This window comes from Ranitomeya imitator, chromosome 1, assembly GCF_032444005.1.
Source record: "Ranitomeya imitator isolate aRanImi1 chromosome 1, aRanImi1.pri, whole genome shotgun sequence".
NCBI lineage: Eukaryota > Metazoa > Chordata > Amphibia > Anura > Dendrobatidae > Ranitomeya > Ranitomeya imitator.
In genome coordinates, this window is record NC_091282.1 from 631,795,459 (window position 1) to 631,867,547 (window position 72,089).

Consider the following 72,089-nt stretch of genomic DNA (forward strand, 5'->3'; position numbering starts at 1 on the left):
TCGTTGGACACATTCTGGCTTCATATCTATGAACCTGTGTTCGCCCCTCCATTTTGTTTTTTACTTTCATAAGTGGATTCACATCCTTTATTTATTTGTTTGATTTCAGTATGATTTATCATTATGTCTCCTCATTCTCCACCACTAGATCACCAGGGTTAACGTGTTCTGTGCTGCTACAGGCAGTCCATTTTTTGGCAAGGGTGTCTATGATGCCCATAGTATATTTTTAAAATATTTGCCCCCCATGGGGAAATGTTTGTCAGCCCATGCACTTCGTGTATGGGCATTACACCTCTAGGAGACCAGCTCCTTTATATTGGGCCTAGATTTTAATGAGGCCTTCATCAATGTCTCCTCATTCTCCGCCACTAGATCATCAGGGTTCACGTGTTCTGTGCTGCTACAGGTAGTTCAATTTTGGGCAAGGGTGCATATGATGCCCATAGTATATTTATAAAAAATGTACCCCCATGGGGAAATGTTTTCAGCCAATGCACTTCGTCTATGGGCATTTCAAGTCTAGGAGACCCGCTCCTTAAAATTGGGCCTCTTTTATAATAAGGCCTTCCTCCACATCTCATGATTCTCTGTCACTAGAACACCATGTTGAACTTGTTGTATGCTGCTACAGCCCTTCAATTTTTGTGCAAGGGTGTTTTTTTGTTGCCCGTTACAAATTTGAAACCAAAACAAATGTTACTCTCCCATGGGGAAATGTCATAAAAATGAGATGCATGTATATTCTTCCCATTTATTCTTATATTTTCCATTTTTCATATCTCTGGACCATCCTTTAATGAGCTAGTGTCTACCTCTACAATACATAAATATTGAAATACTATTATATTATATTTTAATTTATATCCCTGTCTCTGAGCTGTTGCTAGGGACAAACATATCTCGTTAGACACATTCTGGCTTCATGTCTATGAACCTGTGTTCGCCCATTAATTTTTGTTATTTTCTTTCATAGGCGTATTCAAATTTTTTATTTATTTATTTGATTTCAGTATAATTTTCTGTTGTGTCTCCCCATTCTCTGCCACTAGATCACCAGGGTTATCGTGTTCTGTGCTGCTACATATTTGGTTTCGGTTCAAAGAATTGTGATGAATATGCTCACATGAAAATTAAATAAGACAAAAATGAATTTACATAATAAAAGATAATATAAACAAACAGTCACTCAAAATAACACATAATCAATAGTCATACATTACATAGGATGGTAGAAATCCATCACTCATCGTCCAGGAAACAAGAGAGCCCAAGCACATGTGGTCTATTATATCTCTCTAGCTACCAGAGGTGTCCTGCCCCCCACATGTGGGGAATAATGTCACCAGTCTATTGTCCACTCACAAAGGTACATCCCCTCAATCCCCAATTAAACTTGATTTACCAGTTTTTGCAACTGGAGGAGGGGGCTGTTATGATGCAGTGGTCTAGGAGCAACATGGAACGAGCTCTGAAGGAAGTGGTAACTGTACTGACCGCAGTCCCTAAGCTCAACACAACACTAGAAGCAGCCGTGGAATGTTCCTAACTCTCCGTATGCATCTCGTCACAGCCTAAGAGCTAACTAGCCCTAAAGACAGAAGCAGGAAAACTATCTTGCCTCAGAGAAAATCCCCAAAGGATAGATTAGCCCCCCACAAATAATGACTGTGAGTGGAGAGGGAAAAGACATACACAGAATGAAACCAGGATGAGCACAGGAGGCCAGTCTAGCTTGATAGATAGGACAGGATGGAATACTGTGCGGTCAGTATAAAACACTACAAAAATCCACGCAGAGTTTACTAAAAATCTCCACACCTGACTAAAGGTGTGGAGGGTAAATCTGCTTCCCAGAGCTTCCAGCAAGACAGAATTAATTCATACTGATAAGCTGGACAAACATAGAAAGCACTGAACGGATAAGTTCACAATCTGTGAACAGAACAGAGCAAGTAAGAACTTAGCTTTGCTGAACTGGTCAGAAAAACAGGGAAATCCAAAGAGATGTGAATCCAACCAGAAACCATTTACAAGTGGCACTAGCTGAAGGAACAGCCAGACCTAAATAGCCGAGCAGAAGAGAAGATAAGTGAAGGCAGCTGATGACAGCTAACTCCAAGGAGCAGCCATACCACATGAAACCACAAGAGGGAGCCCAAGAGCAGAACTCACAAAAGTGCCACTTACAACCACCGGAGGGAGCCCAAGAGCGGAATTCACAACAGGGGGCTTCATGTAGGACACATGGCAGAGATGCAACAACTGGGGGATGGGCCCCTGAACACATGTGGGGGAAATATATATATATATATACTAGACTGTGGCCCGATTCTAACGCATCGGGTATTCTAGAATATGCATGTCCCCGTAGTATATGGACAATGATGATTCCAGAATTCGTGGCAGACTGTGTCCTTCGCTGATTGGCCGAGGCAACCTTTATGACATCATCGTCGCCATGGCAACCATTATGACATCATCGTCGCTGTGCCCGTTGCTGATTGGTCGAGGCCGCCAGGCCTCGACCAATCAGCAACGGGCACAGCGACGATGATGTCATAAAGGATCAGAGACGCAGGATGTCTACGTCCTTTATGACATCATCGTCGCTGTGCCCGTTGCTGATTGGTCGAGGCCTGGCGGCCTCGACCAATCAGCAACGGGCACAGCGACGATGATGTCATAATGGTTGCCATGGCGACGATGATGTCATAAAGGTTGCCTCGGCCAATCAGCGAAGGACACAGTCTGCCACGAATTCTGGAATCATCATTGCCCATATACTACGGGGACATGCATATTCTAGAATACCCGATGCGTTAGAATCGGGCCACAGTCTAGTTATATATATATATATATATATATATATAATCGAAACCATATTAATAACCCTATAATTAGTATTAATTAATTGGAGTGTTGAAACCATTTAATATATACAGTGGGGCAAAAAAGTATTTAGTCAGTCAGCAATAGTGCAAGTTCCACCACTTAAAAAGATGAGAGGCGTCTGTAATTTACATCATAGGTAGACCTCAACTATGGGAGACAAACTGAGAAAAAAAAAATCCAGAAAATCACATTGACTGTTTTTTTAACATTTTATTTGCATATTATGGTGGAAAATAAGTATTTGGTCAGAAACAAACAATCAAGATTTCTGGCTCTCACAGACCTGTAACTTCTTCTTTAAGAGTCTCCTCTTTCCTCCACTCATTACCTGTAGTAATGGCACCTGTTTAAACTTGTTATCAGTATAATAAGACACCTGTGCACACCCTCAAACAGTCTGACTCCAAACTCCACTATGGTGAAGACCAAAGAGCTGTCAAAGGACACCAGAAACAAAATTGTAGCCCTGCACCAGGCTGGGAAGACTGAATCTGCAATAGCCAACCAGCTTGGAGTGAAGAAATCAACAGTGGGAGCAATAATTAGAAAATGGAAGACATACAAGACCACTGATAATCTCCCTCGATCTGGGGCTCCACGCAAAATCCCACCCTGTGGGGTCAGAATGATCACAAGAACGGTGAGCAAAAATCCCAGAACCACGCGGGGGGACCTAGTGAATGAACTGCAGAGAGCTGGGACCAATGTAACAAGGCCTACCATAAGTAACACACTACGCCACCATGGACTCAGATCTCCTCTAGAGCAGTGATGTTTTTGGCTTTTCGCTTGGCAACACGGACTTTCAACTCCCTCCAAAGGTTTTCTATAGGGTTGAGATCTGGAGACTGGCTAGGCCACTCCAGGACCTTGAAATGCTTCTTACGAAGCCACTCCTTCGTTGCCCTGGCAGTGTGCTTTGGATCATTGTCATGTTGAAAGACCCAGCCACGTTTCATCTTCAATGCCCTTGCTGATGGAAGGAGGTTTGCACTCAAAATCTCACGATACATGGCCCCATTCATTCTTTCATGTACCCGGATCAGTCGTCCTGGCCCCTTTGCAGAGAAACAGCCCCAAAGCATGATGTTTCCACCACCATGGTTTACAGTAGGTATGGTGTTTGATGGATGCAACTCAGTATTCTTTTTCCTCCAAACACGACAAGTTGTGTTTCTACCAAACAGTTCCAGTTTGGTTTCATCAGACCATAGGACATTCTCCCAAAACTCCTCTGGATCATCCAAATGCTCTCTAGCACACTTCAGACGGGCCCGGACATGTACTGGCTTAAGCAGTGGGACACGTCTGGCACTGCAGGATCTGAGTCCATGGTGGCGTAGTGTGTTACTTATGGTAGGCCTTGTTACATTGGTCCCAGCTCTCTGCAGTTCATTCACTAGGTCCCCCCGCGTGGTTCTGGGATTTTTGCTCACCGTTCTTGTGATCATTCTGACCCCACAGGGTGGGATTTTGCGTGGAGCGCCAGATCGAGGGAGATTATCAGTGGTCTTGTATGTCTTCCATTTTCTAATTATTGCTCCCACTGTTGATTTCTTCACTCCAAGCTGGTTGGCTATTGCAGATTCAGTCTTCCCAGCCTGGTGCAGGGCTACAATTTTGTTTCTGGTGTCCTTTGACAGCATTTTGGTCTTCACCATAGTGGAGTTTGGAGTCAGACTGTTTGAGGGTGTGCACAGGTGTCTTATTATACTGATAACAAGTTTAAACAGGTGCCATTACTACAGGTAATGAGTGGAGGAAAGAGGAGACTCTTAAAGAAGAAGTTACAGGTCTGTGAGAGCCAGAAATCTTGATTGTTTGTTTCTGACCAAATACTTATTTTCCACCATAATATGCAAATAAAATGTTAAAAAAACAGTCAATGTGATTTTCTGGATTTTTTTTTTCTCAGTTTGTCTCCCATAGTTGAGGTCTACCTATGATGTAAATTACAGACGCCTCTCATCTTTTTAAGTGGTGGAACTTGCACTATTGCTGACTGACTAAATACTTTTTTGCCCCACTGTATATATTAAATGGTTTCAACACTCCAATTAATTAATACTAATTATAGAGTTATTAATATGGTTTCGAATATATATATATGTATATATATATATATAACTAGACTGTGGCCCGATTCTAACGCATCGGGTATTCTAGAATATGCATGTCCCCGTAGTATATGGGCAATGATGATTCCAGAATTCGTGGCAGACTGTGTCCTTCGCTGATTGGCCGAGGCAACCTTTATGACATCATCGTCGCCATGGCAACCATTATGACATCATCGTCGCTGTGCCCGTTGCTGATTGGTCGAGGCCGCCAGGCCTCGACCAATCAGCAACGGGCACAGCGACGATGATGTCATAAAGGACGTAGACATCCTGCGTCTCTGATCCTTTATGACATCATCGTCGCTGTGCCCGTTGCTGATTGGTCGAGGCCTGGCGGCCTCGACCAATCAGCAACGGGCACAGCGACGATGATGTCATAATGGTTGCCATGGCGACGATGATGTCATAAAGGTTGCCTCGGCCAATCAGCGAAGGACACAGTCTGCCACGAATTCTGGAATCATCATTGTCCATATACTACGGGGACATGCATATTCTAGAATACCCGATGCGTTAGAATCGGGCCACAGTCTAGTATATATATATATATATATATATTTCCCCCACATGTGTTCAGGGGCCCATCCCCCAGTTGTTGCATCTCTGCCATGTGTCCTACATGAAGCCCCCTGTTGTGAATTCCGCTCTTGGGCTCCCTCCGGTGGTTGTAAGTGGCACTTTTGTGAGTTCTGCTCTTGGGCTCCCTCTTGTGGTTTCATGTGGTATGGCTGCTCCTTGGAGTTAGCTGTCATCAGCTGCCTTCACTTATCTTCTCTTCTGCTCGGCTATTTAGGTCTGGCTGTTCCTTCAGCTAGTGCCACTTGTAAATGGTTTCTGGTTGGATTCACATCTCTTTGGATTTCCCTGTTTTTCTGACCAGTTCAGCAAAGCTAAGTTCTTACTTGCTCTGTTCTGTTCACAGATTGTGAACTTATCCGTTCAGTGCTTTCTATGTTTGTCCAGCTTATCAGTATGAATTAATTCTGTCTTGCTGGAAGCTCTGGGAAGCAGATTTACCCTCCACACCTTTAGTCAGGTGTGGAGATTTTTAGTAAACTCTGCGTGGATTTTTGTAGTGTTTTATACTGACCGCACAGTATTCCATCCTGTCCTATCTATCAAGCTAGACTGGCCTCCTGTGCTCATCCTGGTTTCATTCTGTGTATGTCTTTTCCCTCTCCACTCACAGTCATTATTTGTGGGGGGCTAATCTATCCTTTGGGGATTTTCTCTGAGGCAAGATAGTTTTCCTGCTTCTGTCTTTAGGGCTAGTTAGCTCTTAGGCTGTGACGAGATGCATACGGAGAGTTAGGAACATTCCACGGCTGCTTCTAGTGTTGTGTTGAGCTTAGGGACTCCGGTCAGTAAAGTTACCACTTCCTTCAGAGCTCGTTCCATGTTGCTCCTAGACCACTGCATCATAACAGCCCCCTCCTCCAGTTGCAAAAACTGGTAAATCAAGTTTAATTGGGGATTGAGGGGATGTACCTTTGTTAGTGGACTATAGACTGGTGACATTATTCCCCACATGTGGGGGGCAGGACACCTCTGGTAGCTAGAGAGATGTAATAGACCACATGTGCTTGGGCTCTCTTGTTTCCTGGACGATGAGTGATGGATTTCTACCATCCTATGTAATGTATGACTATTGATTATGTGTTATTTTGAGTGACTGTTTGTTTATATTATCTTTTATTATGTAAATTCATTTTTGTCTTATTCAATTTTCATGTGAGCATATTCATCACAATTCTTTGAACCGAAACCAAATATGTAGCAGCACAGAACACGATAACCCTGGTGATCTAGTGGCAGAGAATGGGGAGACACAACAGAAAATTATACTGAAATCAAATAAATAAATAAAAAATTTGAATACGCCTATGAAAGAAAATAACAAAAATTAATGGGCGAACACAGGTTCATAGACATGAAGCCAGAATGTGTCTAACGAGATATGTTTGTCCCTAGCAACAGCTCAGAGACAGGGATATAAATTAAAATATAATATAATAGTATTTCAATATTTATGTATTGTAGAGGTAGACACTAGCTCATTAAAGGATGGTCCAGAGATATGAAAAATGGAAAATATAAGAATAAATGGGAAGAATATACATGCATCTCATTTTTATGACATTTCCCCATGGGAGAGTAACATTTGTTTTGGTTTCAAATTTGTAACGGGCAACAAAAAAACACCCTTGCACAAAAATTGAAGGGCTGTAGCAGCATACAACAAGTTCAACATGGTGTTCTAGTGACAGAGAATCATGAGATGTGGAGGAAGGCCTTATTATAAAAGAGGCCCAATTTTAAGGAGCGGGTCTCCTAGACTTGAAATGCCCATAGACGAAGTGCATTGGCTGAAAACATTTCCCCATGGGGGTACATTTTTTATAAATATACTATGGGCATCATATGCACCCTTGCCCAAAATTGAACTACCTGTAGCAGCACAGAACACGTGAACCCTGATGATCTAGTGGCGGAGAATGAGGAGACATTGATGAAGGCCTCATTAAAATCTAGGCCCAATATAAAGGAGCTGGTCTCCTAGAGGTGTAATGCCCATACACGAAGTGCATGGGCTGACAAACATTTCCCCATGGGGGGCAAATATTTTAAAAATATACTATGGGCATCATAGACACCCTTGCCAAAAAATGGACTGCCTGTAGCAGCACAGAACACGTTAACCCTGGTGATCTAGTGGTGGAGAATGAGGAGACATAATGATAAATCATACTGAAATCAAACAAATAAATAAAGGATGTGAATCCACTTATGAAAGTAAAAAACAAAATGGAGGGGCGAACACAGGTTCATAGATATGAAGCCAGAATGTGTCCAACGAGATATGTTGGTCCCTAGCAACTGCTCAGAGACAGGAATATAAATAAAAATTGAATATAATAGTATTTTAATATTTTTCTACAGTATTGTAGAGGTATACAATAGGTCATAAGAGGATGGTCCAGAGATAGTAAAACTGAAAAATATAAGAATAAATGGGAAGAATATATGTACATCTCATTTTGATGACAGTTCCCCCTGGGGGAGTAACATTTGTTTTGGTTTCTAATTAGTAACGACTAACGGGCATCATAAAACCACCCTTGCACAAAAATTGAGTCCCTTTTACATCACGGAATACGTTCACCCTGGTGTTGTACTAGTTGCGGATGATGAGATGGAGGATAAGGAGGATAACACCAAACAGACCAAATCAGGAAGCGGATACCCATGTATAGTGGAAAGAGGTGCATGAGAATACACCTCCACAAAAAAAGACAATGTATTTGAGGTTATGTTTCTTTGTTTTCACTTGGTGGTGTACAGAAGTCTTTCCCAATCCAGAACTTGTTCATTTTTATAAGAGTCAGCCTGTCAGCATAGTCAGTTGACAGGCGGATGCGCTTATCTGTTATAATTCCACTAGCGGCACTAAAAGCCCGCTCTGACAGAACGCTAGCATCAGGGCAGGCCAGGACCTCTAAGGCGTAGAGAGCAAGTTCATGCCACGTGTCCAGCTTGGATACTCAATAATTAAAAGGAACTGAGGAATCATAGAGGACATTTGTACAATCTGCAGGGTACTCCCTCAGCATCTTCCCAAACATTGCACTTCTTATGCCAGCACCCCTTGCCTCTGTGGCGGCACAATGGGAGGCTCTGAGAAAACTGTCCCAAAACTTTGCCATTGTTCCCTTGAGGTAGATTGTACTTCTGTGTCTCTCGCTTGGACTCCTTGGTTGTACAACAAACTCTGATGTCTGCTGCTAGTGTTCTCACATGGGAATTTTTTCAGTAATTACGCTACAAGGGCCCTCTGGTACAGCAACATTTTTGTACACCTGTCTGCCTCTCGAAGAAGAGATTGAAAGTTCTCCTTAGGGTATGTTCACACGTTCAGGATTTCCATCCTTTTTTTTCAGGACAGTTTTTTTAAAAAACTGCAGCTCTTGGCAGAAAACGCAGGTCCTTTTTTTGGTCCTTTTTTGGTCCTTTTTTGATGCGTTTTTTGATGCGTTTTTGATGCGTTTTTTTATCCTTTTTTTATGCAGTTTTCTATGCAGAGACTGTGTGTTTCCTAGGAAGCTTTTTAGGGCTAAAATGGCTGAAAATACCCTAACCCTACCCCTAACCCTAACCCTACCCCTAACCCTACCCCTAACCCTACCCCTAACCCTAACCCTAACCCTACCCCTAACCCTACCCCTAACCCTACCCCTAACCCTACCCCTAACCCTAACCCTAACCCTACCCCTAACCCTACCCCTAACCCTAACCCTACTCCTAACCCTACCCCTACCCCTATTCTAACCTTAGTGAAAAAAAAAAAAAAAATTCTTAATTTTTTTATTGTCCCTACCAATGGGGGTGACAAAGTGGGGGGGGGGTGTCATTTACAATTTTTTTATTTTGATCACTGAGATAGGTTATATCTCAGTGATCAAAATGCACTTTGGAGCGAATCTGCCGGCCGGCAGATTCGGCGGGCGCACTGCGCATGCGCCCGCCATTTTGCAAGATGGCGGCGCCCAGGGAGAAGACGGCCGGACGGACACCGGGACGCCGGGTAAGTATAAGGGGGGGAGATTAGGGCACGGGGGGGCATCGGAGCACTGGGGGGGGCATCGGAGCACGGGGGGAGGGGCATCGGAGCACGGGGGGCGGGATCGGAGCACGGGGGGGCAGCCACACTCCGCCCACGCACTTCCGCCCGCTCCCCCGCACTTCCTGCTGCAGCGGTTCTGCACATCAAATCGCAGTAAAACCCGCAGATATATTTTTGATCTGCGGGTTTTACTGCGATTTTGACCTCACAATGGAGGTCTATGGGTGCAGAACCGCTGCGGTTCAGGAAAAAGAAGTGACATGCTCCTTCTTTTTTGCCGCAGCTATTCTGCGCGGCTTTTTAAACGAAATTACGGATCATGTGCACAGCAGTGACTGTTTTCCATAGGGTTACATTGTTATGTACCCTGCATGGAAAACAGCTGCGGAACCGCAGCGGCAAAACCGCTGCGGTTCCGCAGTAAAAAACGCACTGTGTGAACATGGCCTTATAGTGTGGGTCTAATGAGTGTCACCAAAAATTTTAGTAATGCGAGGGTCACGGGAAACACAGCACAACATAAAGTCAGCCATGCATGCCAGACTGCTAACAGGCAAGACTTTCGTGTCCTCACCAACAGGACAACTGACCATGCTGTCCTCCTCCTCCCTGTCCTCAGGCCATCCCCACTGAACAGATGGTATGACAGCTGTGCTTGTAGTACCATCTATGCCGCATGAAAGTAGCTCCTTTTCTTCCTCCTCCTCCTCATTGTCTACCAATTCACGTTGCGACGACATGAGGCTGGGCTGAGTGTAATCACCCTGTATGGTTCCTTGCTCCATGTCCTCGTGCTCTGCTTGCAATGCATCCTCTTTAATTGTGAGCAGAGAGGTTTTCAGAATGCTGAGAAGTGGGATGTGATGCTAATTATGGCGTCATCGCCGCTCACCATCTTGGTGCACTCCCCAAAGTTCTCGAGGATAGTACATATGTCTGACATCCATGTTCACTACTGAGGTCATATGTGTGGAGTGCGAACTACAGTGCCTACAAGTAGTATTCAACCCCCTGCAGATTTAGCAGGTTTAATAAGATGCAAATAAGTTAGAGCCTTCAAACTTCAAACAAGAGCAGGATTTATTAACAGATGCATAAATCTTACAAACCAAAAAGTTTTGTTGCTCAGTTACATTTTTATAAATTTTAAACATAAAAGTGTGGGTCAATTATTATTCAACCCCTAGGTTTAATATTTTGTGGAATAACCTTTGTTTGCAATTACAGCTAATAATCGCCTTTTATAAGACCTGATCAGGCCGGCACAGGTCTCTGGAGTTATCTTGGCCCACTCCTCCATGCAGATCTTCTCCAAGTTATCTAGGTTCTTTGGGTGTCTCATGTGGACTTTAATCTTGAGCTCCTTTCACAAGTTTTCAATTGGGTTAAGGTCAGGAGACTGACTAGGCCACTGCAACACCTTGATTTTTTGCCTCTTGAACCAGGCCTTGGTTTTCTTGGCTGTGTGCTTTGGGTCGTTGTCTTGTTGGAAGATGAAATGACGACCCATCTTAAGATCCTTGATGGAGGAGCGGAGGTTCTTGGCCAAAATCTCCAGGTAGGCTGTGCTATCCATCTTCCCTTGGATGCGGACCAGATGGCCAGGCCCCTTGGCTGAGAAACAGCCCCACAGCATGATGCTGCCACCACCATGCTTGACTGTAGGGATGGTATTCTTGGGGTCGTATGCAGTGCCATCCAGTCTCCAAAAGTCATGTGTGTGGTTGGCACCAAAGATCTCGATCTTGGTCTCATCAGACCAGAGAACCTTGAACCAGTCAGTCTCAGAGTCCTCCAAGTGATCATGAGCAAACTGTAGACGAGCCTTGACATGACGCTTTGAAAGTAAAGGTACCTTACGGGCTCGTCTGGAACGGAGACCATTGTGGTGGAGTACGTTACTTATGGTATTGACTGAAACCAATGTCCCCACTGCCATGAGATCTTCTCGGAGCTACTTCCTTGTTGTCCTTGGGTTAGCCTTGACTCTTCGGACAAGCCTGGCCTCGGCACGGGAGGAAACTTTCAAAGGCTGTCCAGGCCGTGGAAGGCTAACAGTAGTTCCATAAGCCTTCCACTTCCGAATGATGCTCCCCACAGTGGAGACAGGTAGGCCCAACTCCTTGGAAAGGGTTTTGTACCCCTTGCCAGCCTTGTGACCCTCCACGATCTTGTCTCTGATGGCCTTGGAATGCTCCTTTGTCGTTCCCATGTTGACCATGTATGAGTGTTGTTCACAAGTTTGGGGAGGGTCTTAAATAGTCAGAAAAGGCTGGAAAAAGAGATAATTAATCCAAACATGTGAAGCTCATTGTTCTTTGTGTCTGAACTACTTCTTAATACTTTAGGGGAACCAAACAGAATTCTGGTGGGTTGAGGGGTTGAATAATAAATGACCCTCTGAAAAGACTTTTCACAATTTAAGAAACAAATAAACAAAGAAATAACATTCTTTTTTGCTGCAGTGCATTTCACACTTCCAGGCTGATCTACAGTCCAAATATCACAATGCCAAGTTAATTCCAAATGTGTAAACCTGCTAAATCTGCAGGGGGTTGAATACTACTTGTAGGCCCTGTAAATATCGACGGCCTTGTTGATGCTCACAAATCCTTTCCAACATATGCAGTGTAGAGTGGGGACATCACACACCACACCAGTCGGTGAGCCGAAAGCTACAAACGCTGCTGAAGCACGGCAAGGCGGCTGAAGCTGTATCTGACATTGTAAAATGGGTAGACAGATGGCGTTCTTTCACTAGCAGATCCGGCAGCTACGGGAAGCTTTTGAGAAAATGTTGAACCACAAGGTTAAGCACATGGGCCAGGCAAGGTACGTTAGTGAGCTCACCTTGCCTCAGAGCCACCTCCAGGTTCTGGCCATTGTCACACACGACCATGCCTGGCTGTAGGTTCAGCGGTGTCATTCAAATATCTAACAGCACTGTCCACAACTCTTCTGCATTGTGCGGTTTGTCACCTATGCAGATTAGCTTCAGCACAGACTGTTGCCGCTTGGCTGAGGCAGTGCTGCAGTGCTTCCAGATTCTGACTGATGTGTTCATTTCAGAGATGGAGGCAGAGGAGGAGGTGCAGGAGCTGTGGACTGTGGGGACAACCCTGATTGATGTAGGGCCCGCAATCCTTGGCGTGGGGAGGATGTGTTCCATCCCAAGGTCAGACTGGGTCCCGGCTTCCACTATGTTAACACAGCATGCCATCAGTGAGATGTACCATCCCTGCCCACAAGCACTTGTCCACATATCTGTGGTTAGGTGGACTTTCACAGTAACATCATTGTTGAGGGCACGGGTAATGTTGTGGGACACATGCTGGTGTAATGCCGGTATGGCACACCGGGAGAAATAGTGGCGACTGGGGATCGAGTACCTTGGGACGGCCGCCGCCATCAGGTTGTGGAAAGCTTTCGTCTCAATGAGCCTAAAAGGCAACATTTCGACCGCAAGCAGACAAGAAATGTTCAAATTAAGTACTGTGGACTGTGTGGCATTGGCTGGGTATTTCTGCTTGCGTTCCAATGACTGGGGTATAGACAACTAAAGGCTGGACTGGGACAAGGATTTAGACAGGCTTGATGATGGTGCTGGTTGACTGTGGACAACAACAGGTGCAGGGCCCGAGGCATCTTCACAGGCACATGGAACTGGGGATTGGCTTGTATGCAAAACAGTGGAAGAAGCAGTGTTGTCACCTGCAGACAGTGTTTCTGGAGCCTGGGGTTCGGCCCACAAAGTTGGGTGCTTTGCTGCCATGTGCCTAATCATGCTCGTGGTGGTCAGGCTAGTAGTTTTGCTAACCCTGCTGATGCGGGCATGGCAAGTGCTGCAAATGTCCTGTTTGGGGTTCTCAGCAGAGTCTTTAAAAAATAACCAGACTCTGGAAGATCTAACAGTTGGAATGGCAACTTCCGTCATGTTGGTGTTACAGGTAATGGATACATGCCTTCTGTCGGCAGCCACCACACTGCCTGTTGGGATGATATGACTCCTTCCCCATGTGGTGGTGGCTAAGTGAATGGAAGCATTATCCACTATCCAACCAACAAACATTTCACACTGCTCTGGCTTCAATAGTGGTGTGCTGCGGTCTCCTAGAAACTGGGACAGGAAGGTTGAGCGCAAAGATGTGGGTCTTTGCTGTGACCCAATTTCAGCTTGGCCACAGCCTCGTCCTCTGCATGCACCATCAGCATCACGTCCACTTTCCCATCCCTTGCCCCTTGCCTTGCCCATTTTAAATATGGAGGAATGGGCCAACATACCAACAACAGTGTGTGGCAACCTTGTGAAGACTTACAGAAAACGTTTGACCTCTGTCATTGCCAACAAAGGATATATTACAAAGTATTGAGATGAAATTTTGTTTCTGACCAAATACTTATTTTCCACCATAATATGCAAATAAAATGTTAAAAAAACAGACAATGTGATTTTCTGGATTTTTTTTTTCTCAGTTTGTCTCCCATAGTTGAGGTCTACCTATGATGTAAATTACAGACGCCTCTCATCTTTTTAAGTGGTGGAACTTGCACTATTGCTGACTGACTAAATACTTTTTTGCCCCACTGTATATATCTATATATGTAATTGTCTAAGGGTTTTTCCGTCTGTCTGTCTGTCTGTCTGTCTGTCTTTCTTTCTGTCTGTCCTGGAAATCCCGTGTCTCTGATTGGTCGAGGCCGCCACCTACGATGATGTCATAAAGGACGTAGACATCCCGCGTCTCTGATTCAGCGATGGGCACAGTATCGACGTAGATGTCATAATGGTTGCCATGGCGACGATGATGTCATAAAGGTTGCCTCGACCAATCAGTGACGGGGACAGTCTGCTGCGAATTCTGGAATCATCATTGTCCATATACTACGGGGACATGCATATTCTAGAATACCCGATGCGTTAGAATCGGGCCACAATCTAGTATATATATATATATATATATATATATATATATATAACATACAACATACTGCAGCCATTTAATTTTTGGCAAAGGGTGTCTATGATCCCCATAACTAATTTTTAAATGTACCCCCCATGGGGAAATGTTTGTCAGCCCATGCACTGCGTGTATGGGCATTACAAGTCTAGGAGATCCGCTCCTTTGCATTGGGCCTGGTTTAATGAGGCCTTCATTAATGTCTCCTCATTCTCCGCCACTAGATCATCAGGGTTAACGTGTTCTGTGCTGCTACAGGCAGTCCAATTTTTGGCAAGAGTGTCTATGATGTTCATAAAATATTTTTTAAAAAGGTACCCCCCATGGGGAAATGTTTGTCAGTTCATGTACTTAGTGTATTGGCATTACAAGTCTAGGAGACCGGCTCCTTTAAATTGGGCCTAGTTTTTAATGAGGCCTTCCTCAACATCTCATCATCCACCGCCACTAGATCACCAGGGTTAACGTGTTCCGTGCTTCAATTTTTGGCAAGGGTGTCTATGATGCCCATAAAATATTTTTAACAATTTTACTCCCCCAGGGGGAAATGTTTGTCAGCCCATGCACATAGTGTATGGACATTACGAGTCTAGGAGACCCACTCCTTTGTAATGGGACAGGTTTTTTTAAGAGGCCCACCTCCATGTTTCTTCCAAGGGTGATAGGGATGCGTGCAAATTTGGGTCAAGGCGGCCCTTGCATTCAATGCATAAGGAAACTGTACAGCAGGGCCAACTGAAGAATGTGAAGTGGGTTTTCCTGTGGCCTTCCAGTATCTGGGTTCAAAGGCTTATTGGGGTGCATATGACTTGAAAGCAGGGCAGGCCTTGCATTCAATGCAACATTTTTTAAGGAGTCCGTCCTGTACCTCTCTTGAAAGGGGTATTGGAGTTTGTTGTAATTCTTGGCAGTCCAGCCACTCACTGCATAGGCATGACATTTCTATTGGTCGATCCCTCGAAGGAATGACACCCCCTTTTATAACTTAACCTTCAGGTATTTGTCGCCAAAAATCCCCACCAAATAATGAAAGACTCTGAACTTGGATTATAATTGGCCACAGTGGCCTTTATTATAAACATACAACAAGAATAAAATAACGTAGGGAGGAGTCCTTGAAGCTCCAAACTGGTGGTCAACCATAACGGAGAGTGGACAGAAACATACCATAGATTTACTCCCAGCCGTAACCACCCAGGCTCGGGAGCACCAAAATACCCCGAAGGGTTAACCATGTCCACTTTTAACCTGGGGATCCGGCCCACCGTTGCCAAGATCCCCCCCAAACCACCAGACCCGAAAACAAAGTTTACACCAACTGAAGGATCCGTACCCCGACGGATCCCCCAGGCCAATTTATCACCAACTCTAAGGACCCCTCCCACCGCCTCGAGCCACCATGACCCAAAACAACCACCCGAAAACGCAACAATACAAAAACGCAAAAAACAGGGCGGATGGGCGGGATCTTCCTGAGGCTTCAGAGCGGGAACTGGTAAGCCCCACCCCACCCTTTCCTTATAAACCCCTGCCTCATGCATAACACCCCCCCTCCCATAATTAACCCCTTCCCCTCCTATCTCTCCCTCCCAAACCCCTGTCATGACGGCCTGCACGTACGCCGTCTGCGGGGGGAGGGGACGGCTCGCTCCGGCCTGCTCTTGACATTGCTATTGGTCGATCCCTCGAAGGAATGACACCCCTTTTTATAACTTAACCTTCAGGTATTTGTCACCAAAAATCCCCACCAAATAATGACAGACTCTGAACTTGGATTATAATTGGCCACAGTGGCCTTTATTATAAACATACAACAAGAATAAAATAACGTAGGGAGGAGTCCTTGAAGCTCCAAACCGGTGGTCAACCATAACGGAGAGTGGACAGAAACATACCATAGATTTACTCCCAGCCGTAACCACCCAGGCTCGGGAGCACCAAAATACCCCGAAGGGTTAACCATGTCCACTTTTAACCTGGGGATCCGGCCCACCGTTGCCAAGATCCCCCCCCGAACCACCAGACCCGAAAACAAAGTTTACACCAACTGAAGGATCCGTACCCCGACGGATCCCCCAGGCCAATTAGTCACCAACTCCAAGGACCCCTCCCACCACCACAGCGAGGGTATTTGCATACCTTAAATACCCAAGACCCCACGACACTTCACCGCTATGGCCCTTTCGATACCGTTTTGCAAACCCAGGGCCCATAAGTCAATGCCCACAGCGTTCAGGTGAACACCATCACCCAGGAGAAAAACCTCCCCACCCTGTTCCAGTTCAAAATGATGGACAAACAAACCTCCATTCCTTACCACAAACTTAGCAACCGTCCGATTAACTTTAATCCTGGCTTTATTGACCTTGTCCGCAGATCTGGCGTGCCTCCAACACCTCCTCGGGACAATATTCGACCAAACCACCAGCAAATCCCCAAAGGACACCCATAATCTGAGAAGGTCATGCTTAATATCCCGGATCAGCTCCCGACAGGGGCGAATCCCCAAATCATTTCCTCCAACGTGCAAAACCAAAATGTCCGGAGGTCTGTCCAAACGAGCACTGTTATGCACTTCCCTCAAAACCCCGTTCCAGCCCAATCCCCGAAAACCCAACCATCTGACCATGGCCACCGCTTTGGAGAACACCGAGCTGCCGACCGTCCCGCCAAACGTCCGCCGGTCTCGCGCCCCAATACACGTACGAGTGGCCGACGATCCAAACCAACAGGGGATTGGAACCTGAACATACAGAACAACTTAAATCCACAACTGTACCACAAATACAAAAACATCGTGAAAACCCCATCCCCCCCATCCCAACTTAAAGGGACACTGTCACCTGAATTTGGAGGGAACAATCTTCAGCCATGGAGGCGGGGTTTTGGGGGTTTTTGATTCACCCTTTCCTTACCCGCTGGCTGCATGCTGGCTGCAATATTGGATTGAAGTTCATTCTCTGTCCTCCATAGTACACACCTGCGCAAGGCAAGATTGCCTTGTGCAGGCATGTACTACGGAGGACTGAGAATGAACTTCAATCCAATATTGCAGCCAGCATGCAGCCAGCGGGTAAGGAAAGGGTGAATCAAAAACCCCAAAACCCCGCCTCCATGGCTGAAGATTGTTCCCTCCAAATTCAGGTGACAGTGTCCCTTTAAGGTCTAACATAACTCTTATAACGCCCCGACTCCCATCTCCGTTGCACCACTTCCGGTGCTAAACCTCCCAAGGCCGCCTCAGTCGCGGCCCCAATACGGAAGGAGTGAGAGGCAAAACGAGAAGCATCCAGTCCCATCTCCCCCAGCGCCCGTCTAAGCACCGCCACGAACTGAAACTTGGACAAAAAGGACCCATTTTCGTGACATAACAAAGGTCCATCCTTAGACGGCTGAAAACAACTAAAAGCCTCCCAGCAACTAATGGGACACATGAGTGAACCCACAACAGTGCCTAACACCACACGTTTACCTCTACCCTCCTGGTCCGTCTTCGACTTACGCAACCAAAATTGTAAACCACTTTCGGTAAGCACCACGTCCCTAGCCAAAAGCCCCCCTTGCGCGTACGTGTTAGGCGACACAATCTCACTCACCCGCAGCGCACCAAAAAATGCCAGGGAAAATGCCAAGCGGAAAAGAGCCACCTCAAAGTCAGATGTGCAAATCTCACTGAGCTTCACACCTACCCGTTCCAGCAGGCTAAAGGAAATCGGGCGCCTCAGATCGCCCTTTCCCGCCTTCCTTCTAAAACTCTTCACCGCCTGCCTTACTACAAACAACTTCGTCAAATCCCGTAAACCTCTAAGCTGAAAACCAAAAGCCAAAGCCGACCGAACCCTCTCAACCTTTGACGCCGACCACCCTTCATCGGCACCGCGTCTCAACCACAACAACAGGGCCCCCACATAATCATCACCCACGTTACCCACTCCACAAGACACCAACCAGGACTCCCAATCACACCACACCGACCGGTATGCTGCCCACATGCTGGGTGCCAAAGACGCCTGAATCAAAGGTCCTGCAGCCCGGATACCACGCTCCAGAGTTCCTGCGGGCAGTCCCGACCCGTCTCCTCCGACTCCAGAGCCAAAGCACGGAAACGCTCCCACTGAAACCGAGACAAAGAGTCAGCAATGGAGTTCTCAACACCGGGCACATGAGTCGCCGAAACATACGCATTAATAGACATGCAGAACAACACCAACTGACGCAAAACCCGAATAACCGGGGGGGACGATGCCGTCAAACTGTTGATAACACAAACGACTGCCATGTTATCACAATTAAACCGTACCCTGCGATTGCGCAAATCATCCTTCCACAGATAAACAGCAACCAAAATAGGAAAAATTTCCAACAAAGTCACGTTTTTAACCAGCCCGGAACCAAACCAGTCGTCCGGCCACCTGGAAGCACACCACCGACCACCAAAAAAGGCACCAAAACCAATCCCACCCGATGCATCCGTGAACAAATCCAAGTCAAAATTGCCCACCACTTCCTCCATCAGAAGTGATCGGCCGTTGTACCATGCCAAAAAACTATCCCACACTTCCAAATCGGCTTTGTGCTCGCTAGATAAGCGCATTAAATGATGGGGGGCCTTCACCCCTGCTGTAGCACCCGCGAGCCTCCGAGAAAACACCCTTCCCATTGGGATAATTCTGCACGCAAAGTTCAATTTGCCAAGAAGAGACTGAACTTCCCGCAAAGGCAACTTCTTTAAGCGACGCGCTCGAGCCACCTCGCTTTTCAAACCGACCACCTTCGCCTCGGATAACTGAAATTCCTATGCGACCGTATCAATGACAATGCCCAGAAATGAAATACACATACTGGGCCCTTCGGTTTTCCCTGGCGCCAGCAGAACACCGAACCGCTCGGCCACCCAAATCACTGTCTGTAAAGCTATTTCACAACAACCAGATTGAGCAGGCCCGATGCACAAAAAATCATCCAAATAGTGGATGATGTAGTCCAAACCAGACACATCTCGAACAACCCACTCCAGAAACGAACTGAAAGCCTCAAAATATGCGCAAGACAAAGAACAGCCCATCGGCAAACATCTGTCAACATAAAACCCTTGGTCCCAATAACAACCAACAGTCTAATGCTATCCGGGTGGACAGGAAGTAACCGGAAAGCCGACTCAATATCGGTCTTAGCCAATAATGCGCCCTTGCCGCAGCTACGTACCAAACGTGTAGCCTCATCAAAAGACGTATAAACCACGGAGCAAAGCTCCGGATCTATTCCGTCATTCACAGACCGCCCCTTAGGGTAAGACAAATGATGAATTAGCCTAAACTTGTTAGGCTCCTTCTTCGGAACCACACCCAACGGGGAAATAACCAAATCCTCAAGGGGTGGAGCGGGGAAAGGGCCGGACATCCTACCCAACGCCACTTCCTTGCTCAACTTTTCCGACACCACCGCCGCGTGCAACACTGCCGATTTCAAATTCCTTACAACTTGCGGGATACTAAAAGTAGGGGCAGGTATCCGAAAACCATCCCGAAAACCCAAAAACAACAGCTCCGCTTTTGGCCTATCCGGAAACCTATTTAGAAAGGGGGCCATCGCGTCCAACCTCACTGGCGTCACCCCCTTTTGAATTGCCATCAGGCTTAGCCTTTTTCTTGAAGCACTTCGCGGCCCCATGGGAGGATCCACTGCAATGTGAGCACGCGTGCTTGAACTAACAGGTGGCCCCAAATTTGCACTGGCCGTCGTTAAACTGCCAGCACAGGCCGTGCTTCTGGCTCGCTTGGCCAGACTGACTACCCGATCCTGAACTGCCTTGCGCCGCGGTCTGGCCGGCATTTCCGGCCCCCCCTTGAAAGGAATGACCAAACTTTGTGGGCGCCATCACTCGCAACTACAAACCAATGTCCTGATCCCACCGGATCACCGGACGAACGACCTTCCGCTGACTAATCTGTTCATCGTACCGGAGCCTGGCCCCTGTACGCCCTGTACGCCTCGCCTATCGAATCCATGTAACAGAAGAGTGCCGAACAATTCTCTGGCGCCTTCTTACCCACTACGCTCGCCAGAATTGCAAACGCTTGCAACCAGTTCACAAAAGTCTGCGGAATAAGGCGCCACCTCCGTTTTTCCTCATCCTCTTTCTTACTGTCCTCTTTTTTGCTCTTATCTAAATTGAACTTTTCTAAAGGAAGAAGCGAAAAAATTTCCACGTACTCATCTTTCCAGATCTTCTCCCTTACTTCCTTTTTCAAATGGGCCCCAAGCGGCCCCTCAAAACAGACATAAACCTCACCCCGCGCTTTGTCGTCCAAACGAATCCCGCCTTCCTTCTCCTTTTCAGTCTGCACCGACACCGACACCGGGACACTTGAACTGCTGGGCGCCGATACACCCTCCCCAGATGCCCCGAAACCCAAATCGGTAGAACCGACCCACGCAGCCGAGGACGACACCGACCTAACGCCGCCCAATCGCGCGAGCAACTCCCGGACGCTGGACAATAACTCACCTACCCCCTCGCTCCCTGAAACCGACCGAATCCCCACCTGCTCCCCCATAGCCCCTACCCCATTTGCCTGACTAACCCCCACCACCGGGGAAAACGATCGTGCTGGTAACAAAACAGACATGGAATCTTGCTCACCAAGCTGCAGGGGAACTGAAGTCCCCCCAGCCGCAGACGTCCTCCTCGTCCTGCTGTCCTTGGCTCCTGGTCCGCTCCGTGAAACCCCGCGAGGCTGCGTCTCACCGCGTGATGACGAACGTGAGGATGCGGCCCCGTCCCGGCCTGACGCTGGAGATCCAGATGCGGCCCGGTGGGAAGGACTACCCGGCACAGGCCCACCGTACATTCCAGGCCCTGGGGACGCCCGGCCACGACTCCCTCTGGATCCATCTGGTAATCCGGCTGACGATCCCTGTGTGCTGGACGGGCCCGGCCCCCCAGGGGAAGAAGCGGCGCTGCCGGCCGCTGCAGTACAGGCTCTCCCTCGCTGTCTCGGTGCAGAAGAAGGAGCAGGTCGCCCAGCAGAAGCTGCACCACGGCGCCCCCCCGTGACGTCACCGGCAGTTGGAGCTCCAGCGCGCGAAGGCCCCGCCCCCTGTGATGAGGAAGCAGGCCTCTCCACCGCCGCAGGCCCCATCGCAGCATTTGGATTCCTCCCGGACCGGGCCCTACTGGGGCGTTTACCGGCGGGCACTCGGTCCGGAGGGTCCCTGGAGGGGCTCCTTCACCGACGCTGGGGCTGGATAGGATCGGGGGACAGCCGTTGTGGAGGTCGCACGCGCCGGGAGCGCCGCTCACTGCTGGCCGCCGCCTGCAAGACTCCGCTGCTGCTACCGCTGCCGCTACCCAGTATACCGGCCACCTGGGCCTCTAACCAGCCAGGAGGCTGGCTCTCCGCTGCCGCCCGCAGCTGCTGCAGCACACAGTCGATTCCGGACATGGCGCCGCTATCTTCCTGAGGCTTCAGAGCGGGAACTGGTAAGCCCCACCCCACCCTTTCCTTATAAACCCCTGCCTCATGCATAACACCCCCCCTCCCATAATTAACCCCTTCCCCTCCTATCTCTCCCTCCCAAACCCCTGTCATGACGGCCTGCACATACGCCGTCTGCGGGGGGGAGGGGACGGCTCGCTCCGGCCTGCTCTATAACAGCATAGAAGACCCACTGTTTAATAATGGCCCTTTAAGAATATTTAATGCCACCTGATGCCCCTCTAAAAATAGGCTTTGTGACTTTAACCCCTTTCTGCCATTGGACGTACTATTCCATCCCTGTGGGTTGGGCCCTAATTCCCAAGGACGGAATAATATGTCCAGAGCGATCAGTTGCGCTCACGGGGGGAGCGCGGCCGACCACGGGCGGGTGTCAGCTGACTATCGCAGCTGACATCTGGCACTATGTGCCAGGAGCAGTCACGGACCGCCCCCGGCACATTAACCCCTTCCCGACCTTTGACGCCACGTAGGCGTCATGAAAGTCGGTGCCAATCCAACCCATGACGCCTATGTGGCGTCATGGAAAGATCACGTCCCTGCAGATCGGGTGAAAGGGTTAACTCCCATTTCACACCAATCTGCAGGGACAGGGGGAGTGGTAGTTTAGCCTAGGGGGGGGGTGGCTTCACCCCCCGTGGCTACGATCGCTCTGATTGGCTGTTGAAAGTGAAACTGCCAATCAGAGCGATTTGTAATATTTCACCTATTAAAACTGGTGAAATATTACAATCCAGCCATGGCCGATGCTCCAATATCATCGGCCATGGCTGGAAACACTGATGTGCCCCCACCCCACCGATCGCCCCCCTCAGTCCTCCGATCAGTCCTATGCACCACTCCGTCCTGTGCTCCGCTCCCCCCGTGCTCTTGTCCACTCCCCCCGTGCTCCAATCACCCCCCCGTGCTCCGATCCAACCGCCCTGCACTCCGATCCACCCCCCCGTGCTCTGATCCACCTCCCCTTGCTCCGATCCTCCCCCGTGCTCCAATCCACCCCCACCCGTGCTCCGATCCACCCCCCTCCGCGCTCTGATCCATCCCCCCATGCTCCGATTCCCCCTGTGCTCCCCCCCACCCCATCATACTTACCGATCCTCCCGGGGTCCGTCCGTCTTCTTCATGGGTGCCGCCATATTCCAAAATGGCGAGCGCATACGCAGTGCGCCCGCCGAATCTAAAAAAAATAGTAAATGACGCCCCCCCCCCCCTTTGTCACCCCCCCATAGGTAGGGACAATAATAAAATAAAGAATTTTTTTTTTTTTCCACTAAGGTTAGAATAGGGTTAGGGTTAGGGTTAGGGTTTCGGTATGTGCACACGTATTCTGGTCCTCTGCGGATTTTTCCGCTGAGGATTTGATAAATCCGCAGTGCTAAACCGCTGCGGATTTATGGCGGATTTACCGCGGTTTTTCTGCGCATTTCACTGCAGTTTTACAACTGCGATTTTCTATTGGAGCAGTTGTAAAACCGCTGCGGAATCCGCAGAAAGAAGTGACATGCTGCGTAATGTATAACGCTGCGTTTCCGTGCAGTTTTTCTGCAGCATGTGTACAGCGATTTTTGTTTCCCATAGGTTTACATTGAACTGTAAACTCATGGGAGTGTTAGGCTATGTGCACACGGTGCGGATTTGGCTGTGGATCCGCAGTGGATTGGCCGCTGCGGATTCGCAGCAGTGTTCCATCAGGTTTACAGTACCATGTAAACCTATGGAAAACCAAATCCGCTGTGCCCATGGTGCGTAAAATACAGCGCAGAAACGCTGCGTTGTATTTTCCGCAGCATGTCAATTCTTTGTGCGGATTCCGCAGCGTTTTACACCTGTTCCTCAACAGGAATCCGCAGGTGAAATCCGCACAAAAAACATTGGAAATCCACGGTAAATCCGCAGGTAAAACGCAGTGCCTTTTACCCGCGGATTTTTCAAAAATGATGCTGAAAAATCTCACACGAATCCGCAACGTGGGCACATAGCCTTAGGGTTAGGGTTGGAATTAGGGTTGTGGTTAGGGTTGTGATTAGGGTTATGGCTACAGTTGGGATTAGGGTTAGGGGTGTGGGGGCTTAGTGTTGGAGGTAGAATTGAGGGGTTTCCACTGTTTAGGCACATCAGGGGTCTCCAAACGCAACATGGCGCCACCATTGATTCCAGCCAATCTTGTATTCAAAAAGTCAAATGGTGCTCCCTCACTTCCGAGCCCCGACGTGTGCCCAAACAGTGGTTTACCCCCACATATGGGGTATCAGTGTACTCAGGACAAACTGCGCAACAATTACTGGGGTCCAATTTCTCCTGTTACCCTTGTGAAAATAAAAAAATGCTTGCTAAAACATAATTTTTGAGGAAAGAAAAATGATTTTTTTATTTTCACGGCTCTGCGTTGTAAACGTCTGTGAAGCACTTGGGGGTTCAATGTTACCGATAAAAACGTCAACTCATCCCGCAAAAAACAAGACCTCACAATTATAGCTCTCAAAATGTGGTAACACAAAAAATATTTTTTGCAATAAAAAGCGTCTTTCAGTGTGTGATGGCTGCCAATCATAAAAATCCGCTAAAAAACCCGCTATAAAAGTAAATCAAACCCCCCTTCATCACCCCTTTAGTTAGGGAAAAATAAAAAAATTAAAAAAATGTATTTATTTCCATTTTCCCATTAGGGTTAGGGCTAGGGTTAGGGTTAGGGCTAGGGTTAGGGTTAGGGCTAGGGTTCGGTCTAGGGTTAGGGCTAGGGTTAGAGCTAGGGTAAGGGTTTGGGTTGGGGCTAGGGTTAAGGCTACAATTAGGGTTGGGGCTAAAGTTAGGGTTAGGGTTGGGGCTAAAGTCAGGGTTAGGGTTTGGATTACATTTACGGTTGGGAATAGGGTTGGGACTATGGTTAGGGGTGTGTCAGCGTTAGGGGTGTGGTTAGGGTTACCGTTGGGAATAGGGTTGGGGGTGTGTTTGAATTAGGGTTTCAGTTATAATTGGGGGTTTCCACTGTTTAGGCACATCAGGGGCTCTCCAAACGCGACATGGCGTCCGATCTCATTTCCAGCCATTTCTGCGTTGAAAAAGTAAAACAGTGCTCCTTCCCTTCCGAGCTCTCCCGTGTGCCCAAACAGGGGTTTACCCCAACATATGGTGTATCAGCGTACTCAGGACAAATAGGACAACAACTTTTGGGGTCCAATTTCTCCTGTTACCCTTGGGAAAATACAAAACTGGGGGCTAAAAAATAATTTTTGTGGAAAAAAAAAAGATTTTTTATTTTCACGGCTCTGCATTATAAACTGTAGTGAAACACTTGGGGGTTCAAAGTTCTCACAAAACATCTAGATAAGTTCCTTTGGGGGGTCTAGTTTCCAATATGGGGTCACTTGTGTGGGGCTTCTACTGTTTAGGTACATTAGGGGCTCTGCAACGCAATGTGATGCCTGCAGACCAATCCATTTAAGTCTGCATTACAAATGACGCTCCTTCCTTTCCGAGCTCTGCCATGCGCTCAAACGGTGGTTCCCCCCACATATGGAGTATCAGCGTACTCAGGACAAACTGGACAACAACTTATGGGGTCCAATTTCAACTGTTACCCTTGGAAAAATACAAAACTGGGGGCTAAAATATTATTTTTGTGGAAAAAAAAGGATTTTTTATTTTCACGGCTCTGGGCTATAAACTGTAGTGAAACACTTGCGGGTTCAAAGTCCTCACAAAACATCTAGATAAGTTCCTTGGTGGGGCCTAGTTTCCAATATGGGGTCACTTGTGGGGGGTTTCTACTGTTTAGGTACATTAGGGGCTCTGCAAACGCAATGTGACGCCTGCAGACCATTCCATCTAAGTCTGCATTCCAAATGGCGCTCCTTCCTTTCCGAGCCCTCCCATGCGCCCAAACGGTGGTTCCCCCCACATATGGGGTTACAGCATACTCAGGACAAATTGGACAACAACTTTTGGGGTCAATTTCTCCTGTTACCCTTGGGAAAATACAAAACTGGGGGCTAAAAAATAATTTTTGTGGAAAAAAATAATTTTTATTTTCACGGAATTGCTTTATAAACTGTAGTGAAACACTTGGGGGTTCAAAGCTCTCACATCACATCTATGTGAGTTCCTTAGGGGGTCTACTTTCCAAAATGGTGTCACTTGTGGGGGGTTTCAATGTTTAGGCACATCAGTGGCTCTCTAAGCGCAACATGGCGTCCTATCTCAATTCCAGTAAATTTTGCATTGAAAATACATCTGGCGCTCCTTCCCTTCCGAGCTCAGCCATGCGGCCAAACAGTGGTTTACCCCCACATATGAGGTATCAGCGTACTCAGGACAAATTGTACAACAAATTTTGGGGTCTAATTTCTTCTCTCACCCTTGAGAAAATAAAAAACTGGGGGCAAAAAGGTCATTTTTGTGAAAAAATATGATTTTTTATTTTTATGGCTCTGCATTATAAACTTCTGTGAATCAATTAATGGGTCAAAGTGTTCACCACACATCTAGATAAGTTCTTTAGGGGGTCTACTTTCCAAAATAGTGTCACTTGTGGGAGGTTTTAATGTTTAGGCACATCAGGGGCTCTCCAAACGCAACATGGCGTCCCATCTCGATTCCAGTCAATTTTGCATTAAAAAGTCAAATGGCGCTCCTTTGCTTCCGAGCTCTGCCATGCGCCCAAACAGTGGTTTACCCCCACATATGGGGTATCGGCATACTCACGACAAATTGTACAACAACTTTTGGGGTCATTTTCTCCCGTTACCCTTGGTAAAAAAAAACAAATTGGAGCTGAAGTATATTTTTTGTGAAAAAAAGTTAAATGTTCATTTTTATTTAAACATTCCAAAAATTCTTGTGAAACACCTGAAGGGTTAATAAACTTCTTAAATGTGGTTTTGAGCACCTTGAGGGGTGCAGTTTTTAGAATGGTGTCACACTTGGTTATTTTCTATCATATAGGCCCCTCAAAATGACTTCAAATGAGATGTGGTCCCTAAAAAAAATGGTGTTGTAAAAATGAGAAATTGCTGGTCAACTTTTAACCCTTATAACTCCCTAACACAAGAAAAATTTTGGTTCCAAAATTGTGCCGATGTAAAGTAGACATGTGGGAAATGTTACTTATTAAGTATTTTGTGTGACATATTTCTGTGATTTAATTGCATAAAAATTCATATTTGGAAAATTGCGAAATTTTCAAAATTTTTGCCAAATTTCCATTTTTTTCACAAATAAATGCAGGTAATATCAAATAAAGTTTACCACTATCATGAAGTACAATATGTCATGAGAAATCAATGTCAGAATCACTGGGATCCGTTGAAGCGTTCCAGAGTTATAACCTCATAAAGGGACAGTGGTCAGAATTGTAAAAATTGGCCCGGTCATTAACGTGCAAACCACCCTTGGGGGTAAAGGGGTTAAGAGTCCCTCCTTCAGAAATGAAAAATGATGGGTCTCCTTATGTGTCACACACCACATGACCAGCTAGGTTTGTTAAATGTTACAATGACATTTCCCAGTGAATGCATTTGTATTGGTTGAAAGCAATGTTAAAGTTAAAAAATGCATCAAAAACGCTACGTGTGAACACAGCCAAAGTGATGGAGGAACATTTATTTCTGGGGTTAATTATTTTGCTTTATATACAAGTCAGACTGCATCGACCCAATAATAACTGCCAGAACACCCTCCAACCCACTACCAATATGTATAAGAAATAATACAACTAACACCAATTGATGGGTGAAGGTCGGTCACAGCTTTATTAACTTATTTAACTTGAACTATTAGAAAGGCACTTTAATTAAAAACTGTGCTCGCCACGAAATGCCCTGTTGCATATTCACAGGCAAGTCAGCCGATGAGCCGTACCCATGTGTCCTTTCTTTCTTTACCACCATGGAGGATCATGTGTTCTCACACATGATTCCACCCCCCACCCATCAACAGCAATGCCCGTTCGATGCCGTCTTTTAATCCAGTTAGGAAAATATCAAGCCCGATACCTGTTAGATGTTCACCACCTGGCCTTAACAAAGCAACATTATCCCCTTCGAGTTGTTTGTGCCTTACAATCACACCAAATCTTTCCCTTACAAACTTTGATATTCAGGCGTTGATTGTCCTCCGGTTCCGTTCAACGGCCAAACCATCTCTAGCTCTTTGTCAAATAGCCCGAGGCACAATTTCGAACCAAACCAGGATGAGTTCTTGAAAGAAACTGCGCAAGCGTGCTATATCTGACCTCATCATGGTCATCAATTCCGCTAATTTGTAAAAGTAAAGGTCATTCCCACCCACATTCAAAACCAGAATTATAGGACCCCTGGCATCTCTTGCAATGTCTATTATTTCAGGAAATACTTGCGGCCACTGTTATCCTCTAATACCACGCCACATAAAGTTCACGCCTCTAAATCCTAAATTCCTCCCTCCTGGACGATACTCGGCTTGTTGACCTGCCCAAAAAATGTAGTAATGACCCAACAACCAAACTGTTGAACTGCTGGAACCTGTGGATAAAAGTAACAGCATTGATTTAACAAATCCAGCCTGATATATCTAGAAAAACATGCTCAACGCCATCGGCCTATCCTCTGTACTTCAGAATCAAGTAAACCCACTTTAGCGGCTTCTGTGGCTGCACCTATACGAAATGATAGTGCCCCGTAATCCTTTGCTGATAACCCTGCAGCTGCTAAACATTTACAGAATATGGCTTGAAACTGGTACCTCGTTAGAGGTAAACCGTCTAAGTGTGTCAAGAAAAACTTCCTGCCATGCCTAACTGCTAAATAGGCTTTGATTAATCTAATAGGACAAGCTGCACCTTCTGAAGGATGTATCAGCAACCAAGTACCCCTGCCTGATGGATCTGTTTTTGATTCGCGAATGCGAAGAGTTGAGCGACTAATCAGGGGGCATTGCAGTGGAGGACAACTGGAATGAGAGGCTGACACAGAGAGTAGGCCCAAATCAGTAAGTAGTCGAAATGCAGTTCAAAATTGGCAACAGTAGTAAACAGGCGGCACAGCTTTGTTCAGTGGAGGAGAACAGCAAGGAGTGGCAGACACCGATAGTAGGCCCCAACCCAACTAGTAGGCCAAATGCAGTCTAACATTAACAACTACTTAACGAGCGCCTGAAAACGGAATTTCAGGACAGGAAACCAGGAGAACAGCAAGGAGCGGCAGACACCGATAGTAGGCCCCAAACCAACTAGTACGCCAAATGCAGTTGTTCCGTTTAACCACAATTTAATGAGAGCCTGAAGATAGAAGTTCAGGAAAGGCAACCTGGAGAACACCTTGGAGTGGAACACACCATCTCGCTACACCCCATACCCAATTTGTAGGTCTAATGCAGCGTAGTTTCCAACAACTACTAAACGAGAGCATGATGATTGAAGCATTGGCGAGGAAACCTGGGGAACACCTTGGAGTGGAACACACCATCTCTCTACACCCCATACCCAATTTGTAGGCCTAATGCAGCGTAGTTTCCAACAACTACTAAACGAGAGCATGATGATCGAAGCATTGGCGAGGAAACCTGGGGAACACCTTGGAGTGGAACACACCATCTCTCTACAGTGGAACACACCATCTCTCTACACCCCATACCCAATTTGTAGGCCTAATGCAGCGTAGTTTCCAACAACTACTAAACGAGAGCCGGAAGATCGAAGCTCAGGAAAGGCAACCTGGAGAACACCTTGGAGTGGAACACACCATCTCTCTACACCCCATACCCAATTTGTAGGCCTAATGCAGCGTAGTTTCCAACAACTACTAAACGAGAGCCGGAAGATCGAAGCAATGGAGAGGAAACCTGGGGAACACCTTGGAGTGTAACACACCATCTCTCTACACCCCATACCCAATTTGTAGGCCTAATGCAGCGTAGTTTCCAACAACTACTAAACGAGAGCCGGAAGATCGAAGCTCAGGAAAGGCAACCTGGGGAACACCTTGGAATGGAACACACCATCTCTCTACACCCCATACCCAATTTGTAGGCCCAATGCAGCGTAGTTTCCAACAACTACTAAACGAGAGCCGGAAGATCGAAGCTCAGGAAAGGCAACCTGGGGAACACCTTGGAGTGTAACAAACCCTCTCTCTACACCACGGAAGGGCTGATTCTTAGGAAGGAAGGCTGTCGGAAAGAAGCAGGGCGCGTCCGAGGGTGATTATATTCTTATTAGGTATATACTCACCCTCGGACGCGCCCTGCTTCTTTATTTGTAATGAATGTTTATTTGCAATGTGGTTTTGACTTACTCTATTTTTTTGGTAAATAATGATTTTATTATTTTCATTGTTTTGCATCTTCTTGGCAATAATATAAAGAAGACGCGACAGGACAACACTCGGTGGATGCCATATCTGTGTTTAAAATTGAAAAAACCTTTCAGTTAACTACTTGCAGGAGAAAGTTATTGTAGCTGGTGGCCATTTTTAGTACTGTACCAGATTTTTGTTGTATGTGTTTGTTTTTAATGTTAAAATGTCTGCATTTGATATCTCTCCAGTATTTTCTTTTTTATAAGCAAAATACTTATTTTTATATTTTCTGATGTTGGTTCCAGGGGTACACGGGCAGCAGTGGTGTGGTCAGTGGAGGCCTAGTGGAAGGAGTGACCGCAGACAGGCATCGAAGGCCTAAAATAATAACACATGGCTGTAGGTAATTTTAAATTGGTTCCAGGGGTACACGGGCAGCAGTGGTGTGGTCAGTGGAGGCCTAGTGGAAGGAGTGACCGCAGACAGGCATCGAAGGCCTAAAATAATAACACATGGCTGTAGGCAATTTTAAATTGGTTCCAGGGGTACACGGGCAGCAGTGGTGTGGTCAGTGGAGGCCTAGTGGAAAGAGTGACCGCAGACAGGCATCGAAGGCCTAAAATAATAACACATGGCCGTAGGCAATTTTAAATTGGTTCCAGGGGTACACGGGCAGCAGTGGTGTGGTCAGTGGAGGCCTAGTGGAAGGAGTGACCGCAGACAGGCATCGAAGGCCTAAAATAATAACACATGGCTGTAGGCAATTTTAAATTGGTTCCAGGGGTACACGGGCAGCAGTGGTGTGGTCAGTGGAGGCCTAGTGGAAGGAGTGACCGAAGACAGGCATCGAAGGCCTAAAATAATAACACATGGCTGTAGGCAATTTTAAATTGGTTCCAGGGGTACACGGGCAGCAGTGGTGTGGTCAGTGGAGGCCTAGTGGAAGGAGTGACCGCAGACAGGCATCGAAGGCCTAAAATAATAACACATGGCTGTAGGCAATTTTAAATTGGTTCCAGGGGTACACGGGCAGCAGTGGTGTGGTCAGTGGAGGCCTAGTGGAAGGAGTGACCGCAGACAGGCATCGAAGGCCTAAAATAATAACACATGGCTGTAGGCAATTTTAAATTGGTTACAGGGGTACACGGGCAGCAGTGGTGTGGTCAGTGGAGGCCTAGTGGAAGGAGTGACCGCAGACAGGCATCGAAGGCCTAAAATAATAACACATGGCTGTAGGCAATTTTAAATTGGTTCCAGGGGTACACGGGCAGCAGTGGTGTGGTCAGTGGAGGCCTAGTGGAAGGAGTCACCGCAGACAGGCATCGAAGGCCTAAAATAATAACACATGGCTGTAGGCAATTTTAAATTGGTTACAGGGGTACACGGGCAGCAGTGGTGTGGTCAGTGGAGGCCTAGTGGAAGGAGTCACCGCAGACAGGCATCGAAGGCCTAAAATAATAACACATGGCTGTAGGCAATTTTAAATTGGTTACAGGGGTACACGGGCAGCAGTGGTGTGGTCAGTGGAGGCCTAGTGGAAGGAGTGACCACAGACAGGCATCGAAGGCCTAACATAACAAAAATGTCAATACAATGGTATTGTCAGTGGCAGGCATTGAAGGATGTCAGCGCATAGACTAAACATTGGTGGAGCTGTGAGATAATTTTGCAAGTGGTAGAGCACTGTTTGAGCTGGGGTGGGGGGAAACTGTCTTGTGGCCGGCGGTACAGGCCCAGGGCCCCTCATATTACAACGGTGTGTCTGACGTTGGGTGCGCACCACCACCGCCAGAGACACTTTATTGTACTAGGAGGGACCCAGTGGCAGTGCCGTCGACCAAAAGCGGGCTCACCCACCTCTTCAGACAAACTGCACTCTAACGGGTGCTGTCGCCAAGTGTCGATACCACGGCCCCGTGTGGGGAGTTTGGCCATTTAGTGAGGTGTAAACATGTCGTATGCTGGACAATCAGGTGCAGAAAATTACGAGATTGGAAAAGGCATTCAGAATAGTCCACAGGCAAGACCTTTTCATAGGAAAGCTAGGTGTCAGCCGGGCAAGGTGGGGCAAAAGATTTCGAAATCCAGTTGTGGTTCATTTTAATGAAGGTTAGATCATCTACATTTTGGGTAGCCAGACGAGTCCTTTTTTCTGTTAGTATTGAACCTGCAGCACTGAATTCTCTTTCTGATAGGACACTAGCTGCCGGGCAAGCAAGCTCCTGCAATGCATATTCTGCCAATTCTGGCCAGGTGTCTAATTTTGATGCCCAGTAATCAAATGGGAATGACGGTTGAGGGAGAACATCGATAAGGGATGAAAAATAGTTTGTAACCATACTGGACAAATGTTGTCTCCTGTCACTTTGAATTGATGCTGCAGTACCTGTCCTGTCTGCAGTCATAGCAAAATCACTCCACAACCTGGTCAGAAAACCCCTCTGGCCAACGCCACTTCTGATTTCTGCCCCTCTAACTACTCTGGTCTGCTGGCCCCTGCAGCTCGTGTGAGAACGATCACGGGCGCTGTGTGCAGGGAATGCCAGAAGCAAACGGTCAACAAGAGTTGATTGTTTGGTTGCTAATATTAGTTCCAAGTTCTCATGTGGCATTATATTTTGCAATTTGCCTTTATAGCGAGGATCAAGGAGGCAGGCCAACCAGTAATCGTCATCATTCATCATTTTAGTTATGCGTGTGTCCCTTTTGAGGATACGTAAGGCATAATCCGCCATGTGGGCCAAAGTTCCAGTTCTCAAATCTGCGGTTGTGCTTGGTTGAGGGGCAGTTTCAGGCAAATCCACGTCACTTGTGTCCCTCAAAAAACCAGAACCCGACCTTGCCGCGCCACCAATTTCCAGTGGCCCCGGAAAAGCTTCCTCATTAAAAATATAATCATCCCCATCATCCTCCTCGTCCTCCTCCTCCTCTTCGCCCGCTACCTCGTCCTGTACACTGCCCTGGCCAAACAATGGCTGACTGTCATCAAGGCTTTCCTCTTCCTCAGCTGCAGACGCCTGATCCTTTATGTGCGTCAAACTTTGCATCAGCAGACGCATTAGGGGGATGCTCATGCTTATTATGGCGTTGTCTGCACTAACCAGCCGTGTGCATTCCTCAAAACACTGAAGGACTTGACACATGTCTTGAATCTTCGACCACTGCACACCTGACAACTCCATGTCTGCCATCCTACTGCCTGCCCGTGTATGTGTATCCTCCCACAAAAACATAACAGCCCGCCTCTGTTCACACAGTCTCTGAAGCATGTGCAGTGTTGAGTTCCACCTTGTTGCAACGTCTATGATTAGGCGATGCTGGGGAAGGTTCAAAGAACGCTGATAGGTCTGCATACGGCTGGAGTGTACGGGTGAACGGCGGATATGTGAGCAAAGTCCACGCACTTTGAGGAGCAGGTCGGATAACCCCGGATAACTTTTCAGGAAGCACTGCACCACCAGGTTTAAGGTGTGAGCCAGGCAAGGAATGTGTTTCAGTTGGGAAAGGGAGATGGCAGCCATGAAATTCCTTCCGTTATCACTCACTACCTTGCCTGCCTCAAGATCTACAGTGCCCAGCCACGACTGCGTTTCTTTCTGCAAGAACTCGGACAGAACTTCCGCGGTGTGTCTGTTGTCGCCCAAACACTTCATAGCCAATACAGCCTGCTGACGTTTGCCAGTAGCTGCCCCATAATGGGAGACCTGGTGTGCAACAGTGGCAGCTGCGGATGGAGTGGTTGTGCGACTGCGGTCTGTGGACGAGCTCTCGCTTCTGCAGGAGGACGAAGAGGAGGAGGAGGGGGTGCGAACGGCTACAGCCAATTGTTTCCTAGACCGTGGGCTATGCAGAACTGTCCCAAACTTGCTGTCCCCTGTGGACCCTGCATCCACCACATTTACCCAGTGTGCCGTGATGGACACGTAACGTCCCTGGCCATGCCTACTGGTCCATGCATCTGTTGTCAGGTGCACCTTTGTGCTCACAGATTGCCTGAGTGCATGGACGATGCGCTCTTTAACATGCTGGTGGAGGGCTGGGATGGCTTTTCTGGAAAAAAAGTGTCGACTGGGTAGCTCGTAGCGTGGTACAGCGTAGTCCATCAGGGCTTTGAAAGCTTCGCTTTCAACTAACCGGTAGGGCATCATCTCTAACGAGATTAGTCTAGCTATGTGTGCGTTCAAACCCTGTGTACGCGGATGCGAGGCTAAGTACTTCCTTTTTCTAACCATAGTCTCATGTAGGGTGAGCTGGACTGGAGAGCTGGAGATCGTGGAACTAGCGGGGGTGCCGGTGGACATGGCAGACTGAGAGACGGTGGGAGATGGTATTGTTGCCACCGGTGCCCTAGATGCAGTGTTTCCTACTACGAAACTGGTGATTCCCTGACCCTGACTGCTTTGGCCTGGCAAAGAAACCTGCACAGATACTGCAGGTGGTGCGGAAAATGGTGGCCCTACACTGCCGGAAGGGATGTTGCGTTGCTGACTAGCTTCATTGGCCGAGGGTGCTACAACCTTAAGGGACGTTTGGTAGTTAGTCCAGGCTTGCAAATGCATGGTGGTTAAATGTCTATGCATGCAACTTGTATTGAGACTTTTCAGATTCTGTCCTCTGCTTAAGGTAGTTGAACATTTTTGACAGATGACTTTGCGCTGATCAATTGGATGTTGTTTAAAAAAAATGCCAGACTGCACTCTTTCTAGCATCGGATACCTTTTCAGGCATTGCAGACTGAGCTTTAACCGGATGGCCACGCTGTCCTCCAACAGGTTTTGGCTTTGCCACGCGTTTTGGGCAAGATACGGGCCCGGCAGATGGAACCTGTTGCGATGTTGATGCCTGCTGCGGCCCCTCCTCCTCTGCTTCAGAACTGCTGCCGCCTGCACCCTGTTCCCCCAATGGCTGCCAATCGGGGTCAAGAACTGGGTCATCTATTACCTCTTCTTGTAGCTCGTGTGCAACTTCGTCTGTGTCACCGTGTCGGTCGGTGGTATAGCGTTCGTGATGGGGCAACATAGTCTCATCAGGGTCTGATTCTTGATCAGCACCCTGCGAGGGCAATGTTGTGGTCTGAGTCAAAGGACCAGCATAGTAGTCTGGCTGTGGCTGTGCATCAGTGCACTCCATGTCAGATTCAACTTGTAATGGGCATGGACTGTTAACTGCTTCACTTTCTAAGCCAGGGACGGTATGTGTAAAGAGCTCCATGGAGTAACCCGTTGTGTCGCCTGCTGCATTCTTCTCTGTTGTTGTTTTTGCTGAAGAGGACAAGGAAGCGACTTGTCCCTGACCGTGAACATCCACTAACGACGCGCTGCTTTGACATTTACCAGTTTCACGAGAGGAGGCAAAAGAGCTAGAGGCTGAGTCAGCAAGATAAGCCAAAACTTGCTCTTGCTGCTCTGGCTTTAAAAGCGGTTTTCCTACTCCCAGAAAAGGGAGCGTTCGAGGCCTTGTGTAGCCAGACGACGAACCTGGCTCCACAGCTCCAGACTTAGGTGCAATATTTTTTTTCCCACGACCAGCTGATGCTCCACCACTACCACTACCCTCATTACCAGCTGACAATGAACGCCCCCGGCCACGACCTCTTCCACCATACTTCCTCATTGTTTTAAAAACGTAAACAAACTAATGGTATTTGTTGCTGTCACACAAATTACACGGTGAGCTATAACTTCAGTATGATTTAGCTACCCCTTTACAGGTGAGTGAGACCACAACGAAAATCAGGCACAATGTTACACACTCTGTTGTTGGTGGCAACAAATGAGAGAGATGCCACACACGCAGGACTGTCACTGAAGCACAAATGTAAATATTAATCTCCCACTGATTTGATTTTTTTTTTTTTTTAAGGGAGACTTTAGGAAAAAAAAATAATAGAATAAAATGATTTTTTCAGGAAGAATTTAGAAACCAAATAAAATAAAATGATTTTTTCAGGGAGAATTTAGAAAACAAATAAAACAAAAAAAGGCTTTCTATGGCCCACTGAGTGAGAGATGACGCACACTGGAGTCAGGAGTGGCACACAAGCCCAGAGGCCAATATTTATCTCCCACTGATTGATGTAGTGATTTTTTCAGGTAGATTTTGGAACCCAAATCAAGCTAAAAAAAATAATAGGCTTTCTATGGCCCACAATTGGAGAGAGAGAGAGAGAGAGATGGCACACCCAGGAGTCAAGACTGGCACACAAGCAGAAAGGGCAATATTAATCTCCCACTGATTTTTTTTTTTTTTTTTTTTTTCAGGGAGACTTTAGGGAAAAAAAAAATAGAATAAAATGATTTTTTCAGGAAGAATTTAGAAACCAAATAAAATGATTTTTTCAGGGAGAATTTAGAAAACAAATAAAACAAAAAAAGGCTTTCTATGGCCCACTGAGTGAGAGATGACGCACACAGGAGTCAGGAGTGGCACACAAGCCCAGAGGCCAATATTTATCTCCCACTGATTGATGTAGTGATTTTTTCAGGTAGATTTTGGAACCCAAATCAAGCTAAAAAAAATAATAGGCTTTCTATGGCCCACAATTGGAGAGAGAGAGAGAGATGGCACACCCAGGAGTCAAGACTGGCACACAAGCAGAAAGGGCAATATTAATCTCCCACTGATTTGTTTTTTTGTTTTTTTTTTTCAGAGAGACTTTAGGAAAAAAAAATAGAATAAAATGATTTTTTCAGGAAGAATTTAGAAACCAAATAAAATAAAATGATTTTTTCAGGGAGAATTTAGAAAACAAATAAAACAAAAAAAGGCTTTCTATGGCCCACTGAGTGAGAGATGACGCACACAGGAGTCAGGAGTGGCACACAAGCCCAGAGGCCAATATTTATCTCCCACTGATTGATGTAGTGATTTTTTCAGGTAGATTTTGGAACCCAAATCAAGCTAAAAAAATAATAGGCTTTCTATGGCCCACAATTGGAGAGAGAGAGAGAGATGGCACACCCAGGAGTCAAGACTGGCACACAAGCAGAAAGGGCAATATTAATCTCCCACTGATTTTTTTTTTTTTTTTTTTTTTCAGGGAGACTTTAGGAAAAAAAAAAAATAGAATAAAATGATTTTTTCAGGAAGAATTTAGAAACCAAAGAAAATAAAATGATTTTTTCAGGGAGAATTTAGAAAACAAATAAAACAAAAAAAGGCTTTCTATGGCCCACTGAGTGAGAGATGACGCACACAGGAGTCAGGAGTGGCACACAAGCCCAGAGGCCAATATTTATCTCCCACTGATTGATGTAGTGATTTTTTCAGGTAGATTTTGGAACCCAAATCAAGCTAAAAAAATAATAGGCTTTCTATGGCCCACAATTGGAGAGAGAGAGAGAGATGGCACACCCAGGAGTCAAGACTGGCACACAAGCAGAAAGGGCAATATTAATCTCCCACTGATTTGTTTTTTTTTTTTTTTTTTTTTCAGGGAGCCTTTAGGAAAAAAAAAATAGAATAAAATGATTTTTTCAGGAAGAATTTAGAAACCAAATAAAATAAAAAAATTTCTGGGAGCATTTAGAAAACAAATAAAACAAAAAAAAGCTTTCTATGGCCCACTGAGTGAGAGATGACGCACACAGGAGTCAGGAGTGGCACACAAGCCCAGAGGCCAAAATTTATCTCCCACTTTTTTTTTTTTGTTCCAGGGAAAATTTATAAACCCAATAAAAAAAATAATAAATAGGCTTTCTATGGCCCACTATCTGAGAGACAGAGAGAGATGGCACGCTTAGGACTGGCACACAAGCCCAAAGGCCAATATTAATCTCCCTTTTTTTTTTAAGGGAGAATTTATAAAACCAAAAAAAAAAAAATAAATAGGCTTTCTATGGCCCACTATTTGTGAGAGAGATGGCACGCTCAGGACTGGCACACAAGCCCAGAGGCCAATATTAATCTCCCACTTTTTTTTTTTTTTTCCAGGGAAAATTTATAAACCCAATAAAAAAAAATAAAAAAAAATAGGCTTTCTATGGCCCACTATCTGAGAGAGAGAGATGGCACGCTTAGGACTGGCACACAAGCCCAAAGGCCAATATTAATCTCCCACTGATTGATTTATTGATTTTTTCAGGTAGAATTTAGAACGCAAATAAAGCAAAAAAAAAAAAAAATGGGCTTTCTATGGCCCACTGAGTGAGTGATGATGCACACAGGAGTCAGGAGTGGCACACAAGCCCTGAGGCCAATATTTTTCTCCCACTGATTGATGTAGTGATTTTTTCAGGTAGATTTTAGAACCAAAATCAAGCAAAAAAAATAAATAGGCTTTCTATGGCCCACTGAGTGAGTGATGATGCACACAGGAGTCAAGAGTGGCACACAAGCCCTGAGGCCAATATTTTTCTCCCACTGATTGATGTAGTGATTTTTTCAGGTAGATTTTATAACCCAAATCAAGCAAAAAAATAAATAGGCTTTCTATGGCCCACTGAGTGAGAGATGACACAGACAGGGATGGCACTCTAGCAGAAATGTCAATCTTAATCTCCCACAAAAAAAAAAAAAAAAACAGGGAGTGTCCTTCAATTACTATCTCCCTGCAGTAATCTCAGCCAGGTATGGCAGGCAGCAATAAGGAGTGGACTGATGCACAAATTAAATAAAAAGTGTGGACAAACAAACAAGATAGCTGTGCAGAAAGGAAGGAACAAGAGGATTTGTGCTTTGAAAAAAGCAGTTGGTTTGCACAGCGGCGTACACACAGCAATGCAGCTATCAGGGAGCCTTCTAGGGCAGCCCAATGAGCTACAGCGCTGAGGGGGAAAAAAAAAAATGTAGCTTCCACTGTCCCTGCACACCGAAGGTGGTGTTGGGCAGTGGAAATCGCTACAGCACAAGCGGTTTGGTGGTTAATGGACCCTGCCTAACGCTATCCCTGCTTCTGACGAAGCGGCAGCAACCTCTCCCTAAGCTCAGATCAGCAGCAGTAACATGGCGGTCGGCGGGAACTCCCCTTTATAGCCCCTGTGACGCCGCAGACAGCAAGCCAATCACTGCAATGCCCTTCTCTAAGATGGTGGGGACCAGGACCTATGTCATCACGCTGCCCACACTCTGCGTTTACCTTCATTGGCTGAGAAATGGCGCTTTTCGCGTCATTGAAACGCGACTTTGGCGCGAAAGTCGCGTACCGCATGGCCGACCCCGCACAGGGGTCGGATCGGGTTTCATGAAACCCGACTTTGCCAAAAGTCGGCGACTTTTGAAAATGAACGACCCGTTTCGCTCAACCCTAGCGAAGACGTATTGCATCGTTCAATAGTACTACATCATTGTATAATAACCCTCCTTCTGTGCTGGTCTTTGACTGAGGTACGAGTTCGCTAATACGAAGTGCACCAAAAAAGGCTAAACCAAATGCAGCAGATATTAGCTGTGATTCAAATTGGGAGCTACATGTAAAAATTGAAAAACCTACAATGCGACTTAATAAAACTAAGGAAATGGGGCATCTGCTTTCGTTGCTAGGTTGTGCTTTTTTCCACCCTCTCATCGCCTGTCTAATAATTAATTTTTTGTTACATCAACCCAGCCTAATAACTGAAAATAAAATGCTAGCCCCGAAAGTCGCTGCTGTGCAGATGTGCCCAATATACCATTGTTCCTATGCCGTGTGATGAATTCAATAGTTACTTCTAATCTAGACCAATCAGAACCAGGTATCGGTCTGCCCCTTATCAATAGGCACCACTACTCCCATGACTTACCATACACTTGCCAGGTTGATGGGGCAACCGACGAACGAACTAGCGGCATCAGTTGTTTTCTATAAAATCCCAGAGGGAAAGAGGGCAAGGCAAACCTGCCTGTTGAGCATTGGGAAAGATATTCTTGAAGACCTGCCAATCAAATTGTGTCAACACATTAGAAAGTATGCTATCCTGTACTGGTAAATGCTGAGCCCGGGGCCAGATATTGAATTTCAAACATAAAAAAGACAATAGGCGGAGAAGACTCAATACAGGAAGAGACATTGAAGTCATGTAATTTATACAATGTGTCACCTTCGCAATTTTTGTCTGAAAGCAAATTTTTCTATTGGACAAACTGGTGCCCCAAATTTCAACCGACACTACTATAGGAAAAAGTTCACAAAAAATAAAATCTTGATAGAGTCCCTGGGTCTTCCAAGATTCTGGCCATTTGTCCCTGCACCATTGGCTTTCAAAAATTGCTATGAAACACAGAATTGTCAGCACAGAATTTTAAATCTAGGCTCAAAACTTCTGACAACATGAAGCATGCATGACCACTGTAAACTAAAGTCTTCCACATGTCTATATCTGACAGCATGGGCCTGGTGATCCTTAAAGGGAACCTGTCACCTGAATTTGGCGGGACTGGTTTTCGGTCATATGGGTGGAGTTTTCGGGTGTTTGATTCACCCTTTCCTTACCCGCTGGCTGCATGCTGGCCGCAATATTGGATTGAAGTTCATTCTATGTCCACACCTGCGCAAGGCAAGATTGCAAGATTGCAGCCATGCAGCCAGCGGGTAAGGAAAGGGTGAATCAAACACCCGAAACTCCGCCCATATGACCGAAAACCGGTCCCGCCAAATTCAGGTGACAGGTTCCCTTTAATCTGTGGTTAGGATGTGACAATCCTTTTGTTGATAAGGACAACCTATGTGAAAAGAGTCTGCCTACTGGCATAACTCTACTGGCAAAACAAGTAAACCTAGCAATGATTGCATTTGAGCTAACGTTACCTTTCTCACTGAAAATAAACCTTCAATCAAATTAGGTGTTTTTTGAATTTTTTTGTCTGGCAAGCGAAAACCCATCGCTACAGTATCAATTTCTATACTTAGAAATGACAGTGTGTGAACCGGCCCGATCGTCTTTTCCGACGATAACGGAATACCAAATTGGCTCGAGATCGTTTTAAATTTACTGATCAACTTGTGGCATAAATCTGAATTTTTGCGGCCTACAAATAAAAAATCATCCAAATAGTGAGTGACAGCAGTGCTGCCCGTTTCATATCTCACTACCCAATCTAGGAAGGAACTAAATAGTTTGAAGTAGTAGCATGAGATAGAACAACCCATAGAGAGGCACATATAGTAGTAGTATTCATCGTCAACACGGCATCCTAATAGGTGAAAACAATCAGGATGCATGGGTTATAAGTGAAATGCAGAGTCAAGATCAGACTTTGGAAGCCAAGCCCCAGCTCCAGCCTCCCTGAACATCTTCACTGCTCTATCAAAGGAAGTGTAAGACACTGTAGCGTCCTCAAGCGAAATCCCATCATTGACTGAATTCCCTTTAGGGTATGACAGGTGATGAATAACATGAAACGTGCCTGGTTCTTTCTTTGGTATGACCCCCAGAAGTGAAACCCTAAAATTTTGAAATGGAGGGATTTAAAATGGACCGGCCATTCTGCCTAAAGCTACTTCTTTATTGATCTTTTTACGAAGGATATCTGGGTGCTCAATTGTAGATTTCACATTTTTTTACATGGTTGAGAACCGGAGAAGTTTAAAAGGAATGAAAAACCCATATGTAAACCCAAAGTGTAACTGGCCCGCCGCGTCCTTTTTATGGTACTGGTCTAGCCACGGGCCCATCTCGACTACACTCACCGGCGTCCTTGCGTTCGGTTTGCTGGGGTTTAGTTGGTCATTTTTCGGGCGAGTGCACCATACGGCAGGATGGGATCCTCTGCAAACAGAGCATTCGTGCTTGAATTTGCACAAGCCGTAACACCGGCAATGCTCTTCATTAAACAACCAACAGGCATCGGGTCTGCATACGACCACTGAATTTGGGCCTGTTGATGGTTGTCCAGTAGTCGCTGTTGAAAAGGGGAACTGTTTTTGTGATAACATTAGACCCAACCATACATCGGTTGCTTTTACCCCCAACCAATCTCTGGCTGGAGGGCCAATTGTCTCCTGAATTCCACATCATACCGCCACCAGGCAGTGCCTCCGTGTACTCTATAAGAGGTATATATCATATGTTGACATATGAACAGTTCCAAACAGCGGTCCAGGTGCCTCTGACCCATAACGCAACCCAAAACTGCAAATGCTTGCAACCAATTATTTATCGTTTAGGCAACCTTCTGCTTGGTCCTGTCAAATACCCTTTCCACTGTTATTCTTTCCTTATCAGTAGTATGCTGATCAACTGATATCAGGGACCATATGTCAATATAATCATTACTCCAAATTTTAATTTTAGTATCTTCATCTAAATGAGATCCAAGCGCACTAACTCCGCAATAAAAAGCATCTTTATGCATGCTAGCTAAGGGGGGTTCCATTTATTATTGTCTCTTACTTTATTACATGAAGCAGGTATATGATCTAAGTGCACCTTATAGGCAGTAACTATAGCAATATTATCGCTATTTTGACCACTTGATAAAGTACACTCACCCACGACTGCGGCCGGAGGAGGGACTCCCATTGATAGAGGAACTCCAGCTCCAGAATCGGGGGACGGAAAATTGAAGCCATGGCTTGAAGCTCCCGGAGATACCCTCTGCTCGACCAGGCTGGAAGCCCTTGAACGTGCCCTGGAATCCCGAATATCATGGGGAGGGCCTGATGCATGATCAGGACTCACAGACCCACTGGACATCACAGATGATGACGATGGTGAGCGGCGTCTCGAGGACCGAGATCGATGACATTTCTTTGATCTTGATCTTCGGCATGAGTGCGTGGAATGCCTCTTATGCCGGTCAGAAGCATGGTGACCATGGTGTGAATATGGGGATGAGGAAGAAGGTGAGTATGATCTATGGCGCCAACGCCTGATGATGGGCTGCAATAGCCTTATCCGTCGGGGTGAGATCTGTATGTAATTTGGAAATTGCCGGGGTAGTCAATGGAGTGGATAATGGTTGTATTTGCACCTGAGCTTCACAGGGCAAAGGAGGTGTTGTTGGGATTACAGCCTCATAAAACTGGCTAAACTGTATTGGGGCTGTAAAAGACTGGCTAGCTACAGTTAAAGCTGCACTAGTCTGTACAGGGACTACGCATTACTGCACAAAAGTTGAAGGGGTGCCTTTATTATAGTCCTGTGAGTGGTTAATTGGCTCATCTGTGGAGCTTGACGACGCCTTGCTGTTCCTAGAACCCATGGCAGCCACTGAGGGACAGAGATGCTGTGGGATACTGTTTGTACAGCAACCAGGCCAGCTGATTGGCAGGGAGTTGCCGGGAAGAACAATGGGACCACAGTTCCCGTTGCCCTGTTGATTCACCTCAGCGTATGAGTAGAATGGGGGCGGGAGATTCATGGGTGGGCCTTTCTCGGCAAGATGGCGCTGGTGCGAGCTTCCTGTCAGAGCAGGAGAGCTCTCTCTGAGGCGCGCTGGAGGGCGGGAGCGCCTCGCAGACCACCTGCCTCCGTGTGGAAGCCTTGCCACTTGGTGATGGTGAGTATGTGTTGGGGAAACACGGGTATCCGTGAGCTGTGGGTCACTGTGAATGTCAATGGGCCAGGACTGCTGAGGTGCACCTTGGGGTGAGCGTTGAGCCGTTCTAACAGGGCTTGCTGCCATTGCTCACCTTGCTGCTCTATCCTGGCACGCAGGGCCTCCATCAGAGGGTCTGCCATAATACTTCCACCAGACAGTGCCACAAGCACCTCCGGGACCCAAAACAGAGAGGGAAGATGAGGAGAGGGCGGCAACAAGCCACTCTATGTATCTCCTGAAGAGGCTGTAATGTACTTTCCACCCCTTTCATTGGCCCTACAAATTTAAACCCAGCTCCCTCACCCCATTAGCTAGTTGGCAGGAGGGAAGCAGGGTGATCTGAAACCTTAAGGGAATGAGGGGGAGGGGGCGCCCCAGTCAGATGCACCCTCTTTACCCAGCACAGTCCCTGTCATTACTGTGGAAAGGGTGTACCTTAACATATTTACCAGCAAAATCCATTTTGGTTACGTTTTTGTATGATTTTTGGTGCCCCTGTAAAAATGGCGTGAAACTCTGACAACATTGCTTACAGCTGTGACCTAGAGTCAGGAATGCTTCCGGGGGTGATCCCCATGATATCCCTGTGTCATTTGAGCAGTGTTTACATCATTTTCAGATCCCCGGGGGGATCGTGGTAAAAATACTTGGGTTTCCCGTAGAATTACATTGGGCTCATTGCTTGGGTCGAGTACCCGAGTATTCCAATTTGCTCAACCCGAGCAACGAGCACCTTAACATTTTAGTGCTCGCCCATCACTACTCTTCATTCCTACAGCGCAGCCCACCTAAACGTGCCAGCTTCCAGTGCTGCCAATATATTCAATATCTGCAAACATCTCTTACCAGCGGCTGCTGTAGTCTCTTGTTTGTAGATGGATGATACAATCTATTCAGCTCTCTATCTGTGTATCTATGTCATCTGTTCAACCATCCAGGTATGATTCCCATTATATGTCTCTCCCTCTGATTTCTATCTTGCTTGATATCCATTTATCTATCAATCTGTGTACCTATATAATCTATCCATCCATCTGTATAGCTATCTATCTAAAAAATTATAGGTAAACTGACTGAACAGCAATCTAGTCTGAACTGGTGCATAACCAAAAAAGGCTTACATAGCAAATAGATCAATGGCTGCACTCAACTGTACTAAAGCAGGGAAATGTGTGATACATGAAATGGGAATAGCATAATGGCTTGTGAAATATATAAAAACACATGAGATTCTTAGCACAAGATTTGGCCAAAAATTGTGAGCCCATCCACCAAACGTCAAGGTAATCTCAGATCGGATGGGTACCTGACCTGACTGCCTAGTGTGAACACTTACCTATGGCTAATAACATGGTAAAGCCTGCATTTATAGGAAGGTCGGAACCAACTGTGTTTGGATTTAATTAAAATCACAGCATGGTGAAGGGCGGGGTGTTCAAGTCAGAAAAAATAGTACATAGTAAATATAGGAAAACTAACTGAACAGCAATCTAGTCTGAACTGGTGCATAACCAAAAAAGACTTACATAGCAAATAGATCAATGGCTGCACTCAATTTTACTGTACTAAAGCAAGGAAATGTGCGATACATCAAATGTGAATAGCATAATGGCTTGTGAAATCTATGAAAAAACACATGAGATGCTTAGCACAAGATTTGGCCAAAAATTGTGAGGTAAGTGTTCACACTAGGCAGTCAGGTCAGGTACCCATACGATCTGAGATTACCTTGACGTTGGTGGATGGTCTCACAATTTTTGGCCAAATCTTGTGCTAAGCATCCCATGTGTTTTTTTCATAGATTTCACAAGCCATTATGCTATTCACATTTCATGTATCGCACATTTCCTTGCCTTAGTACAGTTGAGTGCAGCCATTGATCTATTTGCTATGTAAGCTTTTTTTGGTTATGCACCAGTTCAGACTAGATAGCTGTAAATCATTCGGCTGCGTCGAAAAAAAACTAAATCTCTGAGCACTAAAAAATACTCGGAGGTCACCCGAGCGTGCTCGGGAAGTCTCGAGTAACGAGTATATTCGCTCATCACTATTATCTATCTATCTATCTATCTATCTATCTATCTATCTATCTATCTATCTATCTATCTATCTATATATCTATCTATCATCTATATATTAACTATTATCTATCATCTATTATCTATCTTCTATCATCTATCTAGTAGTCATCTAGTTTCACCTATCACTGGTCTGCAAAAAAAAATTTCCAAGAGCGGTTTTGGTTATTCCACATAATCTTTATGTTTTTAAGTGCGCTGAATCCGAAAATGACCTCCATTTTGTCATAGGACATCACGTTTTCTGACAATTTAAGTGACTATGTTAAATAAGACAATACCTCAAAATAAATGAAAATAGACTCATAAAATTAATTTTTTATTACAAATGTTTCATGAAAATCATTTTTAAACTGCAATGAGCTCACTAACACACACTAAAATAATCGATTCTTCTTCCCTGTGAGGCTTCTCTTGGTACATTTACGCTTGTGAGTAGCATCTGGAATGTCTCTCTGAAGCGTCCAACAGTAGTCTGCCATCATTGTAATGCTCCATCTTCCCTGGTATCTTCTTTCCATCTCTTTAATGTCCTGGTGGAATCGTTCACCTTGCTCTTCACTCACAGCTCCCAAATTTTCAGGAAAGTTGTCAAGGTGGGAATGGAGGAAATGCACTTTCAAACTCATCAGGCAACCTAAAGCTTGAAATGCTTTCAGCATTCGTCCGACGATTTTTTTGTAGTCGGGGTCTTTGTTATTGCCTAAAAATTCCTCGACGACCTCTTTAAATGCAAACCACCCTTCTTTTTGAGGATATTCACCACAAATGTCACAGAAACTGTCAGGCGATTAATACACTTCCGCTGAGCCATAATGCTAATTTTGGGAAACATGGTTGAATATGACGAGCTAACACGAACTGAGATGAAAAAGTGTGAACTGGCGAGAACCAAGAAAAAACAATTGAATCAAGCCCGAGCATGTCTTCAATGCATTGATGTGAATTAATTAATAGTAATTTTGACTTTCAAAACCCTAAAAAAAAACATTAAAAAAATACCAAAAATTGAGAAAAATATACTAAATTTGAAGAGAATTTTGCATTTTGAGGCAAATCCTGACGTCCAGGATTTTTTAAAACTAGATCTTGGCCCGATTCTAACGCATCGGGTATTCTAGAATATGCATGTCCCCGTAGTATATGGACAATGATGATTCCAGAATTCGCGGCAGACTGTGCCCGTCACTGATTGGTCGAGGCAACCTTTATGACATCATCGTCGCCATGGCAACCATTATGACATCATCATCGCTGTGCCCGTTGCTGATTGGTCGAGGCCTGGTGGCCTCGACCAATCAGAGACGCGGGATGTCTACGTCTTTTATGACATCATCGTCGCTGTGCCCGTCGCTGATTGGTCGAGGCCTAGCGGCCTCGACCAATCAGAGATGCGGGATTTCTAAGTTGATGCTGTGCCCGTCGCTGATTGGTCGAGGCCTGGTGGCCTCGACCAATCAGAGACGCGGGATTTCCTGGACAGACAGACAGAAAGACAGACAGACAGACAGACGGAAAAACCCTTAGGCAATTATATATATAGATATTTTTCAGTTTTCAGCACACCAAAATACATGGAAATTAGATGAAAATAATCAAACAGCTTTTTAGTTGCAGACCTGTGATCTATCATCTATTATCTATCATCTATTATCTCTATTATCTATCGATCGATCATCTCTCTCCTCTCTTTTCTATATATCTTATCTAGTATCTATCTATAATCTATCAATCTATCATCTATCTATTATATGTCTATTATCTATCATCTATAATCTATTATCTATCTATTTATTTATCTATCTATCATCTATCTATCATATATTCTAAATTCAGAAAAAAGAGGCAGCACTCTTTTTGTCTGAATTTATATCCTTTTGCACAGAGGGGACTCCTTGCTGAGAGGCCCTGCACCCATAGTAATTTTATAAGTGTGTTGTTCCAAATTTTTGCTCTATATCATATATTCTATCTTTTATCTGTCTATTATCTGTCTATTATCTCTCTATCATCTATCAATCTATCTATCCTTCCTTCTATCTTCCCCCTCTGTTCTCATGCTTCAGACACAGTTAGAGCATGCTGGGAATTGTAGTTTCACAGCAGCTGGTAAGCCACACTTTTGTGCCCCTAAGTCCGAAGGTCACATTTTTCTCATGAAGGCCTGGTGTTCAGTAGCCAGAGGACATCACAGCTGGATCTTGGAGTTAATACTATTGAGGCTTTCGGTGCTGTACTTCAGCACGCTGTATTGTGCCCCCCTGAAAAGGTTAAAAGCTTAATTTAGAGGTCGGTAGTGAAAGCCCTTGATGGGCCGGTGGTTTATTTCCTGCCATCCAGGGTTCCTCATGGGGCCCTCACAGACAGGGGCGCCTCGCTCTATTGTCTTCGCCTTTTACTGACAGGAGCCATGACAAGCCCGGCAACAAAAACAAAGTGTCAGACAGCGAGGGAGGATAATAGAGGCATGTGTGAGGGCCGAAGACAATGGGCCACAGGTCACCGGCCCAGAGTGCACGCATCCTCTCATCTGTGCAGACATTACGTCCACTCCTCATCCGCTGCTGGAAAATCCACTCAGAGGCAAAGACTGATTTGTGTCGCCGAGACCTCTTTATGTTACATCTAAATATACGATGCGCCCCCCTCTGAGTCGTAGAGGATATGATTAATAATAACGATGTTATTTAATCTTGCGCTTTCCTCTCAAAGCCCCGAAGTGCTTTCACATTAGTACGGATCGCGGCAACCGTCGTGGGCACCATGGATTCTAATCATGCCGCCATTGTCTTTACACAGCCTAAATTAAAATCTTATAGTAATGAAAAGGACGTCAGGCCTAAGGGGAAAGCACTCTGCAGACGGATCCAAACTGACGTTCCTCGCTGCCATACACCTGCTGGCTGGTACTGTCACATCCTATTAAAAGTTAACAAAACCTGCAAAAAATAGAGCTGGAGTGTTAAGATAGTTGGCATCCAGACAGCTAACATGGACTGACTCTGCTCTTGGGCGCTGTGACAAACTTAACACTGCTATACCATGACCCAGCTCTGCTATATCATAGCCCATCTCTGCTATACTGGACCCTGCGTTAAACTCAGCTGTACTATACTGTAGGTCAGTTCTGCTGTACAGGACTATGTGATAAACCCAGCTGTACTATACTGTAGGCCAGCACTGCTGTACAGGACGATGTGATAAACCCAGCTGTACTATACTGTAGGCCAGCTCTGCTGTACTGGACTATGTAATAAACCCAGCTGTACTATACTGTAGGCCAGCTCTGCTGTACTGGACTATGCGATAAACCCAGCTGTACTATACTGTAGGCCAGCACTGCTGTACAGGACGATGTGATAAACCCAGCTGTACTATACTGTAGGCCAGCACTGCTGTACAGGACGATGTGATAAACCCAGCTGTACTATACTGTAGGCCAGCTCTGCTGTACTGGACTATGCGATAAACCCAGCTGTACTATACTGTAGGCCAGCTCTGCTGTACTGGACTATGCGATAAACCCAGCTGTACTATACTGTAGGCCAGCTCTGCTGTACTGGACTATGCGATAAACCCAGCTGTACTATACTGTAGGCCAGCTCTGCTGTACTGGACTATGCGATAAACCCAGCTGTACTATACTGTAGGCCAGCTCTGCTGCACTGGACTATGTGATAAACCCAGCTGTACTATACTGTAGGCCAGCACTGCTGTACTTGACTCTGTGAAAAACCCAGCTCTACTATACCAAACTCTAATAACATTGTGGTGTTCTGATGAAGAAGTTGGTTCATCTTCAAAATGCTTTGAGAATAACTGCATGATCTAATCCTTCATAACTTCATCAGGATTTCTTAAATCTAGCACAGCAACATAGACTACTACTCTTAACCTCTCATCAATAGTAGATTATGTGACAAACCCACCTCTACTAAGCCATTAACTAGCTCTGCCATCTTGGATTCTGTGACAAACGCAGCTCTACAGTATTATACTGCTGACCAGCTCTACTATACTGAACTATGAGATACAACCCAGAGCTTCTACGCAGCTGATCACCTATGCTATATTGGACTCATGTTAAATCCAACTTACTATAATGCTGGCCAGCTCTGCTCTATTGAACTCTGTGACAAACACAGCTCTGGTTTATTTCCTAGCCAGCTCTGCCATACCACAGCCAGCTATGCACTGGATTATGTGATAATTTCAACTCTGCCACATCATAATGTTTTTTCTACCTTAAAGCTGTATAGGCTCTGTTTTTAATTCCTGCAAACTCAGCTCTTCTACATCACAGGTCCAGTCCAGCCTTAGAACCTTCTGTGTAAATCAGAACTGCAATACCCATTCCTCACTGCGGAGCCTATCCAGTTCCCTTGTGGACTACAACTCTTGTATGCCAGTTGTCATTGTACCCTGTGGTTCTCTTACTACTCCTGCTGCCTTCAGCGTTTCTTCAGCCTCCATTGTTACCTCTTCATCTACCTGCTGCACCAGCATCACCTGTCCGTGTTCCATGCTGATAGACATCATGCGTCTTTGCTTCATGTACTTTTCAGCAGGCTGTCTGAGGCACTGGGGGTCATAGGACTCTAGTTACGCCATTGCACACAAGCCCTTATAATGTGGTCATATAATAACATGCATTTTGCATGTATATGACCTGCCCTGTGCAGAGATCTCGCCACCTGAACTCGTGTAGATAAAGATTAGACAGAACGTGCCACACAATAGTGCGAAAACATCATTCAGAAGAGCTCAGAGATCCATCACAATGGAGCATAAAGCCGGATGTTGTTACCTCTAATCCCAGCTGTCGAAAGCTCAGCACATCGAGGAAGAGGCAATCCCAAAACCACAAATGGGGACATAATGAAAGCTTCACAGGCGACTCCATTACCTCAATAAGTGGGATGACAGGTGGGATATCAGCTATAGGTTTGGAACATAATTTAGGATCCCTTACTCATTTGCCACCTAGCTTTGCGGCCAAATGGAGCTTCGTGCTGATACAGACTGTAACTCACGATGGGAGATGTATTTATGCAGTGATTAGAGTAGTTAGTCCTTTATATAGATTTTCCTGGAATCCTAGAAATATCCGAGTGTGAAGGCTTCATTGACCTTCCCAGCCAGGGAAATAATATTCACCTGCTTCGATCATTCATTCTATAATCCTTTCCGATGATTGAGCCGGGGTGTAGAGTGGTTGTTCGCATCGCATATCGCAATTGTTTCCGCTGAAGCATAGAATCGCAGGGGTGGAAGACCCCTTTAAATAATGCAACGCTATTAGGAAATATTCTATATACAAGCCAACTACATATTTTGTCTTATAGTGGACTGATCACCAACCCCCAACAGTGAACACGCAACTTATCTTATGGCCGCTAACAAAATGGAGGAAAAAGTATATCCACATTAATCCTCTATCCACGTCCAATCTACGGGAACCCCACTGTTTGCCAGATTCCTAAAGTGCTGGGTGAATGGAGCTTTGTTACGTATCTTCTGAGGTCAGATTTACTTGTACAGTACGTTGGACTTTGCAAGTAGCTGAACATGCTCCCGTGTGTTCTATTTCCTAGGCATCATTGGTCTCTCAAGATGCACATCTGGGTCTTGGTGTTGTATTAAGACTTGCTATTAACCAGTGGCGTACCAACCGCGTTCGATCCGGGCCCGGCAGGGGCCCACCAACGCCAGCAGAAACTTCAACTGGATGTGTGTCCTCGGACGCCCATCCAGCTGAAGTGTATTGCATTGCACAGACCAATCAGGTCCATGAGCGGCAACCACTCCAGTGAGCAGCAATTAGAGCCCAGTAACTGACGTCAAAGTGCACGTGACTGGGTGCACATGGCAGTGATTTCATGCGCTCCCATCACAAACTGGAGTCATCTTAAGGCTTCAGAAGAGTATGCCATGTGGCACGGGAGTGGATGTGAGGTACTAATTTTTTTAATCAGTGCTCTTACTACTGCATGTACAACTATGGGCTGTGCATTATTTTACTATATGGAGGACTATGGGTTTTGCATTATTTTACTATATGGAGGACTATTGGCTGTGCTTTATACTATATGGAGAACTTTGGGCTGTGCATTATACTATATGGAGGAATATGGGCTGTGCATTACACTATATGGAAGACTATAGGTTGTGCATTACACTATATGGAAGACTATGGGCTGTGCATTATACTATATGGAGGACTATGGACTGTGCATTACACTATATGGAAGACTATAGGCTGTGCATTACACTATATGGAAGACTATGGGCTGTGCATTATACTATATGGAGGACTATGGGCTGTGCATTATACTACATGGATGACTATGGGTTGTGTATTATACTTTATGGAACACTGTGGGCTGTGCGGCCTATTATATGAGGGATTATGGGATGCATTATACTATAAGGATGGCTATGGGCTGTGCATTATAATATATGGAGGACTATGGGCTGTGTATTATGCTATATGAAAGACTATAGGCTGTGCATTATACTATATGGAGGAATATGGGCTGTGTATTATACTGTATGAAGGACTATAGAGGGTGTATTATACTATATTGAGGACCATGGGGAGTGCATTATACTATATGGAGGACCATGGGCTGTGAATGATACTATATGGAGGATTGTGGGCTGTGCTTTATACTATATGGAGAACTATGGGCTGTGCATTATACTATATGGAGGACTATGAGCTGTGCATTACACTATATGGAAGACTATGGGCTGTGCATTATGCTATATGGTGGCCTATGGGCTGTGCATTATTTTACTATATGAATGACTAAGGGCTGTGTATTATTTTACTATGTGGATGACTATGGGCTGTGCATTATACTATATGGATGACTAGGCCTCTGCATTATAATATGTGGATGACTATGGGCTGTGCATTACACTATATGGAGGACTATGAACTGTGTATTATTCTATATAGAGGAATATGAGCTGTGCATTATACGATATGGATGGGAGTAGAAGCACACAAGTGTTACAATGGTTGAGCATACTCACTAGTTCTCCAAAACCTCAAAGGGTCTCCCTAAGGCTCGGGTCACGCTACCATAGAATACGGACGAGTGCTATGTGAGAAAAGATTGCATAGTACTCGGATCAGTGTTATTCTATGGGGCAGCTCACATCACCATTTATTTTCTCAGGTATATTCAGCATGCTTGTAAATTCGCAGCATGCTGCTGTAAGGAGGCGAGCCAGCCTTGGCGTGCCTTGTCCAGGACGAGTCCGGAACCATCGGTGCTGTCACCCAAGTTGCAGGGGGGAGAGTTTAGTGCCCCGGACAGACTTTTGAACTTAAGATCAGGTGGTGTGAAGGGTATAAGAGGGGAACAGTGCGCAGGAACAGGGACTCGGTTGACGGGAAGCTGTACTGGTGGAGGCAGAGTGAGAGCCCTCAGGACATGGTAGGCTTAAGTCAGAGAGGCCTATGGAGACTTACCGAAGGTTGTAGGAAGAGACGTCTCCTAAGAACCCTGACATCCACTCCCGCAGTGTCACTGAGCATGAGTGAGCCCTCCCCATGACCTGACCACAGAGGGTGCAGTTTGAGACTCCAGAAACTAGCCGTAAACCGAGTGCGGCCGTCGTACATAGACTCTCCCACCCGTATTAGCGTTGTGCTGACACTTTAAAAGAAAGGACTGTCCTCTCTCTATCGTGACCCATCGTGGAAACAGGACCCGCAAAAGGACATTCCAGGACCCTCGGCGACACCAAAATCCAGGACCCATCTCCGACCAGGACAATGCCGAATTCTTCAAGCATTCAGGCTGGAACGCCACTGCTATCTCCACTGAGACTGATCCTCAGCACCGCTGGACTGGTAAGTTTGATACCTTTGTACTTTCCTCAACCCTTTATTGCCCCTGCTATACCTATGTCCACCAAACACCGTTTTAGTATTCTTATCTCCCACATCTACCCTCTCCCTGCGTGGAGTAACGTTGTTCCATTAAAAACCCCTGTTAACCCTTGTTTTGCCTCCGACCGTTACTGCATCCTGATACCTGCTCACACTTGGCATAGTCGGCAGGATGCAGTCTTCAGGTTTGGAGCGGGCAAACCAAGTGTCTGGAGCCCTCCCCAGGTCCAATATCTCCCTAGGGGCTATACTGCCTAACTTGCCAAAGTTCAAAGTGGGAACAATGTTATGTTGTGGAGCTGAACTGAATGTATTAGGGGAATGATGACAATGCACCTTATGGTGCCCGTGTTACAGGCAGAGGTTGCCATCATGGCATTAGAGAGGGAGGCTAAAGATTCAGTGATGTTGAGACCTCCCCGACAGCGTGACACGTTTGTCAAGGTCCTACATATACTGGAGGAGACACATGGAGACTCCATAGACGTAGGGGAACTGAGATCACGCTTGTTTAGTCATATGCAGAGGGAGGGGGAGATGGTGAACCAGTATATGAATGTGTTACAAGAGATTCACATGGCCGTGACCAGAAAAGGAGGGGTGGGAATAGGCCCCATTGACGTAGTACTCCTGGATCAGTTGGTGACCGGAGGGAGAGACGCCCTACTGAAACAAGCCCTGCGAGTGCACTTGTGAGTGAATCCAAATATGACGTTTGCAGAGGTGAGGGTGAAGCACGGCCGCGAGAAGAGGAACGGGGGTGACAGTGCCTGTGGCGAAGGTTCGGAGCGGGGAGGTGGCCATGAGCTCAGTTACTGAACCCGGCTGGGCCAAAGACCTGCGCAGAGAAATCTTAGCCATAAGGTAAGATTTCAAGTGAAAAAGGAAAGCCGGTCACAGGAGCACAGGATAGAGGACACAGACACCAGTTTGGGTTGAACCACAACACGTTTCAACGGCATAGGCCGTCTTCTTCAGGTGGGCATCCACTGCAGGTCCCCACCTGCAAAACCTCTCCTTTATTGAGAGTGTCTTGATAATTGCCAATAATTTCCATCTGTTGCCTATTCCATTTGCACAACAGCATGTGAAAATTGATTGTGAAACAGTGTCGCTTCCTAAGTGGACAGATTGATTTCTCAGAAGTTTGATTTACTTGGAGATATATTCTGTTGTTTAAGTGTTCCCTTTATTTTTTTGAGCAGTGTATATATACTAGATGGAGGCCCAATGCTATCGCATCGGGAGGGCGGTAATGTTACGATGGGGGCAGGCTTTGCAGCGTCGAGAATCTCTCACCCCATGTGCTCTCCCACCTATCCACTCTCTCTTTCCCTATGTGCTGACCTCTCCCATCTGTGCTCTCTTCTTTGACCTGTCTACCCCATGTGCTATGCCCCTTGTCTGCTGTCTCTCTCCTTCCTGTGCTGTGTTCTCCCCTCATGTGCTGTCCCGTTTCAGCTGTCTCCCCCCTGTGCTCTGTCTCTCTCACCCCTGTGCGCTTTGATAGCAGAGGATACAATTTGTGAGGTAAAATATTGTTTAAAATCAATCTTTGAAATATTTTACCTGACAAAAGAAATCATGTGTGATCTCCTGCTGTAATGTCAGTATTGTCTTTTGCTTCCTCCCCTGCCCAGGAGTTGTGGTATGCTCCTTACATGGTCAGACACAGACAATTTTTAAAATGAACTTTCGTTCATGGGAAAACCCCTTTAATGTGACCGGCCTCCTCTGCCTGTAGACAAGTCGCGCATCTGCCACCGGGATCAGCCGAATGATTCACTGCATCTGTGCAGAATTCGGGCTGATGCAGTAAATCAGACCTCTGTCATCTTTGTGCAGACAGATAGCGGTGGTCACATTAAAACTGCGCATGCGCTCCTCCTGTACAAAGATGGCGGCGGTCAGTGAATCAATCGGCTGATCCCGGTGGCGGCGTGTTCACAACAGTGTTCCGCTGGTGGTACTGCGCAAGAGGCTGCGTTCGGGGTATACAGTGTCTGTGTGTGTTGCATATGACATGTGTGTGTATGTAGTGTGTATGGCGTATACAGTGTGTGTGTGTGTGTGTGTGTGTGTGTGTGTTGCAACGGGGTTCCGCTGTTGGTACCGCGCAAGAGGCTGGTACCACCAGCAGTTTCCATATTGAGACACCCATCACTTGGGTGTCCCAATATGGAGGTCGGTGAACTTCTGCCACTGGAAATTTTGGGATCCGGACACATCTGTACAGAACAGGATGCGAAGACATTGCAAGGTAAGTACTGTATATATTAAGATACATTATATACAGTGTATATATATATATATATATATATATATATATACATACATACAGTGTATATGTATATATATATATATATATATATATATATATGCCACTGATAAATTATTTATGTATTCTATGTATATACTGTATATATCTACTCTCTTCTAACCTGTCACTCTGTGATTTTACTCGCGCAGCCGAGGACAGTTTTAGGCAAAGTATGCCCTAGGCAAAACTTTAAAATAGGACCCCAAATGCTAACATATTGATTGCACATCACACAGAAGCATTTCTGTTATGTTTATATGCGCTGAGTTCAGGACGCTAAACAAGCATGATTGACAATCTTGAGGTCGTGCGACACTTGTTTCCAGCCTCTTTACATCAACTGAGAAAGAATGATTGGGACAGAACAATCACTCTTAGATCAATCTGTCCCCTACAGTATCATGTTATCAGCAGCATATCTACAGTTTACACCGGCGATGTGCTGCTGAGAACAATGATTTCTGTTCCTGCATAAACAATCCAATTACTCGATGAATATGCAACATTTTGCTTGTTTAGTATAATACACCCCATAGTCCTCCGCATAGTATAATGTGCACCACAGTCCTCCATATTGTAAAATGCACACCCCATAGTCCTCCATATAATATAACATGCCCCATAGTCCTCCATATAGTATAATACACTACCCATAGTCCTCAATATAGTATAATACACTCCCTATAGTCCTCCATATATTAAAATATACTCCTCAGTCCTCCATATAGTATAATACACTACCCAGTCCTCCATATAGTATAATACACTCCTCATTGTCCTCCATATATTAAAATACACTACTCAGTCCTCCATATAGTATAATACACTCCTCATAGTTAGTGCTCTATATAGTATAATGCACCACCATAGTCATCCATATAGTACTATTCTCTTCCCATAGTATAATGCACCCCATAGTTCTTCATATAGTATAATGAATTCCCCATAGTCCTCAATACCGTATAATGCAGCCCACAAATAGTATAATGCTGCCACCACACAGAGTATAATGCAGCTACCCCACAGAATATAATGTAGCCCCCTAAGTATAATGCAGCCCCGCCATACAATATAATGTAAAACCCAATAGAAAATAATGCAGCCCCCTCATAGAGTATAATGCAGCCCCCTCATAGAGTATAATGTAGCCCCTCCATAGAATACAATGTAGCCTTCCTCATATAGTATAATGCAATCACCCCTCATAGAATATAATACATTTAATACATAGAATAAATGTAATACATAAAATATAATGTAGCCCCCCATATAATACAATACAGCCCACCTCCCAATAGAATAGAATATAGCCTCATAAAAGAGTATGATGCAAACCTCCCTCATAGAATATAATGTAGCCCCCAGAGAATTTAATACAGCCCTCCCCATAGAATATAATGTAGCCCCCAGAGAATATAATACAGCCCCATAGAATATAATGTAGCCCCAGAGAATATAATACAGCCCCCCATAGAATATAATGTAGCCCTATCAAAGAGTATGATGCAATCCTCCCTCATAGAGCATAATACAGCCCCCCATAGAATATAATACAGCACCCCATAGAATGTAAAACAACCCCCATAGAATATAATACAGCCCCTCATAGAATATAATACAGCCCCCCATAGAATATAATACAGTACCTCATAAATAATAACAGCCCCCCATAGAATGTAATACAGCCCAACCATAGAAGATAATACAGCACCCCATAGATTGTAATACAGCCCCCCATACAATATAATACAGCTCCCAATAGAATGTAATACAGGCCACCTATAGAATATAATACAGCACCCCATAGAATTTAATACAGCCCCCCCATAGAATATAATACAGCACCCCATAAAATATAATACAGCCCCGCATAGAATATAATACAGCCCCCATAGAATATAGTACAGCCCCCATAGAATGTAATACAGCTCCCCATAGAATCTAATACAGCACCACACAGAATCTAATACAGCCCCCCATAGAATGTAATATAGCCCCCCATAAAATCTAGTACAGCACCCCATAGAATGTAATACAGCCTTCCATAGAATATAATACAGCCCCCATAGAATATAATGCAGCTCCCCATAGTATATAATGTAGCCCCATCAAAGAGTATAATGCAATCCTCCCCATAGAACATAATACAGCCCCCATAGAATATAATACAGCACCCCATAGAATGTAATACAGTCCCCATAGAATATATTACAGCCCCCCATAGAATGTAATACAGACCCCCATAGAATATAATACAGCCCCCATAGAATATAATACAGCCTTCCCATAGAGTGTAATAAAGCCCCTCCATAGAATAGAATACAGCCCCCATTGAATGTAATACAGCCTCCCCATAGAATATAACACAGCCCCCCATATAATATAATACAGCCCTCCCCTATAAAATCTAATACAGCCCCCCATAGAATATAATACAGCCCTCTCCCATAGAATATAACACAGCCCCTATAGAATATAATACAGCCCCTCAAAGAATATAACACAGCCCCCATAGAATATAATGTAATGTAGCCCCCCCGCAAATGGCCCCACAGTCCAGTAATCACTCATTGATAGATTTAAAAAAAAACACAATCCTCACCTTTCCTGGTGCATCGCGCTACTACCGATTGCGGTCTCAGCAGCTGCAGTCTGCCTGGGACACAGCAGGCACGCGATGATATGATGTCATCATGCACCTGCGGTGTTAGAGGCAGAGGAAAATGATGGTAGAGGGAGCATCAGCTTACGCTCTCTCCTCCATCATTGCACTGAACTGTATCAGCGTCTTAGACGCTGGTATAGTTGAGTGCATCTGTGCTGGCGAGGGGCAGTTGGTACTGGCGGGGAGAGTCAGTGCTGGTGGGGGAAGTCGGCTCTAGTAGCAGGTGACTGGCTGGGGACCTCTGGGGGAGCTGCCTGGTCTGCCTGCCGCTAACGCCGGCCCTGCGTACGGCAGATGAATTGCCAGTTTTAATCTATTATATATTATTATTATTTATTTATATAGCACCATTAATTCCATGGTGCTGTACATGAGAAAGGGTTTACATACAGAGTTATAGATATTGTTTACAGTAAACAAGTTTACAGTGACAGACTGGTACAGAGGGGAGAGGACCCTGTCCTTGCGGACTTACATTCTATGGGATAGTGGGGAAGAGGTAGAAGGTAGGGGCGAGACAGCGACTCTGGCAATGGAGAGGCGGCAGCTCTGGCGATGGATAGGCGTCGATTGCGATGGAGAGGCGGCGGCACAGCAGTTAGGAAAGAGGGAGAGAAGTACATGGGATTCAGGGGTGCAGTGGCTATTCCAGAGTAGGAGATCATTCAGATGTACCAGCAGTTAGGAAAGCTATATATATATACACTGCTCAAAAAATAAAGGGAACACTTAAACAACAGAATATAACTCCAAATAAATTAAACTTCTGTGAAATCAAACTGTCTACTTAGGAAGTAACACTGTTTGACAATCACATGCTGTTGTGCAAATGGAATAGACAACAGATGGAAATTATTGGCAATTATCAAGACACACTCAATAAAGGAGTGGTTTTGCTGGTGGGGACCACATACCACATCTCAGTACCAATGCTTTCTGGCTGATTTTTTTGTCACTTTTGAATGTTAGTGGTGCTTTCACACTCGTGGTAGCATGAGATGGACTCTACAACCAACACAAGTGGCTCAGGTAGTGCAGCTCATACAGGATGGAACATCAATGCGAGCTGTGGCAAGAAGGTTTGCTGTGTCTGTCAGCGTAGTGTCCAGAGGCTGAAAGCTCTACCAAGAGACAGGCCAGTACACCAGGAGACGTGGAGGGGGCTGTAGGAGGGCAACAACCCAGCAGCAGGACCGCTACCTCAGCCTTTGTGCAAAATGACCTCCAGCAGGCCACAAATGTGCATGTGTCGTCTGCACAAACGGTTAGAAACCGACTCCATGAGGATGGTCTGAGTGCCCGACGTCCACAGATAGGGGTTGTGCTCACAGCCCAAAACTGTGCAGGACGCTTGGCATTTACCACAGAACACCCGGATTGGCAAATTCGCCACTGGCGCCCTGTGCTCTTCACAGATGAAAGCAGGTTCACACTGAGCACATGTGACAGACATGACAGAGTCTGGAGACGCCATGGAGAGCGATCTGCTGCCTGCAACATCCTTCAGCATGACCAGTTTGGCAGTGGGTCAGTAATGGTGTGGAGCATTTCTTTGGAGTGCCGCACAGCCCTCCATGTGCTCACCAGAGGTAGCCTGACCGCCATTAGGTACCGTGATGAGATCCTAAGACCCCTTGTGAGACCATATGCTGGTGCGGTTGGCCCTGAGTTCCTCCTAATGCAGGACAATGCTAGACCTCATGTGTTTAGAGTGTGTCAGCAGTTCCTGCAAGATGAAGGCATTGAAGCTACGGACTGGCCCTTCCATTCCCCGGACCTGAATCTGATTGAACACATCTGGGAAATCATCTCTCGCACCATCCACCAACGACAGATTGCACCACAGACTGTTCAGGAGTTGGCGGATGCATTAGTCCAGGTCTGGGAGGAGATCCGTCAGGAGACCATCTGCCGCCTCATCAGGAGCATGCCCAGGTGCTGTAGGGAGGTCATACAGGCACATTGAGGCCACACACACTACTGAACATCATTTCCTTGTTTTGAGGTATTTCCACTGAAGTTGGATCAGTCTGCAATTTGATTTTACACTTTGAATTTGAGTATCCTGCCAAATCAATGCCTCCATGAGATATTAATTTTGATTTATACTGATGATTAGGGTTGAGCGAAATGGATCGGACAAATTCAAAAATCGCCGACTTTCAGCAAAGTCGGGTTTCATGAAACCCGACCCGATCCTAGTGTGGGATCGGCCATGAGGTCGGCAATCTTCGCGTCAAAGTCGCGTTTCGTATGACGCGTTCAGCGCCTTTTTTCAGCCAATGAAGGAGGATGCAGAGTGTGGGCAGTGTGATGACATAGGTCTCGGTCCCCACCATCTTAGAGAAGGGCATGAGAGTGATTGGCTTGCTTTCTGCGGCATCACAGGGGCTATAAAGGGGCGTGCACGCCGACCGGCATCTTACTTCTGCCGATCGTAGCATAGGGAGAGGTTGCCATAGGGATATATTTAGGGAGGGAAGATTAAGCCCCGAAACTGCTAGTGCTGTAGCGATTTCCACTGTCCAACACCACCAATTGTTTGCAGGGACAGTGGAGGCTATATTTTTGTGCATCAGCTCTGTAGCTTATTAGGAAACCCAAAAAAGTATATAACGGAAGCAAATGTCATAGGTACACAAACAACAAAGCTTTATTAAATCTTGATTAAAAAACACTTTCATTAAAAAAAAGTATAGATATACCGTCCAAAATGGAAATACACATGCAAAATAAAGATGCAGGTGTGCAGATCATGCATCTCACAACCATTAAAGTATACAGAAAAATCAGTATGCAGAGGGGTTAAATAACCATTAAACAGTGGATTGATAAACAGAGTAGTGCATATTGCCATTGAAGATCAATCCATACTAAATAGTACATATCTCTCCTTGTAAGGGTTACCGTACCCAGTATCTTAGTAAACATGGACTGATACAAAGAATGAGCAATAGATAAAGAGCTTAGTGCTGTATAAACCAATCTACATAGCTGCCACTGAACGGTTGATAATTGTCAAAATATGCCTGTGCATAGAAGGCTTACCAAAAAGCCATGCCCCACACTAGATGCATGTTAAATGTGGAGAAAATGGAAGTAATACATAACCTGCACGTGCAGTCCTGAAGGCCCCAACGCGCATTTCGCATTGTTCTTCTTTCGGGGGAACTGTAGCTTATTAGGCTGCCTTATAAGGCTCCCTGATAGCTGCATTGCTGTTTGCACGCCGCTGTGCAAACCAACTGCTTTTTTAAAAGCAAAAATCCTGTTGCTCCTTTCTGCACAGTTCTCTTGTTTCTTTGTCCACACTTTTGTGTGCAGCAGTCTTTTTTATTGCTGCCATACTTTTCCTGAGATCATTGTAGGGCGATTGAAATTGTACTACAGTCCGTGTATTTTTTCATATATCTCCCAGCCACTTTCTGCCACTTAGATTGCGTTGTTATATACACTGGGCCTAAGTAGTGGTTCACTCTCCCCCCAAAAAAGGGAGATTCATATTCTCACAAAGTGGATATACTTCTGTCCTGTTAGTTTGTCGTATATGAGCCAGCCACTTTCAGCCACTTACATTGTGTTGTTTTTTGCACAGGGCCTGATTTTTTGTTCAGTCTCCCCCCAAAAAAGGGGAGATTCAAATTCTCACAAAGTGGATATACTTCTGTCCTGTTAGTTTGTTGTATATCAGCCAGCCACTTTCAGCCACTTACATTGTGTTGTTTTTTGCACAGCACCTGATTTTTTGTTCAGTCTCCCCAAAAAAAGGGAGATTTAAAATCTCAACACGTTTATATACACCTTCTACCTTGTTTTACAGTACCATATAATGGTTGTTATTTTGGTTAGATTTTCCAAAAAATGAGGAAGTCAGGTGGAAGAGGCCGTGGGCGGTGGGTGCGAGCTGGTACTTATGGTGGTGGTGGTGCATCTGGTGGTAGAGGCAAAAGCACAATAGCACCAAAGGCTGGAGGTGTTGAGCCACCATCATTGTCTGGCTACACAAGGCCACAAAGGCTCCCTTATCTGGGAGTAGGAAAACGGCTTTTAAAGCCGGAGCAGCAGGAAAAGTTTTGGCTTACCTTGCTGACTCAGCCTCTAGCTCTTTCGCCTCCTCTTCAGAAAGTTCCAAATATAAAAGCAGCGAGTCGTCAGTGGATGCTCCCGGTCAGGAACAAGACGTTTCATTGTGTCCTTCACCCAAACCAAAAGTGAAGGATGCGTCAGGCGACACTACAGGTTACTCCATGGAGCTCTTTACACATACTGTGCCTGGGTTAGAACAGGAAATTGTTAACTGCCCATTACAAGAGGAATCGGACATGGAGTGCACTGATGCACAGCCACAGCTAGATTATAATGCTGTTCCATTGACTCAGATCACTACATTGCCCTCGCAGTGTACTGAGCCAGAATCTGACCCTGATGAGACTATGGTGCCCCTTCCCAAACGCTATAGCACCTTACACGGTGACACAGAGGAAGGTGCACATGACATTGAAGAGGAGGTGATAGATGACCCAGTTTTTGACCCAGATTGGCAGCCATTGGGGAAGAGGGTGCCGCTGCCAGTAGCTCTGAAGTGGAGGAGGATGATCCGCAGCAGCCATCTACATCGCAACAGCTGTCATCTGGCAGGCCCGTATCAGGCCAGAAACGTTTGTCAAAAACAAAAACAGTTTTAGGACAGCATGGCCATCCAGTGAAAGTAGCACAGCGTACAATGTCGGAAAAGGTATTCCATAGTAGGAAGAGTGCAGTGTGGCAATTTTATAACCAAGATCCAAATGATCAGTCAAAAGTTATCTGTAAGAAATGCTCAAAGACCTTTAGCAGAGGGAAGAATCTTCAAAATTTAAATACAACGTGCATGCTTAGACAATTAACCAGCATGCACTTGCAAACCTGGACTAACTACCAAACGTCCCGTACCATTGGTGCACCTGCTCAGAATGAAGGTAGTCAGCAACGCTACATTGCTTCCCTCACTGTAAGCCCACCGGTTAGGACACCACCAGCAGCAAATGTGGAGGTATCGTCGCAAGGCCAAAGCAGTCAGGGAATCACAAGGTTATTGGTAGGAAACACTGTATGTAGGCCAACATCGAGAATGCCATCACCAAACCTCTCTCAATCCCCCATGCCCACCACCACCACCACCGCTAGTTCCACCATATGCACCTCTCCAGTCCAGCTCACCCTACAAGATACTCTTGTTAGGAAAAGAAAGTACTCATCCTCTCATCCGCGTATACATGGTTTGAACGCCCACATTGCTAGACTAATCTCGTTAGAGATGATGCCCTACCGGTTGGTTGAAAGCGAAGCTTTCAAAGCCCTGATGGCCTACGCATTACCACGCTATGACCTACCCAGTAGACACTTCCTTGCGAGAAAAGCCATCCCAGCTCTCCACCAGCATGTCAAAGACTGCATTGTAAAAAAAAGGAAGAAGCCAGCACTGCTTATGGTCAGAACGCAATAACTGAAGTGCAATTGCACATAAATTCTAACTGTATTTCAAATATGAGACGCCATTCTTTCTGTGTTTCCTGTGATTGATAGGCTTCTGTACACACATACAGCAGCCCTGCCCTGCCTTAGGCTCTGTTTAATTGTGCACCTGTGTCTCAGCCTGTCTCACTCTTCATCTGTGGCGCTGACTGGGCAGTGTGGAAGTTGGACCCGAAATGTCTGTTTGGACCTGGTCGACCTTTATCCTTACCTGCCCCTCTGACGCTATGGGAGTGATTCAGAAATGCTCTAGGTACAGTTTGCATTTAATGTGGTCTTGCTTTTAATTTATTTAGGAGGCCTTTATGGCACAGCGAATATAAAAAACGTAGCGTAGGACTGCCCCATTATGAGATTGCCGTGAAGTGGCGGGGTAGCTCAAAAAATTGATCAATTGTTTGCTAAATGTCTCATTTTGAAATACAGTTAGAAATCAATATGTGCATTTGCACTTTATGTATTGCGTTCTGACCATAGGCAGCGCTGGCTTCTCCCCTTTCTTGCAAAGACTTCTGCATTGTCCATGCGCTGAGGCAATCAGTCAGTAAAAAGGTGCACCTCACAACAGATGCATAGACCAGTAGGCATGGCCAGGAACGTTACGTGTCCATCACGGCACACTGGGTTAATGTGGTGGATGCAGGGTCCACAGGGGATAGCCATAGTGGGACAGTTCTGCCTAGCCCACGGTCTAGGAAACAGTTGGCTGTAGGCGTTCACCACCCCTCCTCCTCCTCCAGAAGCGAAAGCTCGTCCACAGAGCGCAGTCGCACGACCACTCTATCCGCAGCTGCCAGTGTTGCACACGAGGTGTTCCATTATCAAACAGCTAGTGGTAAGCGTCAGCAGGCTGTTTTAGAAATGAAGTGTTTGGGCAACAACAGACACTCGGCAGAAGTACTGGCCGAGTATTTGCAGCAACAAACTCAGTCATGGCTGGGCAGTGTACATCTTGAGGCAGGCAAGGTAGTCAGTGATAACGGAAGGAATTTTATGGCTGCCATAGCCCTTTCAGAACTTAAACACATACCTTGCCTGGCTCACACCTTGAACCTGTGGTGCAGTGCTTCCTCAAAAATTATCTGGAGTTACCAGCCCTGCTCCTGAAGGTCCGAAGACTTTGCTCGCACATCCGCCGGTCGCCCGTACACTCCAGCCGTATGCTGAACCATCAGCGATCGCTGAATCTTCCCCAGCACCGCCTAATAATCGACGTTGCAACAAGGTGGAACTCCACACTGCACATGGTTCAGAGGCAGTGCGAACAGAGGCGTGCTGTGATTAATTTGTGGTAGGATACACATACACGGGCAGGCAGTTGGATGGCAGACATGGAGTTGTCTGGTGTGCAGTGGTCGAAGCTACAAGACCTCTGTCAAGTCCTTCAGTGTTTTGAGGAATGCACACGGCTGGTAAGTGCAGATGATGCCATCATAAGCATAAGCATCCCACTAATGCGTCTGCTGATGAAAAGTTTGACGCACATTAAGGAGCTGGCGTCTGCAGCCGAGGAGGAGGGAAGCCTTGATGACAGTCAGCCATTGTCTGCTCAGGGAACTCTCCTGGACGAGGTGGCGGATGAAGAGGAGGAGGATGATGGGGATGAATATTTATGGGAGGAGGATGCTTCTCAGGGGGCAATAGAAACTGGTGGCATTGCAAAGTTAGGTACAGGGTTTTTGCGGGACACAAGTGATGTTGATTTACAAGAAAGTGTTCCTCAACCCAGCACAAGCAGTGAATTGACACCTGGAAAATTGGCCTACATGGCTGAGTATGCCTTGCGTATCCTAAAAAGGGACCCCCGCATTATCAAAATGATGACCGATGACGATTACTGGTTGGCCTGCCTCCTGGATCCACGATATAAAGGAAAGTTACAAAATATCATGCCACATGAGAACCTTGAGCAAATGTTGGCTACCAAACAAGCAACTCTTGTAGAACGTTTGGTAGAAGAACCAAAAACACTCAGGTTCAAAAAATCACAGTAATCTGCAAGTGCTAGTAAGTGCGTTTGGTGGAGCAGCTTAGTATACATTTTTTGCAAAAAACGTATCAACCAAATACCTTGTTTTTTACATCTTTTTACTAGCACTTGCAGATTACTGTGATTTTTTGAACCTGAGTGTTTTTGGTTCTACTATGCCCTTTTGTGTCTTCAAGTTTCTTGGTGGTGTGTGAGCATGTTCCTACAGACTTGTTCACTGTGCAAGTAGCCCATGTGTTCCTGTTTCCATAATTGTTCTCTTGTGTTTACAAGACTAGGGAGTTACCCACCACTCCTCTTGGGCTATCTGCACAAAAGCTGTTCCACTCAGCATGTCCACATGGACTTTTCCTCTCTGAACCCTGTTCACACAGGTAATATACAGATGATCAGGTTTTTAAATACATCAGATAGGGATTGCATACATCAGTTAGGACTGCTCTGATATGGGTATACCTTGACGTTTGGTGGAGCAGCTTAGTATACATTTTTTGCAAAAAACGTATCAACCAAATACCCTGTTTTTCACATCTTTTTACTAGCACTTGCAGATTACTGTGATTTTTTGAACCTGAGTGTTTTTGGTTCTACTATGCCCTTTTGTGTCTTCTATTTTTTTTTTTGTTACATTCTTCATATTCTTTTTATTCAACTATTATTCTTCTTCATATTCTACTTCTTCATCATATTCTTATTTGTGACAGGCATTCCTGTAGTTGTTATCTATAAAAGTTTGAATATTACACCTTCTGTTCTGCCTGTCACAAAAGAGTTACATTTGTCCGCGTTCAGTTTGGCCTGCAGGCAGCATCAGGCTTTATCCAGGGTGTTATGAACAGGTAATTCAGAATCACAATGGACATTGAAGTTCAGAGCACACAAGGTGACCTGACATTTACCAAAAACATAGGACGAGCTCTGAGACGTGGAAACTCTGCTGACCGCAATCCCTAATCCTATCACACCACACTAGAGGTAGCCGTGGATTGCGCCTAACGCTCCCTATGCAACTCGGCACAGCCTGAGAAACTAACTAGCCCTGAAGATAGAAAAATAAGCCTACCTTGCCTCAGAGAAATTCCCCAAAGGAAAAGGCAGCCCCCCCACATATAATGACTGTGAGTAAAGATGAAATACAAACACAGAGATGAAATAGATTTAGCAAAGTGAGGCCCGACTTACTGAATAGACCGAGGATAGGAAAGATAGCTTTGCGGTCAACACAAAAACTTACAAACAACCACGCAGAGGGGCAAAAAGACCCTCCGCACCGACTAATGGTACGGAGGTGCTCCCTCTGCGTCTCAGAGCTTCCAGCAAGCAAGAAAAACCAATATAGCAAGCTGGACAGAAAATATAGCAAACAAAAATACACAAGCAGAACTTAGCTTATGCAGGATAGAGAGGCCACAGGAACGATCCAGGAGGAAGCAAGACCAATACTAGAACATTGACTGGAGGCCAGGATCAAAGCACCAGGTGGAGTTAAATAGAGCAGCACCTAACGACTTAACCTCATCACCTGAGGAAGGAAACTCAGAAGCCGCAGTACCACTCTCATCCACCAAAGGAAGCTTACAGACAGAACCAGCCGCAGTACCACTCACGACCACAGGAGGGAGCTTGGCCACAGAATTCACAACAGTACCCCCCCCTTGAGGAGGGGTCACCGAACCCTCACCAGAGCCCCCAGGCCGACCAGGATGAGCCACATGAAAGGCACGAACCAGATCGGCAGCATGGACATCAGAGGCAAAGACCAGGAATTATCTTCCTGACCATAACCCTTTCCACTTAACCAGATACTGGAGTTTCCGTCTCGAAACACGAGAATCCAAAATCTTCTCCACAATATACTCCAATTCCCCTTCAACCAAAACCGGAGCAGGAGGATCAATAGATGGAACCACAGGTGCCACGTATCTCCGCAACAATGACCTATGGAACACGTTATGGATGGAAAAAGAAGCCGGAAGAGTCAAACGAAAAGACACAGGATTAAGAACCTCAGAAATCCTATATGGACCAATGAAACGAGGCTTAAATTTAGGAGAGGAAACCTTCATAGGAATATAACGAGATGACAACCAAACCAAATCCCCAACACGAAGTCGGGGACCCACACAGCGCCTGCGGTTAGCGAAACGTTGAGCCTTCTCCTGGGACAAAGTCAGATTGTCCACTACATGAGTCCAAATCTGCTGCAACCTATCCACCACAGTATCCACACCAGGACAGTCCGAAGACTCAACCTGCCCTGAAGAGAAACGAGGGTGGAACCCAGAATTGCAGAAAAACGGCGAAACCAAAGTAGCCGAGCTGGCCCGATTAATAAGGGCGAACTCAGCCAAAGGCAAAAAGGACACCCAATCATCCTGATCAGCAGAAACAAAACATCTCAGATATGTTTCCAAGGTCTGATTGGTTCGTTCAGTCTGGCCATTTGTCTGAGGATGGAAAGCTGAGGAAAAAGACAAATCAATGCCCATCCTAGCACAAAAGGCTCGCCAAAACCTCGAAACAAACTGGGAAGCTCTGTCAGAAACGATGTTCTCTGGAATGCCATGTAAATGAACCACATGCTGAAAAAACAATGGCATCAAATCAGAGGAGGAAGGCAATTTAGACAAGGGTACCAAATGGACCATCTTAGAGAAGCGATCACAAACCACCCAAATGACCGACATTCTTTGAGAGACGGGGAGATCCGAAATAAAATCCATAGAGATATGCGTCCAAGGACTCTTCGGGACCGGCAAGGGCAAAAGCAACCCACTGGCACGAGAACAGCAGGGCTTAGCCCGAGCACAAATCCCACAGGACTGCACAAAAGAACGCACATCCCGCGACAGAGACGGCCACCAAAAGGATCTAGCCACCAAATCTCTGGTACCAAAGATTCCAGGATGACCAGCCAACACCGAACAATGAACCTCAGAGATAACTTTATTCGTCCACCTATCAGGGACAAACAGTTTCTCCGCTGGGCAACGGTCAGGTCTATTAGCCTGAAACTTTTGCAGCACCCGCCGCAAATCAGGGGAGATGGCAGACAAAATTACCCCCTCTTTGAGAATACCCGCCGGCTCAGACAAACCCGGAGAATCGGGCACAAAACTCCTAGACAGGGCATCCGCCTTCACATTTTTAGAGCCCGGAAGGTACGAAACCACAAAGTCAAAACGGGAGAAAAACAGCGACCAACGAGCCTGTCTAGGATTCAACCGTTTGGCAGACTCGAGATAAGTCAAGTTTTTGTGATCAGTCAAGACCACCACGCGATGCTTAGCTCCTTCAAGCCATTGACGCCACTCCTCGAATGCCCACTTCATGGCTAGCAACTCTCGATTGCCAACATCATAATTTCGCTCAGCAGGCGAAAAGTTTCTGGAAAAGAAGGCGCATGGTTTCATCACCGAGCAATCAGAACTTCTCTGCGACAAAACAGCCCCTGCTCCAATTTCGGAAGCATCAACCTCGACCTGGAACGGAAGCGAAACATCTGGTTGGCACAACACAGGGGCAGAAGAAAAATGACGCTTCAACTCCTGAAAAGCTTCCACAGCAGGAGAAGACCAATTGACCACATCAGCACCCTTCTTGGTTAAATCAGTCAACGGTTTAGCAATGCTAGAAAAATTAGCGATGAAGCGACGATAAAAATTAGCAAAGCCCAGGAACTTCTGCAGACTCTTCAGAGATGTTGGCTGAGTCCAATCAAAAAATGGCCTGAACTTTAACAGGGTCCATCTCGATAGTAGAAGGAGAAAAAATGAACCCCAAAAATGAAATCTTCTGAACACCAAAGAGACACTTTGACCCCTTCACAAACAAAGAATTAGCACGCAGGACCTGGAACACCATTCTGACCTGCTTCACATGAGACTCCCAATCATCCGAGAAGACCAAAATATCATCCAAGTATACAATCAGGAATTTATCCAGGTACTCTCGGAAGATGTCATGCATAAAGGACTGAAACACTGATGGAGCATTAGAAAGTCCGAATGGCATAACCAGGTACTCAAAATGGCCTTCGGGCGTGTTAAATGCTGTTTTCCATTCATCGTCCCCTTTGATACGCACAAGATTATACGCACCACGAAGATCTATCTTGGTGAACCAACTAGCCCCCTTAATCCGAGCAAACAAATCAGACAGCAGCGGCAAGGGGTACTGAAATTTGACCGTAATTTTATTTAGAAGGCGGTAATCAATACAAGGTCTCAGCGAACCATCCTTCTTGGCCACAAAAAGAAACCCGCTCCCAATGGCGACGATGACGGGCGAATATGACCCTTCTCCAAAGACTCCTTCACGTAACTCCGCATAGCGGCGTGCTCAGGTACAGATAAATTAAACAGTCGACCCTTAGGAAACTTACTACCAGGAATCAAATCGATAGCACAATCACAATCTCTATGCGGAGGTAGGGCATTGGACTTGGGCTCATCGAATACATCCCGGTAATCAGACAAGAACTCTGGGACCTCAGAAGGGGTGGATGATGAGATAGACAGAAATGGAACATCACCATGTACCCCCTGACAACCCCAGCTGGACACAGACATTGATTTCCAATCTAATACTGGGTTATGGACTTGTAGCCATGGCAACCTCAACACGACCACATCATGCAGATTATGCAACACCAGAAAGCGAATATCCTCCTGGTGCGCAGGAGCCATGCACATGGTCAGCTGGGTCCAATACTGAGGCTTATTCTTGGCCAAAGGCGTAGCATCAATTCCTCTCAATGGAATAGGACACTGCAAGGGCTCCAAGACAAACCCACAGCGCCTAGCAAACTCCAAGTCCATCAAATTCAGGGCAGCGCCTGAATCCACAAATGCCATGACAGAATAGGAAGACAAAGAGCAGATCAAAGTAACGGACAAAAGAAATTTCGACTGTACCGTACCAATGGTGGCAGACCTAGCGAACCACTTAGTGCGCTTAGGACAATCGGAGATAGCATGAGTGGAATCACCACAGTAGAAACACAGCCCATTCTGACGTCTGAGTTCTTGCCTTTCAGCTCTGGTCAAAGTCCTATCGCACTGCATAGGCTCAGGTTTATGCTCAGATAATACCGCCAAATGGTGCACAGATTTACGCTCGCGCAAGCGTCGACCGATCTGAATGGCCAAAGACATAGACTCATTCAGACCAGCAGGCATATGAAATCCCACCATGACATCCTTAAGGGCTTCAAAGAGACCCTTTCTGAAAATAGCTGCCAGCGCACATTCATTCCATTGAGTGAGCACGGACCACTTTCTAAACTTCTGACAATAAATCTCTATCTCATCCTGACCCCGACACAGAGCCAGCAAATTTTTCTCTGCCTGATCCACTGAATTAGGTTCGTCGTACAGCAATCCGAGCGCCAGAAAAAATGCATCAATATTACATAATGCAGGATCTCCTGGCGCAGTGGAAAATGCCCAGTCTTGAGGGTCGCCACGTAATAAAGAAGTAATGATTTTAACTTGTTGAACTGGGTCACCAGAGGAGCGGGGTTTCAAAGCCAGAAACAGTTTACAATTATTTTTAAAATTCAAAAACTTAGCTCTATCTCCAGGAATAGGAATTTTAGGTTCTAACATAGGATTCTGAACCACTAAATCTTGAATGTTCTGTACTCTTATAGTGAGATTATCCATCAAAGAGGACAGACCCTGAATGTCCATGTCCACACCTGTGTTCTGAACCACCCTGATGTAAAGGGGAAAAGAAAGACAGAACACAGTGCAAAGAAAAAAAAATGGTCTCAGAACTTCTCTTTTCCCTCT

At 45.8% G+C, this 72,089-nt stretch overlaps 1 protein-coding gene across 1 annotated transcript; it reads right to left on the minus strand.

The window, feature by feature from the left end:
* Window positions 1-17,752: 17,752 nt before the first annotated feature.
* Window positions 17,753-18,586, minus strand: LOC138638408 (integrase/recombinase xerD homolog). Its single transcript, XM_069727704.1, has one exon. It carries the CDS (start codon window positions 18,584-18,586, stop codon window positions 17,753-17,755), a length of 834 nt encoding a protein of 277 aa, XP_069583805.1.
* Window positions 18,587-72,089: the final 53,503 nt, after the last annotated feature.

Excerpts from the sequence above, each read along its gene's own strand:
- LOC138638408 (XM_069727704.1), bottom strand. The coding sequence starts at position 18,586 with ATGTGGGCAGCATACCGGTCGGTGTGGTGTGATTGGGAGTCCTGGTTG.